A 69750-nucleotide genomic window follows, 5' to 3' on the forward strand; every position below is an offset into this window, starting at 1 on the left:
TTCCAGGGACAGAGCCATTCCATAGCACCTCTGAGACCTGACCACCTCCCCACCCCCGTCTTGGTCTCCCCATCCATGCCCTTCCCATTCTGATGCCTTTGGCCAGGATCCTTTGGATGACAAGGGACTGGACATACTTACTTAAGTAAAATAAACTATTTTTTAAATGGTGGAAATAAATTAATGCTTGCAAGAGGCAAGTTCAGAGTGGGTTTGGACATGGCAGGCCCAGGGGCTCACACTCTCACAGTATGACCTGAACTCTCTCCACCCCTCCACCCTGCTAAGTGTTCTGGGGCGGACCCACTCCCAGGCTGAACCACAGCAGGGAGCCAGCAGCATCCTTCAGAGGTCAGGAGGAGGGGCTCTGGATGCACTCCACAACCCTGGACTGAAGTTGAATTGTATTTGTTTTTTGTTGTTTTGTTGGTTTCAGGAGTAGAGTTCAGTGACTCATCACTTATGTACAACACCCAGTGCTCATTACAACCAGTGCCTTCCTTAATCCCCATCCCCCACCAGCCCATCCCCCACCCCATCCCTCCATCAACCCTCAGTTTGTGCTCTACCCTTCAGAGTCTCCTATGGCTTCTTTTCCACTCTTCCTTTTTTCTTTCCCCTCTTCCCATGTGTTTTCTTTCTTAAATTCTACATATGAGTGAAATCATTTGAGTTGTATTTCAAACAGTCAGTGCCTGTTTGAAACAGGCAGACATTTCACTCCTCTGCTAGAGCCCAAGACTGAGAGGTAGAAAACTAATGCTCCAGCTCAACCTGAGATATACATGGGACTGAAGCAAGTCCCCTCCATCCTTGAGGACCAGACAGAAGAGAAGGCAGAAAGCCAATCATACTTAAACCTGACCCTGACTCTGACCTCTAACCTTAACCCCGACCCTAGCTCTGATCCTAGCCCCTGACTCCTGACCCCTAACCCAAGTCCAAACTGGGACTGGGTCTCTGAACCTGACCCTGATCCCAGTGTCCACCCCTGCCCCCACCCCAACCCTCACCCTAGACTATTTAATACCTTTTCCTCACTGCAGCTTCCAAAGGTAGATGATTGAAGCTTTGTGCTATTATTCTTCTAAATAACTTTTGAGGGTTTTCTTTTTTAAAATTCATGTATTTATAAATCTGTATTAGTTAATTTGTAGTATAAATATATGTTGCTAAAAGGTGTTTCTCCGAATTCTAATAAACGGTAAAGGACACAATTCAGTTTTGTGTTATCAGAAGTACTATCTGTAAATTAGTGCATTGGAGAGCATTTGGGGCATATTTAAATCCTTGCTTCTATTTACTTACTAAAAATAGTTCAATATCTCATATTCCAGAGAGAAATTGTACTTTTACTTCATGGGGTGGGGCAATGGTATTTTTCCTGGAAAAATTAGATTTTTAATATTATCTATCTTTTGTATCCATCATCTTTTAAAAAATATTTGTTATTGAAAACATTTAAAATTTTGAAATTAAATTTGTAAATATGTTGTATGTGTATGCTTTTGTTATTTGATTAACTAATAACTCACCTAAGTAATTAACAGCTTTTGCCATATTCTGGAAAATATTTCAGAGTTGTGGTTTGTTAGATTTCCTCCCCCCACCCCTGTCCCATCTTTTTCCTGTAGAATTACAAATTAAACTTTTAAATCCAACCTCCTTTTTTGGCTTGGAGAAAGTATCACAATTTTTTAAAAAAGTTTTTGTTTATTTATTTGCAAGAGAGAGAGAGCGCGCAAGCGCTTGAGGAGGGGGAGGGGCAGAGGGAGAAACAGACTCCTCGCTGAGCAGGGAGCCCAGTGTAGGGCGGGGCTCTATCCCAGGACCCTGAGATCATGACCTGAGCTGAAATCAAGAGTTGGTCAGTTAACCGACTGAGCCACCCAGGCACCCCAGCAATGCTTTAAAATGAGCAAACCATCCTCTCCCACAGCAGGTCTGGGCAACCTTCAATGTGCGGTGTCTGCAAGGGCCCGTGTAAGAGACGCCTGTCAGGTCTTCACAGCCCTCTGTCCCTGTGGGTGTGAGCTTTGTTGGTTTTCATAGATAGATGCGTTTTTGGGGGGCGGGGGGGTCATCTCTGAGGTGCAGGTCTTAAAAGTAGGGGTGCTCAATGTGGGGCATGAGCGCTTTGCTCCTCTGGGAGAAGTTCAGGGTTGTCAGTTCCCTCCTGATCATTGGTCTAGGTGCTGGGGGTATGGTTTATGGGGAGATTGTGTCTCAGTCTTTCCTACCCCTTCCATGAGATGTTTTCCCTCATCTGCGCACTTGCTTTTAAGGTTTTTTCCCCACAGGAAAGTGTTCCATATACAGCTGTAGATTGGTGTGTCCGTGGGAGGAGTGAGTTCAGGATTTTCCTATATCGCCGTCTTGAATGGAAATCCCTACAATACGCTGTAAGGAGGGAAACTCCTTTAGCGCTGCTGTGATGAGATGTCATATCAGTCGTCTAATTGAACATCATCTTGCAGCGGAGGATAAGCTAACTTATGCCCTTCCACATCTCAAGTCCAAGGATTGGCTGTAGTAGCACATCACACTGCTGGGGTAGGGGTGACTTTGTTTTTTGACTATGGAACAGAACTAGGACACTTCCCTTCTTATCCTTCTTCTCATGAGCCATGCAGAAAAAGCATAAGAACACAATATGTTTTTCTTGTCACCCTCATTCAGCTATTCACTTTTTCTCTAGGAAAAGAGATTTAACAAACAGCAAAAGTTACTTTGAAGGATTCCTTTCCTGACACTCTCATAAGAAAATAGCAAGTTAGTTACATTTTCCTTCCTCCAGATGGGACTGAAAGTTCCTTATGCATTCCAGTCCATTTTTTTATTAAAAGGATATCAGAGAGGTAATTGTATTTCTTGCCGTCTCATAAAGACATCCGGCAATACATTTTCTGTGCTACGGTGGGAAAATCACATGCAGGAATAAAATTTTTATGCAACAATAATGAATTTGGAACTGGGTGGAAGAATTTAACTTTCAAACATGTGAAATTATAGTGCAAAATAGACCCTATGGGTCCAAACAAGATATTTCTTCTGGTAAAGTAAATCAGTGACCTTCATTCATATGAACAAATCAATATTCCTATAGGTGAAAATACATTTTATTTGCCAGTTAATGTGTTTTCTTTCCCTCGCTCTTCTATGAAATTGGATGATTTCCAAATATCTGATTAAATCTATCTTGCTTGGGATGTCATCTTGCCAGATCACTTAAGAATATCAACGCCTTTGATGTAAAACTGGCAGAATCAAATCCTTGGTGACCCCTGATAAATATTATATATGTATATGTAATGTATTGAGGTCATTTATTTCTAGTATATGTGCTGCCAAAGCGAGCACTGAGGTCATTTATTTCTAAATACTAGCTGCAAGTTGGACAATATATAGTCAGTCTGGGTTAAAGGAAAATGTGGAAGAACACTGTTCTAAGTTATCTCATTATGGAGAAGCATTTTGTAGAGCATTCTTCCGAACTCAACACTATAGCTCCATGTCACACTGAGATGAACTGGGTGGATATGTCTATGTACATTGAAAATGTTTGGAAGAGAAAAATTTGTAAATGAATTCATTTGCATTTTTTCAAGGGCTGCCTGCCCTCAAATCCTCCTAGAAGGCTTACTTTAATGAACAGATCAGTTCCAGAAACCACCGACCTCAGTGCATTGTGGTTGCCTTGTGAACACATGGGCACACAGGAAATAGTGAGGTCTGCTAGAACGGGGCTTCAGTTTCCACTGGGACGATGTACCAACCCAACCAGGACAGAGTTCCCACCAGTCCAGGACATATGCATATTGGTCGGTTGGTTTTACTCTGTTTGATCTCATTTCTCCTCAGATGAGCCCTGTTGGTCAGGAGGAGGCTCATGGAGGAAGATGAGGGTGACTCCAAGCATGTTCAGTGTGGTAGAGGACCTCTTCATGACACATCAGGGCTGTCCTCGTTCCACTGAAGAATAGCATATGGGGGCACCTGGGTGGCTCAGTGTCATGATCTCAGGGTCCTAGGGAGAAGTAGACTCCCTGATGAGCAGGGAGCCCAATGCAGGTCTCAATGCCGGGACTTCAGGATCATGACCTGAGCTGAAGGCAGTCACTTAACCAACTGAGCCACCCAGGCGTCCCACTTTTTGTTTTCCAAGAGTTAACTTTAAACCAAGCAAAGGACAATTTTATTTAAGTAAAAATGAATTTATTTGGGAGTAGCAGAGGAATTGCAATTTGGGACAAGCAAGCTGTGGTGAACCATAGGCAAGTCCAAAGAGGCAAAAGGAAGGTCAGCTCTTACTAGGTTTTAGGAGGCAATTGGGGAGGGTTGTTTTGAACAAAATTGGAGAACAAGAGTTCAAGGTTGTATGGTTTCCTAGTACCTGTGAGCAGTGATCTGCGTGATGGTGCTGGGCAGGGAGGCATCTTTCTTCCTTCTCTTTAAGGCAGAACATAAAATTCCTATGTGAAAAATGTCCCTCCTTGTCAAAACAATGCTTCTCTTCCTTCTTGCTGCTGGTGATACAGGCTGCCAAGAGTGGTTTGTAGAGAGACCTCCCTTTATTTATCTTCACGCAAGTTCGGAATCACTCTCCCATATATGCTATCAACACCATGGATTTATTCATAAACCTTTTCTCCCCATAGACAAGAAAATTTTAAAATCAGCCACTCTGTGAATTACAATCAATTTCAAGCTGGTGAAGTCAAGCTTGATACATGTAGACTCTAGCGATGTTAGTTAAACTCTGATGGAAGATAATTTGTAACATGAGGCTATTGGTTCTATCTTGGGGCATCGGAGTTGCTCCCTGATGTAATAATTCATTCCAACTTTTCTTTTTCTACTCTCCCAGTACATTCTGTAGTTCTCTTCATCAAAACATCCCCAACACAATTTGCATTGATGGGTTTTGAAAGGTATATTCACTTCTCTACAAGAACTCCATTTGTTTCCACAAAGAGTATTTATCTTCAAACTTAAAAAACCTGGACACCTTTTTTTAAAGTGACAAAGACAAACAAACAAATAAACAAACAAGAACTTTCCACTTCTACCTGCAGCATAACGGGGTTTGTATCCAGAAAGCTGTTATGAAATCCGTTTAGAGTATTTTTTTATAGCAGTCCTTTTGGAAAACCAACTACTTGGTCTGTTGAGCATAATTACATATAAAATTCACACTGAAACACATTCACAAAATGGCATGCCCAAGTCATGTTTTTACTGGGTCAGGTGACCCAGCAATACCCATACCCTTAAAAATGAGGGGTGTACATGTGTGTGCATGTGTGTACGTGTGCATGTGTGTGTGTGCCTGGTATACATGTGTGCATACATGTGTGTGTGCATGTGTGTGTGTGTGTTTATAGTAGAAAGAAGGAAAGTGTTGCTGGAAGGATCAGCCCTCTACCCCCAAATGCTGGTAAATCTGGCTCTACTGAGGAAAGATAATTGGGAGCGAGTCCTTTGTGTTCCAACCCCTACAGTCTCTTTAGTTTTACATTTCTAACCGTGCATCCTCTCTGGCTCCATCCCCCAGTCCAGACTTCATAATCCCATAGGCAAGATTTGGCAGGGGCAGTCCAGAGGGGACCCTTCACAAAATTCTTGCCTGTTTCATCTCCAGCTCTATGTCCACCTTGGGTATTGTAGTGTACCCACATGTTCATTGATGGTGACATGCATGTTTGATGTCAGGTGGTCTGCACTAGGAGCTCTGGGGTAGCGAGGGAGACATAGATTTAGGAACTTGGTTGGAATTAACATGTGGGAGCTATTTTGTTATCTGTAGAGGAACCTCCTTTTACCTACACCCGTCTAGACCGTGGGACTTGCATGCAGGGGGAGCTGGGTTTGTAGGGAAAAGTGACCATCAGAATCACCAATTACAAATTCTTGGGCTTCACCAACAACATATTCCATGCTCCAATGCAGAGCTTGGAGCCTGTGTTTTTGGAAATCTAATTAGGAAGTTCTGGTGATTAGTCAGGTCTTGCATCACTAACTTAAAGCCTGGGAACTCTGTCTTCCTTCAGCTTTTTCACATGCTAGAAATACATTTTGTCTGCCAGGAGGACGTGAGAAAAAACCCATTACAAGGAATTAAAACCATAGAAAACAGTTAGTTATCGGGGTGCCTGGGTGGCTCAGTGGGTTAAAGCCTCTGCCATCGGCTCAGGTCATGATCCCAGGGTCCTGGGATCGAGCCCCACATTGGGCTTTCTGCTCAGCGGGGAGCCTGCTTCCTCCTTGCTCTCTGCCTGCCTCTCTGCCTACTTGTGATCTCTGCCTGTCAAATAAATAAATAAAATCTTTTAAAAAAAAAAGAAAGAAAATAGTTAGTTATCAGTTTAGGTTGTCTTTAACAGTTTGTTTTAAACTGCTTGACAAAGTGTAAATGTTCGGAAATGTTTACCTGTACGGTTGGTGGCATCAGTACCAATATCCAACCGGGGTAGAAAGGAAGCTCGGTTACTGCACGAGAGTCACGTTGTATTACCAGGGAAAGGGCCAGGACGGTGAGACAAGATGACACTGTTGCTGGAACAGGCAGCCCACCAGGCTTGCTGACATCAGCAGCGGTGGCCTGGGCATGGTTCAGTGGTTTTGAGTCTCCTTATGGTCCTGGGTCATGCTTTCAGGAGCCAGCCATCAGGCACAATTATATTGCACGGAGAGACTTAGATATTCTAAAATGATCTATCTTTCTTTCTTTCTTCCTTCCTTCCTTCCTTTTTCTTTTTCTTTTCTTTTCTTTTTTTTTTTTTTTTTTTTGAGAAAAGTGAAGTTGTTCACCTTCTCACTTAAGTTTCAGTGATATCACATTGAGATGTTTCTTTTTTTGTTTCCATGGGCTGGAGAAAAAGCTGTCAAGGAGGGATGTACAATATGATGCTACAGGTCAGTGCAGTTGGGTGTGGGAGAGCCAGATTCCTGAGCTGGCCGCAGATGGCCCACACTCAGTCCTGGCTTGGCCACTCCGATCGCTGTGCCATTGCTCGATTATCCAAATTGGGTCATTTGTCCCCATAAAATGCTCCACATTGCTGCGTTTGGCTGATCGATTATTTGTGGCATTGCTCAGCTTGTCCCTAGACCCCTGCATTTTCCATAATCTGGCAGTTAGATCTAGAAGTTTTAATTTTTAGGAACAAATTTTTCACACTATTTCATTCTTAAAATTCAAACACAGTATTTGTGCTTGTACTCAAACTCTTGTAACAAGCTTGTGTCATCGAATTTATAGCTTAAGTCAGATACATCAACTAATTTAGGGGACACTCTGGCAACAAAAAGAGATTCTCCCCCACAAGATGGCATTTATTTGGAAGGCTCAGCTGTCTCCCAAGAAAGATATTCTTACATGGGATCTCAATTTGTTCAAATATTTATTTGTCATGGAAGTTAGTCAGGAAACATGTTTAACTATGATGAAGACAACTCCAAAACACAGTAGAAAAAACATATTTTGGAGACAAGAACAACCAGCTTTGATCCAAACTTGACCACACTCTAGGTGACCCTTTTTTAGATTTTTTTTTTTAATTTGACAGACAGAGATCACAAGTAGGCAAAGAGGCAGGCAGAGAGAGCAGGGGGGAAGCAGGCCCCCTGCTGAGCAGAGAGACCGACGTGGGGCAACCATCCCAGGACCCTAAGATCAAGACCTGAGCTAAAGGCAGAGGCTTAACCTACTGAGCCACCCAGGTACCCTCTAGGTGACCTTTTGCAAATGTTTAAGGTCTTAGAGTATTGGTTTTTCATATGCAAAAATGGGAAAATACTTCCTTCTACAATGGTCTTTAAGATAAAGTGAAATTTTAGGATAAATAATAGAGCACACACAAAGCCTCTACTACAGAGATTTGCCTTCATAAGTGTTAATTTTCTTTTTTTTTATTTAAATTCAATAAGCCAAGCTATAGTACATTAGTTTTTGATATAATGTTCAATGATTCATTAGTTCAGTATAACACCCATTGCTCATCATTTCAAGCACCCCCCCTTTTTTAAAAAAATATTTTATTTATTTATTTGACAGACAGAGATCACAAGTAGGCAGGGAGGCAGGCAGAGAGAGAGGGGAGGAAGCAGGCTCCCACTGAGCATAGAGCCCGATGTGGGGCTGGATCCCAGGACCCTGAGATCATGACCTGAGCCGAAGGTAGAGGCTTTAACACACTGAGCCACCCAGGTGCCCCTCACGTGCCCTCTTTAATGCCTATCATAAGTGTTCATTTTCTTTCCTTCTTCTACAAATACTTCTTTTTATTTATTTATTTATTTGACGGAGATCACAAGTAGGCAGAGAGGAAAGCAGAGACAGAGAGAAGAGGAAGCAGGCTCTCCATTGAGCAGAGAGCCCAATGCGGGTCTCAATCCCAGGACCCTGAGATCATGACCTGAGCTGAAGGCAGAGGCTTTAACCCACTGAACCACTCAGGCACCCCTCATGTGCCCTCTTTAATGCCTATCATAAGTGTTCATTTTCTTTCCTTCTTCTACAAATACCTCTTGAACACGCACTTGACATCCAGCTGCCCATCAGGTGTTATAATGGGGCTTAAAAAGAATATAAATAAGGTAGCATGGAGCATGGCGCCTAGCAAAAAGTAGTTTCTCAATAAATGTATTTTAAATTTAAATTGGAAACATGGTGTCTGTTCCAGTGGTGCTTCAGGGCACACACACACACATGCACATACTCTATCAAGGGAGGCTGACAGGGCTGGAGTTCTGTGGTCTGAGTTCCCACTGAGAGCTGACATGGTGGGGGAAGTTCTCACAGAAAGGGAACTAAAGCCAAGACTGCAAAAATATAGAAGCATCTGAAGGAGCAGAGAGGATTAACAAGTTTTCCCAGATTTGAGGGCTATGGTAGGTGAAGGATCAGAGAAATGTAAGCCAAGGGCATTTTTCTTGGAGATACCCACACTTGATAAAAGGAAGATGCATGAATAGAAAGCAGAAACAGCCAGACTTCTGGATTGTGGTAACATTGAGGAAAACCTCAAATGCCACCACATTAAGCAGTTAAGATCTTATCCTAGACCACAGGAAAAATACTTGAATGTGTTTTAATGAAGGAGGTATGTAAGTTCATTTAAAGCCTAATGGATTGGGAAGAAAGATTAATGGACTGAAGGATATCGTTTAGGAGAAGGTAGTTAAAATCTTATCATGAGGTGAAAGGGTCTTGGGCGACTCCTTGTTCATATGGGTTTAGATCGTGGGAGTATCGGTACCAGACTACATAAACATGATTAAGTAATACTCTAGGCATATTGGCTTGGCGTTCTCAAGAACTTTTTCCCTAATGTCTTGGTGGCTTGGTACCAAGGATAATGGAAACAAGGATTCCCTGGATGTTAGGAGGGTTTCTAGATCCTTCCAGTCTAACTGGTACAGGGTCTGGGGAAAAGAATGGGCTTCGGTGTCAGATAGTTAATACGATCTCCCTGGTAAATGGGAGTCGTAACGTAGGTAAAGCACAGTGACTGGTACATTACATGTGCTAGATCGATGCTGGTTAGTTCCCTTTGAGTGAAATGTGGGAACTAGAGGAGGAGTCAGTATTAACTAGAGGAGGAGTCACACTGGGGGCTGGTTAGGTTCCCATGATGGCCATTAGTCCTTTATCTGTTGCCAGTAGGTCATAGCTATTTTATCTTTAACCTAGTCTATAGAGTGGGAAGAGGATAGAGGACATGATAGTGGCAGAATAAGGAGGGAGATGGGCTGGTCATGCCCATAGTCTCCTCTGAATGCCTGCTGGTGACCCCTCCCTGGCTCCAGCTGGGGGTAAGGGCATTCTATCAGGTAAGGTATATCTGCATTTTACTTCTTTTTTTTTTTTTTTTGGTAAAGATTTTATGTATTTATTTGACAGAGAGAGATCACAAGTAGGCAGAGAGAGAGGGAGAGGAGGAAGCAGGCTCCCCACCGAGCAGAGCACCCGATGCGGGACTCGATCCCAGGACCCTGAGATCACGACCCGAGCCAAAGGCAGAGGCTTAACCCACTGAGCCACCCAGGTGCCCTCTGCATTTTACTTCTAACGGACCTTTTACCCTTGCATATAATGCTATTCCTCAGCACCTCCTTATAAGTAAAGTCAGTCTTATTTTGCAGCTGAAGTGGAGATATTCAGCGTCTCTATCGTCATCACCCCAGGAGATAGGACTGTTTATGTTTAATCCACTGACCTGTGAGTCCAGGCATTTCCCATTTTGACGTGAATTGTATTTCGTGAAATGTAAAGTTTAGGACGAGAACATAGCAGTCTTCACTGTTATTGTTGAAATATCAATTACTGTAAGCAGACCGACTACCTTCAGCACATGAGCAACCACAATTCCTCAAGGTTCTAGATACACATGGAGAAAGCCCCCATCGCTGACGGCAGCAAGGTTCTGTCTCTGCACACGTGGAGTTCTGGTTGCCAATTTCGTGCAACCAGTTTAATAAGAATGAGGGTCAGGCAGATGGATCGTGGCTTTTTTGGATTGATTTTTGCTGTCTTCAGCGAGCGAGTGAGTGAATGAGTACTGAGTGCGAGTGTTTGTACTTTTATAGGCTTCACCCAGAAATAAGTGCCTCTCCTTATTGCTCCAAGAATCCCAGAACTGAACTTAGCTAAAGAAAGTAAAGTGGAAATGGACCGGAGGGAAAGGAGCTGCTTCTCCAGGAAGGCTGATGGAATTTCCTGCTGGCTTCCAACACCGGGTGGCAGACGTGTTCTCGTTAAGGAGTTGATGATGGTGTTTGGGCAGCAAGTGGTCCTGGCAGAGACTCTGTGCTTTCTTAATTAAATAGTCACCCCTCACACACCAAGGCTGTCCAGGAAGTTCCTGTCAAGACAGACATCTATTTTGCAATCTACGAGGATCGTGTTTTTCCATTATTGATGGCTTAGCTAGGGATGCTTTTTGAGGACTTTCAATTCATTTCAGTAATGGAGTGGGGTCAGGAGGACCACGACCTCTCACTCACCTATCATTTAATAATGGTGAGCATTGGGGAAAAAATGAGATCTGATTTTAAACATGGGCACTATGTTCGGTGCTAAAAACTTTTGCCCAAGAATCTTGGTGTCTTGGAAGAGGGGAACAGAACAAATAATGGGATGCAATTTTCTCTCACAACTGTGGGGAGAAAAATGTTTCACTGCACGTGGTTGAACTCCAGAGGCAGGCTTGTCCTCAGTGGGCATCTAAGGATTAGAATCTTGGAGAGGGAGTCAACCCTAGCAGGGCTGAAACTCACCTGGGTACTTTCAAAAGGCACAGGTACCTGGCACTAGCAATAGCATCCTCAGACGTGGAAAGCAGGCACGAGCATCTTCCACTGAAAAAACTATGCAGTCGATTCTGGAGTGAAAACTTCGCCCTTGGAGTAACTTTGTAATCTTAAGCATGAACTAAACACACTCTCGGATCAGACTCACCAGGGTAACAGCCCACGGTGGTGGTTTCAGGAACGCGGAAAGAACCCAGTTGCTCTCACATCCGTTCTCCTCTTCAGCCTGCTAAGAGGTTTGAGTCTTCTCAATGGTTCCTCCTTTAGCTTTGCAGTTCTGAATTGTTTATTATATAATTGATAAGGCACCAAGCAGAAAGCACTAGGCTGATCAGAGTGGAGAAATGTTTAGGATTTTGGGATCCTCTCAGGAAGATCTGACTTTGGGAGGTGTGGAAAATCACTAATCGCTAGAGTAAAACAAGGCAGGGGAAGCATTCCCATGAGCAGATTTCAACGTTCCCCAAAGTAATCTTTGTATGTTTTCCACTTTTGTAATGCACTGCTCAGACTCACTGCTAAGCCCTGAGGAGTTGAGTGTGATGACTTAATTCTTCCCTGGGAAGGACTGGAGAAGCTGGACCCAGGGGTGTCAAAGACAGTATCACTGAACAGAGATAGCGATGAAGTTGAGTCTCCATCTGAGCACGGGGCTGCTCTTCGTCCAGGTTTCAAGGTCTCATAGAATCACTGCTGAGGTTGTGTCTCTAATAGTAGATTAAAAAGTAAGAATGTTGCCTCCCAGTCAAATGCATAAGAACATAATCCTCTGGTTGATCTGTTAATTTAGTGTTAGGTAAGCACATTTTGAATAACTAGTTTTGATTTAGTTGACTTAACTCAACTTAGCTGACTAGTTAGTTGACTCTCGTTTAGAGTCTAGTTAGTTGACTAGATTTAAGTCAATTGTGCCTTCGTCAGTGCAGTGACAAAAAAAAAAAAAATCAGTCCAACCTTTCATTTGGCGTACACATAGCAAAGATGTAAAGCACCAAAAAAGTCCCACTGAATTTAGCGTTCACTTTTAACATGAGAATGGCAGCCAGTCTGGGCTTTAAAACATCTAGAAAGACAGCCTCTGTTGTTCACGTTAAAATGGTTACTTTTATGTTCCATGAATTTCACATCAATAAACACACACACATAACTACAAAGAGCAAAATATCTCATGTGGGGGAAAGCATCCTATCTAAGCTAGCTGTCTACTCGGTTTTTATTATAAATCGCTAGGTGCTTTTTCTGTGATGGTCTTTCTTACTCTCCGAGAGTGCAAACATTGACCACGATGTAGGATGAACCGTGTGCCACTGACATTTGCTTCTCTCTGGCTGCCCATTTGGTTCACCAATCTCAGCAGCTGGTGCTCTGGAAACAGATTTGTTTAGCCTTCAACGTTTACAGTGACCTTGTCCCAGTTCCTAAATAATGGGCAGGTTTGAGCCACAATAAAAAGAATCAGGATCTACCAAAGAGGCCTTCAACCAAGGCAGCGACACAAGCTCTCAGAGGACCCCAAACTTGAAATCTTGCATCCAGCACCCAACCTCCACGGTTGGAAAGATGAGCCCTGGAACTCTTATATCACAGCTTCCAAAGTTCTGTGACACCAGAAACAAGCATTTCCTAAACTCAGTTTTTTCCCTTTACAACAGATATTTTTGGGGATTACAATTCTTTCTCAAGGGAAAAAAATGTCATAAATATTCCTTTAGAATTTAGCCAAATATTTGTAACTTCAGCTCACAGAGGGAGTTGGTGGCAACTCTAAATATTTCTGACATGATGCCTTCATGTGTCTCCTCTTCAAAGTTGCAAGAAGCATGTCCCGGGCTCACCATCCTCTTTGGAGAAAGCAGGACATGAAGTTCATCCTCAGAACAGGAGGGCAGAGAAACTGGCTTCGATCACTATGAGGCTGAACTCTAGCTAAAAGCTGAATATCATCAGAAGGTCAATAGTCATAGAGAAGATGAACCAGGAGTCTGAAATACCGTCCTCTTAAAAAAATATGGAAATTATTTACTTTATTCATGAAGAAAATAATAAATTTCTCCTCTGTTTTTAATTTTCAGTGACTAATCAGTCATAAATAAGTTAGATAACGTGGGCACTCTATTTTCTCATGAGTGATTGGATAAAAGGAGTTTTGCTTGGCTGTAGGCCTCCGCAGGCAGGCTCCTTTGCTTAACGAAAGGTGCTTTCAGTGATTAACGGCCTGAGATACCACATTTGACAGAAAAGGTGGAGATATTATTTGTATCACTTGCATAACACCTGATAAATGTGTACTGCTTTATCTGGTTTCTAATAAATAATTTGCCTATATTGTAATGAAAATGAAAATGGAGTGTCTTGAATGCTATTCAAATGCCCTGCTCATTATGAATTACCCAGGTAATTGTTAACAGTTCTCTGCACTATGTGAGCCTCAACGACCGGGTCAGCAGGTGTGGAAACTTGCTAATAGAGTTGGACTGAGAGCTAAGAAAGCAGATGATAAGTAGTGAAGAGATCTCTCTCCCTTCAGTGCCCCATAAGTCATACCACATTATGGTCTGGGAATTGATCTGAAATTAGTTGTGAAGTGAGCTAGAAATAAAATTTCATGGATTTTACATTATTTTGTTAATGTCTTCTATTTGTCTTATATTTTACTATAATCTATGTGATGATTCCCATAATGCTTGGTTGATATTTTGAAAAGCAACTTGTCCTTAAAAACTAAGATAGACACACACTCTTTGCTGTGGTCCTTCTACTTCTCTGAAGATTGAGTCTTGTGTCTGTTATCATTTCTCTTCAGCTTGGAGAACTTTTAGCATTTCTTTATAGCATAGGTCTGGTGAAGACTCATTATCTCTGTTGTTGCCACTCTGGAAATGCCTTTATTTGAGTTTTATTTTTAAAGGATATTGTCTTCTGACAGAGAATTTTAAGCTGAGTAGTTTGTTTTGTTTTGTTTTAAAGATTTTATTTATTTATTTGACAGACAGAGAAAGTGAGAGAGGGAACACAAGCAGGCTCCCTGCTGAGTAAGGAGCCCAATGGGGGGCTTGATCAGAGAACTCTGGGCTTAGTGACCTGAGCCGAAGGCAGATGCTTAAGGACTGAGCCACCCAGGCGCCCCAGTTTTGTTTTTCATTTATCGCTTTGAAGATGTTGTGTTGTCCTGTGTCCTTCATTTTTTCAGGTCACATGTTGGCTACTATTTATACAGATTTATGCTGTATATAATGTGTCCCCTTTCCTCTTTACTCTCTTAAAAGCAGAAAATCTACTTTTAAAATTAAAAGTGTCTTTGTTTTTTCAGCGGTCTGAATATTGTGTTTGAATATACATGTTGTTTGTGTTTATCCTGCTTGAGGGTCATGGAGATTAAAAGTTCTATAGATTTATACCTCTCATCAGTTTTGGAAAGTTTTTTTTTTTTTGAAGATTTTATTTATTTATTGGACAGAGAGAAATCACAAGTAGGCAGAGAGGCAGGCAGAGAGAGAGGGGGAAGCAGGCTCCCTGCCGAGCAGAGAGCCTGATGTGGGGCTGGATCCCAGGACCCTGAGATCATGACCTGAGCCGAAGGCAGAGGCTTAACCCATTGAGCCACCCAGGCACCCCAATTTGGGAAAGTTTTAAACTATAATCTTTTCAATTACATCTTTGGGTAGTTGTTCTATCATATATTTTAAGTCACTAAGCATTTAGGCGGTTTATTATACAACCAAAAGAAATTGGTACCCCAAAATTGGATGTTGTTTCAATAAACACCCAAAATATATAGTATTATTTTTAAGGCTGGTTGGTTTTGAGAGGTTGGAAAAATGTTGAGGACACTATTGTAGGAGACTGAAGAAATGGTGATCCATTTGGTGAAATAGTCACTTGCATCTAGAAATATGGACAATGCACTTAAACAAATTTTCGATTTGGGCAAGAAGATCTTCCAGTGAAATTTTGAAAGTATCGGCTGCTTCTATTTAGTGGCATTTAAGTAGTACAAGAAAGGATAAACTCAAAAAATAGACCACTTTGCAATTTGAATCATATGGGATTTGAATCTAATGCTGTGAGTCTTGGGACGAGATGACAAATCACAAATATTGACAAATACTTGTCAATTGTTTCTTCCCTGAAAATATTCTATTTTATTTTCTGCCTAGAATAATGATAAGGAATAACTGAATCTTACCCACACAGGTTTTCCAGTCATCAAAAACAGTTTAGGCAAAGGCTCCCTAAAGCATCTCTGTTCCATGCTATCTTTATGATCTCATTTAATTTCATTTAACAAGCATTTTTGAGTTTAATACTTGGCTAGTGTAGGATGAGCAATAGTTGTCATGACATAATTTAAGAGTCAGGAGAACTATTTAATGGTGTTGTATAGAAATTATCTTTTTTTTTTTCCACAATTAGGGAATTTGTTTTTAGTTTGACTCCCTTTGGGATGTGACTGCCCACTAAACTACTGACCTGCCAAAGAACAGAGAGAGACTAGTCTTGACTTTAAGGAACTGCAGCTTCAGATTCTCCTACAGCAGCAAGTAAAATAGGCAGTAACATTTACAGGGACAAACAAGTCAAGAAACCTGATTTAAAGGGCTCTAAAGAAAGCTTGATGCATTTGTGATTTCAAAGATAAAGAATTCTATGCAAAGAACCATGGGGAATCTGAAAGAGGAAATGGCCTACCTGCACCCAACATCACCAGAAAAGCCTTGGGGAACATAGATGGCAATGACTAGAATAAGGAGAACCTGGGGACAACTGATGCTCAGACTGAATGTGATCAGAAACACAAGTCACATAGATTGTTACTGGGTCCATAATGAGGAGACCCTTGAAACTGACATCACCATCATCATCATCATCACCATCACCACCATCATCATCACCATCATCATCACCACCACATGGATCTATTCAGTACTTACTGTGACTCAGGCTCTGTGCTAAGGGATTTATGGGTTTTAGTTCACCTAATTTTCCAAAAAACTCTCTGAGACAGGTCCTCCTATGCTGATTTTGTAGATAAGGAAACTGGAGAGGCTGGTACTTTGTGCAAGATAACCCAGCTGGTAGGCAGTGGAGCCATGACTCAACCATACTGTTCTGCCTTCAACTTTTAGTTATCACATTACATGGCCTTACCTGTTACATAGTATGTATGTATGTATGTATGTATGTATGTATGTATGTATTTCCATTTCACCATTTGGACTCATCCTTCCCAGCAAATCTGTTATCTTCTGTTTCAGAGTTAAATATGCCTTCCAGATATGCTTATGTGCAGGTACTCATAATGAGTGGACACTTTCTACCCGTTGCAATCAAATTCTGGTAACCAGAGTTGATACAAACAGTCTCTTTTGAAGAACGATCTGACTACTTGACCTAATTCTTTAGGAACATGCTGCTATTAGAGTCTTAATTAGAATAATTGGAAGTCCTTCTCTACCCACAAGAGAAACTATGAAGGCCAGCATGTAAAATCAACCACAAAGGCATCTCTTCTGAAGTACTAGAAATGTACTTTAAGGTGAGAATACATTGAAAATCTTCAACACTTTGTCTTCACTGTTTCTTTTGTAGCTGGTTTGGATCATTGTGACAGTGCTCAAGATTCTCTGGAAAGAACTGCCTTGTATCCAACCATGTCCACAGCACTGTTCTTGCTGGATCAGCAATGAGCCTGCCAGACTGTTCAGTGAAGAACGCTCTTGCTAGCTTTCTGTTTATCATCATTGTCTTCTAGAGAGTTTTCCTCCTCTGAATGAAAAAAAGTCAATCATTTGTTTTGTTGGTTTGATTGTATTTTGAGTGTGGTTTTGAATATGTCATTTAAATATGGTTTTTATTAGAGTGGTTGTCTTTGGGACGTCATGTTGAAACTTGTGATGCCTGTCTGATAATCTAGGTCTTTCAGTTATTTTTCATCCCCCCCACAACCTCCTCTTTTGATAATCCTACATCTTCCAGCCAAAAAGCTTCAAAAAATCTTCTTTTCACAGCATATTTTTCCCTTTTGATTTTTGCCTTCCACCGGAAGGTTCAGGGACAAATGATCCATTTTTCTCTCTTTGTATTTTATAAAAATGATGTAATTGTCTTTATTTTAACTTTGCCTGTTCAACTCTTCTCATCTAGAATTCATCTTACAGACATGTATCATTGCTTTTCCCTTAGGTAATAGAATATTCTTCCTTATGTTGAGGGTTAAGGAAGAGAAATAGAGAGAGACATATGTAGTCCACAATAGCCAAACTATGAAAAGAACCTAGATGTCCATCAACAGATGAATGGATAAAGAAGATGAGGTATATATATACAATGGAATACTATATAGCCATCAAAAGAAATGAGATCTTGCCATTAGCAACAATGTGGATGGAACTAGAGGGTATTATGCTGAGCGAAATAAGTCAGTCAGAGAAAGACAATTATCATATGATCTCCCTGATATGAGGAATTTGAGAGGCAAAGTGGGGAATTTGGGGGGTAGGGAAGGAAAAAATGAAACAAGATGGGATTGGGAGGGAGACAAACCACAAGAGACTCTTTTTTTTTTTTTTTTTTTTTTTTTTAAAGATTTTATTTATTTGACAGACAGAGATCACAAGTAGACAGAGAGGCAGGCAGAGAGAGAGAGAGAGGGAAGCAGGCTTCCTGCCGAGCAGAGAGCCCGATGCGGGACTCGATCCCAGGACCCCGAGATCATGACCCGAGCCGAAGGCAGCGGCTTAACCCACTGAGCCACCCAGGCGCCCCCACAAGAGACTCTTAATGTCACAAAATAAACTGAGGGTTGTCGAGGGGAGGGGAGTATGGAGAGGGTGGTTGGGTTATGGACATTGGGGAGGGTATGTGCTATGGTGAGTGCTGTGAAGTGTGTAAGCCTGACTATTCACAGACCTGTACCCCTAGGGCAAATAATACCTTCTATGTTAATTTAAAAGATATGCATTTTTAAAAAAAAGAAGAAAGGGACATATGCATGTCAGTGGAATTCAAGTTCCTGATCAGCGATTACTCCCTGTGGGTACAGCTCACAGTAGCCTCCCCAAAGGCAGCACCTAAGTCTGTCTCATTTAACACCAATGAATCTATCAGGTTTTTATTGTTTTACATGCAGATGTGTGTATGCACACACATTTTGAGAGTACAGTTTTGATCCCCAAGGTTTTCTTTCTCTCTAGAAGACCATCCTGCCCATACAGGGGCTACAACAGGAGGAATACATTTGGGGAATAACTAATTGTGCTGTTCTAGACAAAGTCCTTTTGGGTACAAGAGATACTTGATGAAAGGATGCAGAAACCTCATTGAAACAAAGTACATGTAGATATTTCATACAAATTGTGACTGAAGAGGGCTCTGCCATCTGTTACCAAGACAGGTACCCTCCCCATCTCCCCCTCTCACTATTTCTTGTAGCACAGGCTCTCAAGTGTCTGTCTCTTTCTTTATGTTGGCACATTCTCTTTTCCTGCAGGTTGGTGTCCTCTGTTCACGTATCTGTCTGCACTGAAACAATGAACTCAGGGTCACATGACTCATCGGTTCAATTATGTTCCACCCACTGTCTATGGTTGGGATGGCTCTTAATTTAAATTCGTGAGCAAGTATTTTGATGGTGTGTTAGCTCGACAGTGGATTGGATCTAGTGTCTGCTACTGGATCCGGTCGATCACAGCAATCCCACTGGATAACAAGAGTACCGTAGACTGTTTCAGGCTCGAGAACATAGCAGGCGTATTTAGGGACCAGAAGAATTCACGGTGATGTGACTGGCTAAAGATAGAAGTGATTTTGAGAAGACCAACTTTTTGACAGACCAAATCACCCTTCTTGTTTAGAAAAATGTCTCATTCTATCTTTAATCCCCTTTGACTGGCTGACATTTTAGGACCTTTCAATTTTATTTGATTGTCCAGGACCTCTCACTTTCTCCCACTTTTATTATTGGCTTTCTTTCTACCTGGTGCCTGGCGCTCACTTGATCTCTCCTATAAGCCCTGGAACCCCTCTGGCTAGAAGATGCATCCTTCGGCTGTGCTGGACCTGTGGCATCTCTCAGCCTTGCCCCTGACTCTTTCCTCATCTCGTGCCTAGAAGCATTATTCCACTCTAACTCAGGGGTCTAGACCCAAACTCCAGGACTAGACTATCTGGTGAGTATTTGGACCCCCTCGGAGGTGCCATTTAACGTCTAGCTTACTTACGTGATTCTTCCATTTATTTCTAGAGAGAGAACTTTTTACTGGCACAGTAGTTACTTTCTTATAACTTCGTTGGTCATGTTTCAAAAGTAGGAGATGCATTATTTTCTGAAACATGAATGAAAACTCAATTAGTGCTTAGAGAGGCAGACAGCAAATGGGGCTATTGCCGTGAGAAATCTGGGTCAGCAAAGTCACCTGGTTGGAAGGGCATCTGAACAGGGAAGACATCGTTTCAGGCTAAAGATATTAGTTAACTGCACTTGTAAGTTCCTTGTGTTCAGATTTTTGATATTTTCTCTTGGGTCTCTCTCTTTGAGGCCTGTACTAGGTTCTTATTTGAGGTGCACAGAAATCACTCACTTCAAAATTATATTGCAGGCTTCCTGACAAACTCACCATTGCTCTTTCCATCCAAGGAGGGTCTGAAAATAAATCTGAGTCTTTTAACAGCAGCATTACAGCACCAATGCTCCTCCTCTCCTGCCCGAGATCCAAGCCCAACTCAGGATATTGGGTCACATCCTGACGCCACGCACTGAGTCCAGCAGCCAAAGTGAATCACTTTATCAGCCGCGGAGTCAAAGCTACGAGCAGAATTGCTTAAGAAAGTTTCAGCATTTCCCCCATCCCGCAGGAAATGATTTAAAGTGGAGCCAGAGGGTGATATTTGGGGACCAATAACGACTAACGAGGGGGTGTCTCCATCTTCCTGGGGTTGTCTTTTTCTACCTGTGCTCCAGGAGCTTGTCTAGAACACGGTGGGTCAAGTGTGATGAGCAGCGCAGTCAACCCACAGTGTCGCTCTCAGTGAGCCATCTGGCCTCCGTGGCGCCCCATTTCCGCATAAAGTCACAGTGTTATGTAGGATTGACAGCTCCTAGTGCAGGCTGTGGGTTGCTTGGTGCATTGTGATTGGCTGTGACATGTGTCGCAGTAAATTATCACCGATTACATTTAAAGGAGTGACTTTGAGGCCCCTCCCGGACACTGTCCCCCTTATGTGCTTGCACTGAGATAAGCTTGCATGAAAGACTAGAAGGTAAGCGGGCTTCCTGGGGAGCAAGGCACCACAGACCCAGTGGTTAAAAACAGCTGAAATTTATCCTCTCACAGTTCTGGGGCCAGAGGTCAGGTGTGGGTGGGGCGGGGCTCCCTCCTAAGGCTCTGGGCTGCCTCTCCTCTGGTGAATCATGAATCCTAAATAGCCCCGGGAATATCCCAGCCACTGGTGGGTCGCCCGTGCTCTTGAGGACAATCAGCTCCCAGGAGTGTGTGCTTTTCTGAAGGCACAGATGTCTCTGGAAAAATCAGCAAAACACTGCAGGTAGTTGAGGACATGACCTTCTCTGACTTTCGGACTGCTTTTCACGAGTCCTTCATCTGGCTCCTGGGGCCTTTCAGATGGGTCCTACCGAAACACCCCCCGGTCACTGGGGTCTGTCCCCTCTCAAGGTTTCAGACAGGATATTTGTTTGAGATGTAGCGATCGTTATTGCTTTTGGGTGGCGTGCCGCTGTGTGGATTCTGTGTTACATTCATCCAATGAAAGATCCTTGGGTTTGTTTCCATTTGTGGTGATTGTGAATAAAGCTTCTATAAACATTTATGCAAAAAAAGTCAATGCATATTAGTATTTATTTGCAACAAATGCATGGCAAGTCATTTCTAGATGTAAATGAGGGCTCTGAAAATTTTTTCACAGTCGTGTATTCAGTTCAAGAAAAACCATTTCTAATCTGTAGTAACCAGGCTTGATATTCCATTAATAGGGCTGGATTAAGGATCCTGTGACCTCTGTACCTGCCCAAAATCTTATGCTTAGAAGGGCCCCTGCTGGCTTTAATGCTTTACTGTGATTGTTTTGAAATTTTTCACTGGGACCCACAAATTATGTAGTCAGACTAATAAGCATAATCAATGGGAAACTTTCATAACTGCTACCCTTTCCCCAGTCTCTCAGATGTTCATATATGACAGGTTTTTTTTTTTTCCTTAACTTCCCCACCCCTCAGTATTGAATATTCTCTTAAAAAGGAGCAGACAATCTTGAGATAAAAAGAAGGCCATAGCTGAGAAATTTAAGAGCATGTGTTTTCCCCACCTGGCCAATTAGTTCTGGCCATTGGTTCTTTCCAGTCTGTGCCTGGGTTACCAGAGAGTCTGGTCTTGCCTGACCAAGGATTGTTGTGATAAGAGGTGACTTTTTGGAACAAAGAATAGCTGTGGTAACCTTTCTCTTGAAATTTCACCTGCCTCCTCCATTAGGATTGTTCATGGTGACAGTGTTGCATGATTTTCCAAGTTATTATTTCACAGCTTGTAAAATCTGGAAAGCCTCTTTCTCTGAGCCCAGTTTGACCAGGACTCACTGTCATGGGTAGCATATTCGTTCCACAGCTGTCACGATAAATTACCACAACCCTGCTGGACTCGAGCAACAGAAGTTTATTTTCTCACACTTCTGGGGGCCACACATCCAAAATAAAGATGTCGGTGGGGATAGTTCTTCCTGGAGGATCAGAAGGAAAACTGTTCCACAGCTCCCCCCTCCCTCCTGGGCGCTGCTGGCAATCCTTGGCGTCCCTCAGCCTGTCGGTGGATGGCTGCCTCTCTGCCTCCATCGTCACGTTGCCGCCTTCCCTGAGTGTCTGTGTGTTCGCATCTGTCTTTGGATTTGCGGCCCACCCAATAATCCACAGGGTTCTCATCTGGAGAGACTTGACATCATTCCATCCGCAAAGACCCTTTGGGCAGGTAAGACCGCGTTCACAGGTTCTAGGTGGATAGATCTTTGGGGAGCCACCACTCATCCCACCATAGCTAGTATGTGCATTTCTGTGGCTCAAATCCCTTAAGCCTCTATGAGGCAAACAACTTCAGCTTTAATTAATGTTACGTGGTCCTGCTGGCTGTGGCCAGGGGGAGGAGCGGATCCCGCACTCACTGGTGTGCAGGGCTTCCAGCCTGTGCCAGACACTGTATGTTTCCAGGAATTTTGCAAAACCCATTTATTTCACCCAGACATTGTTAAAAATTAAGTGGTATAAATTCACAGTAAAATAAGTGATAGTAAACCCCAAAGCTGCATATGCTCGGGACGCATCACTTCCTGATGGTTTCCCCACGTTTTACTGTTCCGCGCTCCGAGGTTATGCACGTCTAGTGCACCTTCAGGAAGTACTGCTGATCGTCTCTCCACAGGGCCAAGCAGAGCTCTCCTGGGAGCGGGATGCCCGCCGTGGCGGCCGTGTTCACACCAGGTGCTGCCCTTCCAGGCCTCCCCCCACTACCCCCAGAGCCAGTCGTCCAACATTTCTGAGCACACCCATGACGCTGGGAGCCATGACGGTGAGCACGAGGCCAGCATCCTCTGACGACGGATGCTAGGTCGCCTGGACGCTGGGTTTCAGGGAGCAATTCCCTAACTGTGCCTAATGAAATGCAATCTGCAAGTTCTTAACTGACGTGTGACTTCGCCTGTTCCTGAATTCACAAGTCAGAAGAGATCATTTGCCAGCCTACTGTATCCTTACTTTTGTTTTTGAAAATGATACTATTGAAACTTGGATGATGACATAAACGTTTCCAAGAGTGCAAAGCTGATGGTTTGTCAACACTTGCAAACCTCTCATTAGGGTCAGTCCAGGGGTGATCTGACAAAGAAGCTCTTTGGGGTTGGACAGGCTTGTCATTTGCTGGGATCTAAAGGGACAGTTCAATTTGAGTTTCTTTTTCTTTTTCCTTTGTTACGCACCACCACCTCAGGCATTAGCGGGAAGTGAGCTAAATGGCCCCAGAAACCAGCAAGAAGATTCTGAAGGGAGTAAGATTCTAGAATAGAATTGCTTATCTGGAGGTATTTGCATAGGGAAGCCCTTGGGTCTGGTCATCTCTGGTTGAACCCACCATATGTGGGAAGTTGTTAATACCCTCAGAGAGCTTGCTCCTCTGCCCAGGTGGCTTTTGACTCAGGGAGGAGTACTTAAGATCCAGGAAAAACAAATCATAAATATAAGCAATTACAAGTGAAGAGAAATATACTTCTAAAATATATTAGAAACTCTATTCTCTAGGGAGTATCACATAGAATTCAAATCCAGAAGGTGAGCAGAGACCTGATTTGAAAAGACTATTGCAGCTGGGGAAGGGGAACTGTTAGGAGGGGGAAAGAGTGATTGCAACAGGAGAACAGTGACATGGTACCTACTGGTGTCGCAGAGATAAGGGGAAGGGCTCCTCTTTCTTTCTTTCTTTCTTTTTTTTAAGATTTTATTTATTTATTTGACAGAGAGAGTCATAGCGAGAGAGGGAACACAAGCAGGAGGAGTGGGAGAGGGAGAAGCAGGCTACCATCTGTCGCCATACAAGGCTATTAAAACATAAATTTGGGGTCACCTAGGTGGCTCAGTGGGTTAAGCCTCTGCCTTCGGCTCAGGTCATGATCTCAGGGTCCTGAGATCGAGCCCCGCATTGAGTTCTCTGCCCAGCAGGGAGCCTGCTTTCCCCTCTCTCTCTGCTTGCCTCTCTGCCTACTTGTGATCTCTCTCTCTGTGTCAAATAAATAGATAAAATTTTTTTAAAAATCTTTAAAACATACATTTTGTTAAAGCAACACAATTAAAAATGGGCAAAAGAATTCAATACACATCTGACCAAAGAAGATATATGAACAGCTAAAAAGCACATGAAAATAAGCATTTGAGGGGCGCCTGGGTAGCTCAGTTGGTTAGGCATCTGCCTTTGGCTCAGGTCATGATCTCATCCTGGGATCAAGCCCTGAGTCAGGCTCCCTGTTCAGCCGGCAGTTTGCTTCTCCCTCTCATGCTCTCTTTCTTTCTCTCTCTCTCTCTCAAATAAATAAATAAAATATTTTTTTAAAAAAGGAATTAAGCAATTAAAAAAATGTTCAACATCATCATTATCCCTCAGGGAAATGCAAATTAAAACCACAATGAAGAAAAAAGAAACCACAATGACATACCATTTTGTACCAGTGGAATGCCTAAAATTAAAAAGAGAAATAATTAAAAGTTGTGGCCCAGATGTGAAAAAAAAAAAAAAACAGGAAATCTCAGACACTGGAAATAAAAAGCACACAGCAACTTTGGAAAATAGTCTGTCAGTTTCTTTTTTTGTTGTTGTTAAGATTTTATTTATTTATTTTTCAGAGAGAGTGAGAGCATAAGCAGGGGGAACAGCAAAAGGAGAGGGAGAAGCAGGCTCCTTGCTGAGCAGGGAGCCCAACATGGGGCTCGATCCCAGGACCCTGGGATCATGACCTGAGCCAAAGGCAGATGCTTAACCATCTGAGCCACCCAGGTGCCCCAGTCTGCCAGTTCCTTAAAAGGATAAACAAACTTACCATAAGATCTAGGAACTTCACAACTAAGAGAAGTGAAAGAGAAGAAAGAGAAATGAAATGCCCAAGAGAAATGAAAACCTATGTCCACACAAAGACTTTTATATATTCATTATAACAGTGTTAATCACAATAACCCAAACTGGAAATCACCCAAATTTCTTTTAATGGATGAATGGATATACAAAATGTGGTATATTCATATAATGGAATACCTTTCAGGAATAAAAAGGAAAGAACTACAATGCCAGGTTGGTTCAACATCTGAAAATCAATTCATGTAATACATTCTGTTACTAGAATAGAAAAAAATTACACGATCATCTCCATAGACAAAGAAGAAGAATTTGACAAAACCCAAAACTCTGTACTCTGAACAGGGAGCCTGATGTGGGGCTCAATCCCAGGACCCTGGGATCATGATCTAAGTTGAAGGCAGCCACTTTAACCAACTGAACCACCCAGGCACGCCAAGATCAATATTTTTTAAAATTATATTTTTATACACTTTCAGTGAACAATCCAGAAAATGAAAGTTTTTTTTAAAAAAGCTAAGTGGAATAGGCCAGTCAAAAAAAGACAAATTTGTATAATTCCACTTACATTAAATACCTGACTATTCAAATTTAGAAAGACAAAACAGAATAGTGGCTGCTGGGGGCTGGAGAGAGGGGGAATGCAGAACTAGCATGTAATGGGTATAGGGTTTCAGTTTGGGAAGATGGAAAAAGTGGTGTAGATATACAGCAGTGATGGCTGGACAACCAAGTAAATATACTTAATATCACTGAACTGTATGTACACTTAAAATGTTTTAAATGGGGGGCGCCTGGGTGGCTCAGTGGGTTAAGCCTCTGCCTTTGGCTCAGGTCATGGTCTCAGGGTCCTGGGATCAAGCCCCACATCGGGCTCTCTGCTCGGCGGGGAGCCTGCTTCCCTTCCTCTCTGCCTGCTGCTCTGCCTAGTTGTGATCTCTCTCTCTCTATCTCTCTGTTAAATAAATAAATAAATAAATCTTTAAAAAAATGTTTAAAATGGTAAATTCTATGATATGTGCATTTTACCACAATAAAAAGAAGGAATGAAGTACTGATATGTGTTACAACACTCATGAACACTGAAAACATTATGCTAAGTGAAAATAAGTCAGTCACAAAAGTTCACAGAAATGGTGCCTGAAAGTCTAAAATAGGTAAATCTATAGAGACAGATAGATTAGGGCTGGTGGTGGGGGTGGGGGTGGGGGTGGGGGAGCCAGGAGGTTATGAATGAAAGATGGATAACTAAAGTGTACAGGGTTTCTTTTTGAGGTGATGAACATGTTCTAAATTTCACTGTGGTGATTACTGAATATATATATGAATATAGTCAAAACCACTGAATTGTACACTCGAAGTGGTACACTTTGAGTGAATTGTTATATGTGAATTATCTCTCAATAAGGCTGGGTTTTTTGGCTAAAGATTTAATTTCTTCATTTGAGAGAGAGAGACAGAGAGAACACAAGCAAGGGGAGAGAGGCAGAGGGAGAGGGAGAACCAGACTCCTCGCTGAGCTGGGAGCCCTATATGGGGCTCCATCCCAAGACCTGGAGACCATGACCCCAGCCAAAGGCAGAGGCTTCACCATCTGAGCCACCCAGGAGCCCCCAAAAGGCTATTTTTTAAAAGAAGAATGGGGGCACCTGGGTGGCACAGTCAGTTGAGTGTCCAGATCTTGGTTTGGCTCAGGTCATGATCTCAGGGTCATGAGATCGAGTCCGCATCAGGCTCTGTGCTCAGTGCAGAGTCTGCCTGAGATTCTGTCTCTCTCTTCCCCTTCCCCTTCAATCCTACTCTCTCTCCCCACCTCTAAAATAATAAACAAATAAATCTTCTAAAAAATAAAAGAAGAATGAACTACCCATACATACTACAACATTGGTGAATCTCAAAAACATTATATGAAGTGAAAGAAGTCAGATGCAAAAGGCCACATATTGTATGATTTCATTTATATGAAAGGTCATCTTTGGGAAAGAGAAGCCAATGATGGTTTGGGCAGCCCTAGTTCATATTGCCTTCCTAGTTCCTATTCCCTTCCTAGCCTTCAGACTAGCATCCCTTAAGTGACCTCTCAAATGGCAACCTGGCATGAAGAAGATATGGGTGGGATGAACAGTAGCCACCCTTGCCCCCTTACTCCAGCAAATCACCCTGCTAACAACTATGGAGCAAAGCGCAAGGCAGAAAGGAGAAAGTAAGCCAAGAGGGGACCTGGGAAACAGAACCTATCTCCTTGGAAAGCTACCATCTGAGAGAATTCTTCTTCATTCCTCAGAAGTACCTCTACTGCATTCTCTTCCCTCCCAGCCCCTCCTAGGTACTCACCTGAATCTGTCCACACCCACTATCTCTGTGAGTGCTTGGGCACCCATGCTCAGTTCTGTGAAAACGAATAAAGGAAACCTCCTTCAAAATGGAACAGGGAAGCCACAAAGAGGGGGCTATCCTGCACCACCGCTCATGGAAAGATCTGAGCTTGCAGAGCTTAGGAGGAAGGAAGATTTCCTCCCAGCCCAGCAACAGCAAGCTGCCCTCCCCTGCAGCCACGTCGAATGCTCATTTTACTCCAGCGGATTTGTCTTCAAATCTCCTCTGCTAGTCCTGAATAAGCTCATTTGCTGCTCCATAACCTTTGTTGTTTAATTTTTAAGGTGGACACTTCACATCAGATCTGGATATGATGAGTCTGAAGTCAGTTTTCAAAGTTGTAGAATCTTCCTTTAGCCATCCAGATTTTGGAGAATTTGGCCATCCTTGCACGATACAGAATGTGAATTACCTAGTGACCAATGATTTCCTCTTCTCTCTCTTTACCTCATATTCACATCTGGCAGTCTCTGCTTACCGACAGCTCCCCAAAGTGAAAGGAAGAAGACAAAGTTATACCTGTAGCCTCGTTTTTTAGAAACTATGGTGTAAAATTTCTGTGGGAAACTGGCTGAAACTGAGGGGTCAAATGATATGGACTGGAGAAATCATTTGTTTCAAATGACCTTTCCTCCTCTGTGTTCTGGAAAAATGTAAATTATTTGGTTGTTTGTGACAGTCGGAAATTATCCTTTGCCAAACTTCCTATTGAAAATGAGGGCATTAGAGTATTACACAAATGCGGGGGCCGAATTCTCTGACACCTTCTTCAGATGGGCAGTGAGAACTCGGGCTCTCCCTGTGTGCCTAAGCACCTAGTTGACTCTGGGTTCGGGCAGAAGGTCGCACAGGAGGAGTAATCTTTAAGTATGCTTCATGCTCAGTGCACAGCCCAACTCAGGGCTTGATTTCAGGGCCCTGAGATCATGACCTGAGCAGAAATCAAGAATCTGATGCTGAACTGACTGAGCTACCCAGGTGCCCCACAAATCTACATTTCTTTCCTTCTTTTCTTTTCTTTCTTTCTTTTCTTTTTTTTTTTTTTTGGAATTTAATCTTTATTTACAGGATACTGCGAGATAGGAGACTCCACACAGAAATAAGAAACCCACTGAGAGGAGGAGTTTCATACAGTTTGGAACTGTTCAAGTAGAGTTTCATTGTAAAAAGTGCTACAATAACAAAATACATTTAAAAAGAGTTCCTAGTAGAGAAACAGTAAGACTAACTTTCTACCAAACAGAGTACACAGCAAACAACTTCCTGCCTCAACTGTACAATCGACAAGTTTAAGGTCCCAGGAGTGCGACCCTGAACTTGGAATGTATTGCCCTCAGAGGTAGTTTCTGGCACAACATTCTTATCTTCCTCTTCCCCTACGGAGAAATACTTCTCAATCAAGTTTAATGAAACTTCGTACACAGACCCATTTTCATGATTTTGTAGAGCTTCCATTGTCCAGACCTCCACATTCTTCGATAATTATACTAAGTTTCTCAGTTTCACCTAGTTTCTCAGCAGCCTGAAAGATGTTTGAAATGGCATCCAGAATAAGTTGGTATCTTTTGCAGTTAAGAGGTTCATCAAGGGCTCTATTATGCCACAATGAACGAGGTATACAATCTGTTCAACTGTCCCGCCACTTGTACAGTTGGTCAAAGCCCAGACAGCTTCCTTTTGTGTCTTAAATTCTGCCTTAGAGAGAACACCAACCAGGAATGGGACTAATCCATGATTCACAGCTTGCTATATGTGGTCCTGGAGATCAACTGTAATGTTTGACATTGTCCACGTGGCTTTCTTCTGAATATGGGTTTTGGGGTTCCTTAGCAGGCTGGGAAAGACGGCAAGTGCTCCTGCACCTATTACAACCTGAGTCTGTTCCTCTGTCCCAGTGACATTATTTCCTATGGCACTTAGTGCAAGAGTCACAATGGGCAATTCAGTAGCTCCTAGAAGCCTCAGGTTACCTTGCTTCTGTTCAAATCTACATTTCTTAATTTGTAAAAATAGGAACACTAATTCCTGACATTAGAGATACCAGGTTTCTTACTGAGATTAAGTGGGATAATCATAGTTATTTGTTGAGCTATTCTTCTTAGGATGCTGTACATACTTTCATAAGGTACCAATACCATGCCCAACAAACGGACAAAAAAACTTAAAGGAAGAAACTGCGGATTTAAATCCAGGTCCGTCTAACTACAAAGTTTATGTTCTTCCACTGCTTTCTAAAATTTATTTATTTATTGTGGTTCTACTCTCAGCAAGGCACTTGCCCTAAACATTCAACTCTCTCATCAGTATCTTGGTATTGGTATTGCCCACTTTGCACGGACAAAAAAACCCCTGAAGTTCAAATAGGTCAGGTAACTTCCCCAAAGCCACGCAGCCTTGGAGTAAAGGAAATGGCCTAAGTCTCCCCAAGTGGCATTATTTATCCGTGTAGCACGCACAGCTGGCTTCCCAGTTCAGTAAGCTTTTTTTTTTTTTTTTTTTTGACAGACAGAGATCACAAGTAGGCAGAGAGGCAGGTAGAGAGGAAAGCAGGCTTCCCGCCAAGCAGAAAGCCCGATGCGGAGCTCGATCCCAGGACTCTGGGATCGTGACCCGAGCCGAAGGCAGAGGCTTTAACCCACTGAGCCACCCAGGAGCCCCCCAGTTCGGTGAGCTTTAAGAGTAAGTGTAATGCCTGTGCCTGCTAGTAAACAGTAGACAGATGGGAGGCGTACTCTACCTGAGCGTGTATAAATGACGTTGCACTAGAGATGACATCAGTTCCTATGCAAATAAGGCAGCATAAAGCCGCCGAAGCACAAGGAAGTGACTGCAGCTGCACGCCCGCTCACTGAGACCGCAGGCACAACAGAGAAGTGCGCACGCGCTCAGAAGCCCGGCGAATGGGCGGGCGAGCGGTGACTGAGAGGTCATTCCGCCTATAGGGGGTGCCGGGCGAGCCAGGCTAGCACCCTAACCCAGCAGCAGGCTCTTTTGAATTCACCAGTGCTCGGGATCTTGGGGTCCGGTGGCAAGCGGCTCCTTCAGGTTAGACGTTCCGGATCTCTGGGGGCGGAAACACAAGGAGGGGGTGGGGAAGCGAGGCCGGTTAGGTGACCAGTCCAGAAATCGGCCAGCTCGGAGGAGCCAAACTTCCCTTTGCGGTAACGCGACAATGGGCGGGGTCTGGCCGCGGGACCCAAGCGAGGGGAGGTCCGGGTTCGGGGGCCGGGTAGGAGGCGGGGAGACCCGGCTGTCAGGGCCCGCTGACACCAGCCCGGCTTCCTGGTTAGCGTCCCCACTCCGTCCCACCGGGTGCCGGCTCCCACCCTGGACCTCGCCATTGGGAACACGGATTTCTCCCTCTCTGGGAGGACCCTTTCCTCCCTCCACCCTCGGCTTTCCTCGCAGGTGAAGCCTCCATGGAGCGGTTCCTGGCCCAGCTGTGCGAGACCAGTGTGTCGCAGCCGCTGCCGGTGTGGGAGGGGGACACCACGGGCCACTGCTTCACCCAACTGGTGCTGAGCGCCCTGCCCCATATGCTCCTCGCCGTGCTCAGTGCCTGCCACTGGGGCACTCCGAGGTGGGTAGAAGCAGGTGCAAGACATCTGTCCACGTGTGCCTGCAGACCTCAGCCGAAACCCACATCTCCGCGGTAGTGTAGCCACTAGAGGTCTGTGGAGCGAGGCAAAAATAGGATAAAATCTGCGCCTTACCACCTTGCAGAAATGTGGCCGTTTTGGGTCAAGTTACCCATTTTTTCTGAGCCTCATCGGGTTGTTGGGTAGTTTAAATCAGATAATGCGTTAAAATGTATAGCGCAGTGGCCGGTACATTTTTAAAGGCTGGATGTGTGGTAGAAAGCATCACAGCTGTAGATTTTCAGATGCCCAAGCACAACTGTCATGATTGGAGGCAAAACTGGGTGAACGATGTTTTTAGCCAAAAAGGATAGCTTGTGTTGTAGTTGTAGGACTAGTTCCTCACCACTTCCATCCATGAAAATTCCATGTTCCCTAGACTAAGAGAAGTATATGTACCCAGCTGGAGAGGAAGCAGTAAGTAGAAGAGCAAATTCAAAACCTTAATCTTCCTGGGTTTGCGGCTCTAAGGTGCAACTATCAAACTCACCTTGATTTTGTATCTATTTTCTGTATGGCTGGATATGTCTGAAATTACTCTCACTCTGGCTACTGACAAGGCAGGAGAGACATCTAGTCTCTGCCTTTTGGAGTCCCTAGTCTGGTAGATGGAATGTGTCCTTATCCAAGATGAATCCGGGCTGATGAATCCCTTCCTTGAGGAGAAGCTTGGGATCTGCTTGGTCTAGGGGGAATCCTGATTTGCCTTTTCTTTTGCATAGAATGAGGCAGAAGTCTAGAGAGGATTAATCAGTTAGCATAGACGTCTAAAGCCTGCTCAGAGGAGTATCTGTTAAAAATAGACACAGTGCTTCCAAGCACTCACAGTCTAAGGAGCAGGCAAGAAAGACCATCATATAATCAATAGAAATTGCAGTTTTTGCACTTCACTTATCAGGCCTTTTGTACATTGCTGAAAAGGGTTAGAGAGGTCCAGAATCTCAGACAAGAAAGGACCTGAGAGGCCTTTGGACCCAGATTCCTCAGTGCTCACCGTGGTGATGAGGGAAATGAAATGTGAGAGGAAAGGAAACCTTACCCCGGGGCATAAGACTGGTTGATGGCCAACTTGGGGCCTCCAAGGGCCCAGTGTTTTGTCCCCACATCTTAAGAAATAGGATTCTTAAAGGTTGACTTTTATTCCATTATAAACTGCTCCATATTGCTGTGATTAACTGGACTTTTTAGAGGAAATCCAAAGCATTCTAATCTAAGATTAAACTTTTTCAGTAATCCAGGCCTGCCAACAAAGGAAACAATAGATTTAGTCTTCTCATTATGTAAACCTTCAAGGCATTCTAATATTCACTGCTGCAGGTGTCTTACCCTGTACTTGATTTTTTAACGTAGACAGATCACCCTTTTGTTGACTAAAAATGTTTTTTGCATGCCAAGAAGATAGAGACAAAACTAAAGAGAAGTTTTTGTTCAGCAAATGGAGTCACAAGTATGATCTATACCATTTTCTACAAACGGTGGAAAGAGAGTAGAATATTCTGAGGCTTCATAAAATTTAGGCTATTGTATTAGAGAGTAGAAGCCTTATATATGTCAAGTTTTTATTCATCTAATTGTGCCTCGGGTGAATTTAAGGTTTTTTGTTGTTTTTTTTTTAAGATTTTAATTATTTATTTGACAGAGAGAATGACAGCGAGAGAGGGAACACAAGCAGGGGGAGTGGGAGAGGGAGAAGGAGGCTTCCCGCGGAGCAGGGAGCCCGATGCAGGGCTTGATCCCAGGTCCCTGGGATCATTACCTGACCCGAAGGCAGACGCTTAACGACTGAGCAACCAAGGCACCTCTAAGGGTTATTTTAGGTCAATACTTTTATGAAAATGAATTCGCATTTCTTGGTTGTTATCTGAATGAAAATTTAGGATTTTTTTTTCTTATTAGTCTTCACATTCCATACATCCTTAACTAAAAATTGTTAGTTTCTGTGGCAAAAGAATGATCAGAAATGGTATGGGTAGATCGGAAAACAGATTTCGGTTGTGCCAGGAAGACTTCCTGGAGGAAAAGCCCTGTATTCAGGGTAAAATGGGACAGAAATAAGGTATAAAAGGCAGTGAAAGGAGCGGATTAGCTCTAGGTAAGTGAGTTATTAGAGGTGTGTCTGGCCCTCAGTCAGCCATTATGTGCCTTATTTTCTTTTGCCCCCTTGTCCCTAGGAATCCAGATTACCTCCTGCACTGCAGTCCCGGCTGGCGCCTCCGACTCACAGCCTCCTTCCTGCTCTTCGTCTTTCCATTGCTAGACCTCCTTCCAGTCACTTTGCCACCCGGGGCAGGCCCAGGGCCCTTAGGGCTAGAAGTGCTGGCAGGGGGTGTGGCAGCAGTGGCCTGGATCAGCCACTGCCTGGCCTTGTGGGTGTTGGCTCATTCCCCTCATGGCCACTTCCGGGGACCATTGACCTTGGCTCTGGCTGCCTTTCTGCCGGCCCCAGCCCTAGTGCTGACCCTGCTATGGCATTGTCAGCGAGGCACGCTTCTGCCCCCACTTCTCCCAGGACCCCTCTCCCGCCTATGCCTTCTCATTCTGCAGCTGGCTGCGCTCTTGGCCTATGGACTGGGCTGGGCTGTCCCGGGGCGGTCACAGGAGCCCTGGACCCAGGAACCCCTCCTGTCTCAGGGAGAGGAGACTGAGGTAGCTGAAGATGGGGAGAGTTGGCTGTCACGCTTTTCCTATGCCTGGCTGACACCCTTGCTGGCCCGAGGTGCCCGTGGAGAGCTCCGGCAGCCCCAGGACACTTGCCGCCTCCCACACAGGCTGCACCCAATCTATCTGGCTCGTTCCTTCCAGGCACACTGGCAGGAAGGGGCCCGGCTGTGGAGGGCCCTGTATAAGGCCTTTGGCCAGCACTACCTGGCACTGGGACTACTGAAGCTGGTGGGGACCATGCTGGGATTCTCAGGGCCCTTGCTGCTCTCCTTCCTGGTGGGCTTCCTGGAGGAGGGGCAAGAGCCACTAAGCAATGGACTGCTCTATGCCCTGGGGCTAGCTGGTGGGGCTGTACTGGGTGCTGTGCTACAGAATCAGTATGGGTATGAGGTACGGAAGGTGACGCTTCAGGCACGGGGGGCTGTGCTGAATATTCTGTACCGAAAGGCTTTACAGCTGGGGCCCAGACGCCCTCCTGCTGGGGAGGCCCTGAACCTACTGGGCACCGACTCTGATCGGCTGCTCAACTTTGCTGGAAGCTTCCATGAAGCATGGGGCCTGCCCCTGCAGCTGGCCATCACCCTCTACCTGCTTCACCAGCAGGTGGGTGTGGCCTTCGTGGGTGGTCTGATCCTGGCACTGCTGCTGGTCCCTGTCAACAAAGTGATTGCCACCCGCATCATGGCCAGCAACCAGGAGATGCTACAGCATAAGGATGCACGGGTTAAGGTAAGGGCTGCTTAGGGTTCCTCAGCAATCCAGAGACCCCACCCAGCATCCTGGTCCCCAGGTCCTCCCATGCCCAGTGCCTAAGGCTGTGAGTGTATTCTAGGAGTTAAGAGCTCAGACTGGAGAACGACATGGGTTCATATCCCAGCTCTTCCACTTACTAGTTTAATTACCTCAGACAAGTGTCTTAACCTCTTTGGGCCTCTGTTTCCTCATCTGGGAAATGACCATAATAATAGCTTGCTTTATAGAGTTGTCGTGAGGATGGTATGAGGTATCTCTGGGTATGGGCCCAGTCACAAAGTAAGCACTAAATATACATGGCTTGTTAGTAATACTGTAGCATTAGCTCATACAGCCCTAAGCAGCAGCCCTGAGAGGTAGGAAGTAGCCTGTCTGGGACCAAATGGGCTTTTAGTATCAGTGTCTGGACCTCAGTCTTCTATCTCTTCATCTAGGGTAGAGCCCATCTCATAGCCCCATGTGGAGAGGCCTCGGAGAACCCCGGCTACCTCTGAGGGGTGGGCTGTGGGGAAGGGAGTAGGTCAGTCTTCTGCCTGGGCCAGCTCTAGGTGTTGAGGGTCTGGCTGAATCAGTCTGGGTTCTGCAGTGACTGGGGGATGGCAGGCCTGGCAGTCCATACAGCATAGTTGTCAGCCTCTTGTGGGAATAGCTCAGAGTACTAACAGGGAGGAGGTCCCTCAGAGTTGGTTAAAGTCCAGGCCCTTTTCCCCTACCCATGATAGCTACAGACTAGGCTTCCAGTACTTCCCTGGCTTGTGGGCTGGGCATGTGTGAATGTGGGGATCCAGGAAGTTTCTAGCCCTTGCCCATCTTGCTGAACTCATCAACCTGTCTGACCCTGGGCTGTGGTATGGGCTTCCTACACCTGTATGTTCCTACAGGAAGAATTCCCGTCCCATCCAAGCCATGGGCCAGACTGGTGACTAGCTCCCGAAGCCCTCTGCTTCTGGCTTTGGGAAAGAGTCCTTAGTCCCTCATCTCATGGAAGGAGTGCTTTTACCCTGGTGTGGTAACCCCCCTGTACTTTCTACCACTTCTTCCCCTAGGAAGGTAGGGGGATTCCAGCTCTGACTTGGTCCCCGCTCTGGAGGCACATGGAGGAGAAGTAAGAGACTGGAAGGAGAAGAAAGTCAGGGCTGAAAGGGATTTGAGGGCAGGATTTCCAGAAAGGGCTGAGATGAAGAAGGGAGGGGGCTAGGAAAGTACAGAATATCTGGGAGCTCAGGGTACTTGGCTTCTTCTACCAGGAGCTCCTGGGCAGAGGAGAATGGACACACAGTAGCAGGGTCTCCACTTCACACTGCCCTCTTGTCTCCATCCCTAGCTCATAACAGAACTGCTGAGTGGCATTCGGGTCATCAAGTTCTTCGGGTGGGAGCATGCGCTGGGGGCCCGAGTAGAGGCCTGCCGAGCTCGCGAACTGGGGCGACTCTGGGTCATCAAATACTTGGATGCAGCCTGTGTGTACCTGTGGGCGGCCCTGCCAGTTGTCATCTCCATCGTCATCTTCATCACCTATGTCCTCCTGGGGCACCAGCTCACAGCCACCAAGGTGAGGGCCAGGGGAGGAGGGGACGGCTGTAGGAAAGTATGGGGAGAAGCGGCAGCAAGGTGACTGCAGTGGAGTCGTGAGGTGGCCTCAGGCCCTCGGGACTGCTGGGAAGGAGGATCTCTGGCTGCCTCAACCTTTCCCAACTCAGGGGGAATTCTCTGAAATTTCTGGGGCCTCAGATATGCAACCCTTTCCTCTGTGAAGGAATTCTTTTTTTCCTCTCCCTTCCTCTTCAACTTTAGCCCCAGGCTCCATGTTAGGTCCCCATATCCTCATTTCGATGACCTTTGGGGGAAAAAAATCCATGATCCAGTGCCAGCTCTAGCCAGGGCCAGATGATGTTTGTACTTAGAAAGTCTCAGAATGTGCCAGGACTGTGTGCTGGTTGAGTGGGAACCCAGATCTCTGGAGGAACATCTAGAATTTCTAGGGTCTGAAGCGGCTTCCTTTGCCATCACTAACCCAAGGAGTTTCCTGCCAACCCCTAAGTTCTGCTGCAGCCCTATTCTTCCCTCCACACCCCTGCCCCCAGGACATTCACCCGCAGGCCTTCAGATGGCCCCTGAGCTTCAGGTGATGCTTCGTCCCCCTTCTGCCCTACTTAGGTGTTCACGGCCTTGGCACTGGTGCGCATGCTCATTCTTCCCCTCAACAACTTCCCCTGGGTGATTAATGGCCTCCTGGAGGCCAAAGTGTCCTTGGACCGGATCCAGCGTTTCCTTGACCTTCCCAGCCACAACCCCCAAGCCTACTATAGCCCAGGTAATGGGAAGCTAGAGGGAGAGCCCAGCGCAGGGTGAGGAGGGAACTGTAGCCCCTAGGGAGCTGTACACAGGTGCCGGCAAGAAGAGCCAGAGGCAGCAAATCCAGGCAGAGCATGTGGGGGAGAGTCCTCAGACCAGCATAAAGGCTGAATTAGCCCTGGGCCGGTAGATACAGGACAGGCCGAGACAACAACGCACTCCTGGTTAGCCCTCCCCAGGTAGCGAGATTGTGCCTTAGAAACCCATGTTGAGTGGCTTTTTCCCTCTTCAGATCCCCCCACGGAGCCATCTACAGTGTTGGAGCTGCATGAAGCCCTGTTCTCCTGGGACCCAGTTGGAAGCAGCCAGGAGACCTTCATCAGTCACCTTGAAGTGAAGAAGGTTTGTTGGTTAGACCACACTGGGGAGTCCCCAGGTGAATGGGAATGGCAGACTCAGTGACACGTAAACACGCCTGGAGCCCGTCATAGCTAGATGGCCTGCATCTCGACGAGGTACCAAGGGGAAGACTGGAGGGGCTCTGGTGAGCAGGTTCTACGCTCCTCTCTGGACCTCGTCCCATTTAGCACAGTGCTCTCAGAGGTGTTTGCTCTCTCCCCAGTCTTTAGACAGCTGTATATCCACCTCATCCCAGCCAACAATTGTGTCTCTCCATTGTCCTGAGGCCAGAAAGTTCAGAACAGACCCCAGAGCTTATTCAGCATCTGCCTCAGGCTGGGGACCAGGGGAAAGGCCCAGCAGCCTCTTCTGAGAAGGATTTTGCAAATGGGGTAGCTAATCCTCTATTTAGCCTGCTAGAAAGGGATCACACCCTGTGACTCACGCCACCGCCACCGCATACATCTACAAAGAAGCACTTGAAAGAATACTCCTGGCAGGACAGTGACTCCTGATTACCCCAGGCCTGAGTTTTCCCTCTCCCCTGACCCCTGTCCAACCCTTTGCCCCACAGCTCAACCCAGTGTTCTCCAGTCTCTACCACATTTGGCTCACATTTCTGGCATGGGCTGTATATTTTGTTTTTCTTCTTCGTTCAGGCAAGACAAGGCTGGCATTTTTCAAAGGAATTTTACTAATGTTGTCAGTTGGGGCTTTTTTGGATCGAAGTCATAGAAACCCACTGAAGCTAGCTTAAGCAAACAAGAATTTATAAGAAGGCTATAGAGATGAATTGCAGAATCCAAAGGCAGGCATGCAGCTGGATCTCAGCAGCAGCCCAGAACCGGGACTCAACTCGTAGAGCTCTCCTTCTGTCTGCTTTCCTCTGTATCTGCCTCATGCTTCTCTTTTGGTGGACCCGCTCTTCACTGAGCAGAAGCAGAGACTGCAGAAAGCCTTCCCACACACACGCTACCACCAGAGAGGGGGAGAATTCCCAGGGGAGGGTCTCAGCTTGCTCTGGTGCCCCCTCAGAGATGGGTCAGTCCTGGCTGACAGACTGGGGGCATCACAGTCAGAGCTTCTGAGAACACCACCTGTTTCTAGAAAAGCACTGTACTTTTCTCCGTCCTGCATGGTGTCACTGAGTGAGGTACAGCCCAGCCTGTGGGCTGGAGAATTCTTTCCTTACAGACTAACTGGGGCCTAGAGAGAAGCTTCTGTGGAAGGGTTGGCAGCCCAGGGCCTCAGGAGGGAGACCTGATGCTTACTGTCTGGCTTCCTTGCAGGGTGCCTTGGTGGGCATCGTGGGGAAGGTGGGCTGTGGGAAGAGCTCGCTGCTGGCCGCCATTGCTGGGGAGCTCCACAGGTGAGTAATCTCTAGGGCCCCCCTGTCCTCCACTTTGACCTTCAGCGAACACTTGCCTGGCCCCTGCCATGTGGCGGACACCTTTTTAGAATCCAGGGATGCCAAGGGTCAGAGATGAACGAGACCTTGTCCCTGTCTTGGGAGAGTTTTCAGTCTGGAAAGGGGAAGGCAGTCAAGACTGAATTTTCATAATCCTCATACAAGAGTTCTGTGAGTGCTATAATAGTAAAGAAATAAATGGAAATTTCCCGCAAATCTCCTTTTTCGGAAAATGTAGTTACGCAGGGAGGGATCCAGGGAGGAGCAGAGGAATGAAGGAGGGCCTTCTTACTTTATAGTGAGGATGAGTGAGTGCAGGGTGGTGACCATGCTCTCTCTCCTCTGAGCTTCTGAGCACATCCAGATCTGACAGCCGCTTGGCTGTAGCCAAAGAGCAGTTTCTTCTCTTCCTCGTCCAGAATGAGCTTCCAGTCTTGTTAGGGCCCCTCAACCCCAGGGGCTGCCAGTCCAGAGACCCATGTGACATGAAGGGGGATCTGACATAGAAGACAGTCTGGAGAGGCTGGGAGGCCGGGGGCTAGTTATGGAGGGACCAGTCAGGAGCTGCCCTCTCCCCAATGCTGCCGGCCTGGCTCTCCACAGGCTGAGTGGGCAGGTGGCAGTGTGGGGGCTGTCCAAAGGCTTTGGCCTGGCCACCCAGGAACCCTGGATCCAGTTTGCCACCATCCGAGACAACATTCTCTTTGGGAAGACATTTGATGCCCAGCTGTACAAGGAAGTGCTCGAAGCCTGCGCCCTCGGTGCTGACCTCCGTGTGAGTGCCGGGCCCTGAGACCTTCTGACTGCCTACTTCCCCGTGTCCCCGACACCTCAAGTCAGAGACTCACTTCTCTGGGAAGCGGTTGCCTCTACTCGGGCACCATCAACCTAAGACTGGCTGTCATCAGGTTCAGCCCTCCCAGAGTGTCCAGCATGTGGTTCCCCCTTCCGAGGAGGACCCAGAGGGATGGCAATGATGGGGTGTTCTACACAGCAGCTAGGGGAACTCCAAGGCCTCTAGACTAGGGTCCCCTCATAGGCTTTAGCCCTGTGTATGTTGGGCTAGTGGTTCTGATTCAAGAGGCTCTCCCCCACCTCCCACTGGGGAGGCTTCAGAGAGTCAAGGTTGCTCTCGGCAAGTCCATTAGATACCCTGCAACCAGAGTACTAAATTTAGGGGGGTGAGATTCCAGATCTCACCTATGGCTTCCCTACTCAATCCCCATGTCCCCTGCAGGACTGTCCCCGCCACTGCCCTGTCAAAGTAAATGTGGGACTCCCCTGGAAAAGAGGACCTTTACTTTGACTAGGGGGTACCCTGTGCCCATGTATCATTTGTTTCTACAGCAAGCGTTTCTCAAATGCCTGTCGGGTACTGGGAATGGATCTAGGCATTAAGAAAAGAGGTGAATTACCGAGATTTTCCCTCAGGGGGACTCACTGTCTGGAAGACCAGAGGTGCTTCCACTGGCATGGGTCCCCCTGAGCTAAGGACCACTCCTGAGGCCACACGAAGGTTTGGGGTACATTCCTTGTATAAAGACCTATGACAGCTTTCACATTGGATTTTCCCGTCCTCATCCCAGCCTTTAGAAAGGCAGGGCAGTGGGTGTGACAGGGTGATGAAGAATCTTGATTCACGTCCTCCTAGCTTACTAGCTGTGGAACAACCTGGGCCAAGGTAGTCCCTTGGAACTTTGGTCTCATATGTGAAAGAGAAATCGTATCAGCTTCATAAGGTCGTTATGGGGATCAGATGGTCAGAATTACAGATGATCCCCTGTGGCTTGCTTACCCCAAATTCAAGTCCACTCTCCTCAAGCTCCCTCGATCTCTTGACCCCCTCCACCTCTTCCCTGCAAAGGGAGGAAGTAGAAGGTATTGGGGAGTCCTTTGGCCAATGCTGGGGGCCCTGTCCTTCCAGATCCTGCCTGCTGGTGACCAGACAGAGGTCGGGGAGAGGGGCGTGACCCTCAGCGGGGGACAGCGGGCCCGGATTGCCCTTGCTCGTGCTGTCTACCAGGTAAGTTAAAAATGGGAGTCTGCAGCCTTGGAGCGAAGGGGGGAATGGGGGTATTTTCATCAGCATCTGGTTTCTTCCCCCCCCCCCCCCCGCCACCGCCTCTTCACAGTCATGAAGTGACCATCCCATCTCCCTTTTGCAGACTGAAGGCAGAATTAAAGACCCTTTCAAAAATACAATATGACTTGAAATGCTGGGACCCAGCAAAGCTGGAGCCCCGGTCTTGCTTGACTAGAGGGAAGTTCACCTTTAAGTCTCATTTGCTTCCCTAATACTCTAGGGGTAGCCCCCAGAGTCCCTCTCAGCTATCTTCTCTGCCTCAAGATCGTGTCCTAGGAGAGGTCTGGGTTCTGACCAGCAGACCTGGGACTTGGTGCCCGTGGTGTCCCCACCTCTTCCTAGGAAAAGGAGCTCTACCTCCTCGATGACCCTCTGGCCGCTGTGGACGCAGATGTGGCCAACCACCTGCTGCACAGGTGCATCCTGGGAGTGCTGAGCCGCACCACCAGGCTGCTCTGCACCCACCGGATTGAGTACCTGGAGAAGGCTGACGTGGTGCTGCTGCTGGAGGCCGGGCGCCTTGTCCGGGCTGGTAACGTGGGCTGCCGGGCAGGGGAGGGGGTCTGCCCAGGTGTAAAAGGGGAAGAGGGACACATGAACTGTCAGATGTAGACTCTGCCACCCCCTCCATGTGTGGCCTGGGCCCTGGCATTCTTCTGTCTCACCGGAGACCCTATCCTCCCTTCACAGAGCAGGTGTGAGGCCACAGAGAGGAAAGAAAGGAGCACACTGGTGAAATGCCAAGGGATCTGGGACTTGGGCTGTGTGATTGACTGGGTGCTTTGGGAACACAGAGGCCCAGGGTCTCCAGGAACACTGATGTCCTTAGAGAAGAGACGTCAGCCAGGTTTTGAACAGTCTTTTTATTAAAAATACAAACAAAAATAAACAAGAAGCCCACCTCTGATGGATTATTATCCAGAGGGACATGATTGTCTGCAAGGTTGCTGGGAAAGAAACAGAAGGAAGTGAGGCTCCAGCAGAGCATTAGAAATGTGAGACCTGAGAAGAAAGCTCTGCAGTAAGGAGAGGAGACTCTGAACAGAGTGCTTCTGGGTGGCCATGACTCTCCTTATAGGGGTGAACATGTTCCATCTGACCTCTTTGGACTACAGACATGGAGAGATGGGCTTAAGGGTCCTGCTCAGAGTCTGGAGGCCCGGAGCAGGGTCCTGTTGGGGAGGGTCAGGGAAGGGGTACAAAGAGAATGGAAGGTGGATTGGCACACTCCCTGAGAAAGGCAGACTATATAGTGTATCCCCAGGACAGCCCCCTCAGTGATCTCCCTGCTCCCTTCCAGGACCTCCCTCTGAGATCTTGCCATTGGTCCAGGCTGTCCCCAAAACCTGGGCTGAGGATGGACAAGAGGCTGACTCAGGTATGGCTCAGGGCTGAGGAAAGTGCTTGCCCTTTCCTCCACCACACTGGAGGGATACATTGTCCCCAAACCTCCCCGGCCCATCTGAAACCCTGAGGTTTAACTGTCATCCCACACACTTAATTCACACCCTGCCCCTCTCCTCCCCTCCTCACAGCCACAGGGCAGTCAGTTGGGAACTTGGAGAAAACAAAGGAGGGTCTGGAAGGGGAAGAGAACGCATGTGGTCGCCTGCTGCAGGAGGAAAGCAAGAAGGAGGGCGCTGTGGCCTTGCACGTGTACCGAGCATACTGGAGGGCCGTGGGCTGGGGCCTGGCCCTAGCCATCCTTCTCTCATTGCTCCTCATGCAAGGTAGGATGAACCCCAGAGCCCCTCATCCCACCTCAGCCCTAGGTCTCCATCACGGCCACCACCTTGTACTAATGGCTACAGAGCCCTGAGCCTCCCCAGGCACGGGCAGCAGCTGGGACAAGAGGCAGGCCGCCCCTTCTGAGAGTCCCAGGGGTGTCCTCTGTGGCCATCTTGCGATCAGCTCCCACAGCTAGCTCCCACTCTACAAATTCCAGATCAGGTACTCCTCAAAGTTAAAGAGTGATGGGCCCAGAAAAGAAGTGCACACTAGGGGCATGGGAAGACATGGGAGAGTGACAAAGTAGGGAGGGTGGGGGCAGGTGAAGAAGACTGGAAACCAGAGTCCAGGGCAGAAGAAGGGGGTGTTTGGATGGAACAAAGGGATGAGTAGTCTCTCTCATAGTTTTCCCCTCCCCATCCCCACCCAGCCACAAGGAACGCTGCTGACTGGTGGCTCTCCCACTGGATCTCCCAGCTGAAGGCTGACAAGAATAGCTCCCAGGAGGCGTCAGGCCCCACCAGCCCAGGATCCACAGGGCTCCTCTCTGCCCAGCTTCTCCTCTTCTCCCCTGGAAGCCTCTAGTGAGTGGCTGGGCCAGAGCAGGCCTGGTGTTCTCAGAGGGGTTGCCAGGCAGGGATTGAGAGGTGGGGGGCAGGTATTCCAGAGGTATGTCTTCTAGTGGGGAGAGCTGGTGTGGGGGAGGGGACCCCCCGATGGGCCCTACTTTTGGTTACCCACAGCCCCTCCTCACCCCCCAGCACCTCAGTGTTCCCACTGCCGAAAGCCGCCCCCAACAGCTCCTCAGATGTCCGTTTCTACCTCACCGTCTACGCGACCATCGCTGGTATCAACTCCCTCTGCACCCTCCTCCGGGCAGTGCTCTTCGCAGCAGGCACCCTCCAAGCGGCCGCCACCCTGCATCGCCGCCTGCTGCATCGGATCCTGCTGGTGAGAGGATTGGTAGGGGGATGGCATGGGGGAGCTCCAGCAGGGACCCCGTCCTACCTCCTAGTCCTCAGGACAAGACAGCCCTCACAGGAAGGTGCAGCACTTGGCAACTGGAGACCTGGAGAGGCTGAGCGCAGAGCAGCTGCCTGGGTTCACACCCAGCTCCTTTGGCCTGTAGCTTTCTCATCTGTAAAATGGGGAGAAGAGACGCTTGCTCAGAGTCACTTCTGTTTGGATGTCAAGTGCAGAAGCCTGAATTACTCACCTCTTATTCATGGGACATGGGACATCCATTAGATCATTCAAGATCCCTTTTTCATTTTATTTATTTATCCATTCCCTTCTATCTACGTACCCTATTTCCCTTTTCCCTCCTTTCCTTATAGGCAACCATTCTAAGTGTGTTTAGTATGTATCTTTGTGTTGTGTTGTGTTGTAAAACGCCTGTTTTGTGTGCCAGTGTTTTTATAAATGGCATTCCATTTCTTACAATATTATGAGGATTAAATTAAATAGATCCTAGAAAGTGCTTAGGATAGTGCCAGGCACATACTAAATACTCAATTAGCAATTATTATTAATGATGACATTATTATTATTATAAAGCCTTTTCTTGTCCGTTATCCTTTTTTTTTTTTTTTTTTGACACACAGAGAGAAATCACAAGTAGGCAGAGAGGCAGGCAGGCAGAGAGACAGAGAGAAGCAGGCTCCCCACCGAGCAGAGAGCCCGATGCGGGACTCGCTCCCAGGACGCCGAGATCATGACCCGAGCTGAAGGCAGAGGCCCAACCCACTGAGCCACCCAGGCACCCCTGTTATCCTTTTTTAAAAAAAATTTTTACTTTTTAAGCAATCTCTACACCCAGTGTGATGCTTGAACTCACAACCCTAAGATCAAGAGTCTTAGTTGCATTCTACCGACCGAGCTGGCCAGGGGCCACTCTTGTCCATTATCTTATCAGGGTCTCATGATAACTGCTTGAGGTAGGTACTGTTATCCCCATTTTACAGATAAGAAAACTGAGGGTCTGAGAGTGTAAGTGACCTGGGGAATGCTAGTTCTGTGGGTACTCAGGCTGGGCATCTTCCTGTTGCCTGTCAGGGAGCAGCCACCCATCACTCTGCCTCTCCTCCAGGACCAGGGCCTCTTCAGGCTGTGAAGGAATTCATTTCTTATACATTGGCATTAAGAGTCCTTTGCCCAAAAGTCCTTTGTCCAAAAGTCCTTTGCCAAAAGTCCTTTGCCCAAGTCCCCTGCCCTAAGAGGACTGTTCCCAAAGTACAGGCAGAGAGCTGGGAGCTAGCTGGAAAAGGTGAGGAAAGGGACATGCTGTCTTTGAGATGGGTGCTCCCAGTAGCAGTCTAAACAGCTGGTGGCTGCTGAGCTCTGAACTCTGTGCCAGGCAGACTGTGCTAAGCACCTATGTTGTCTATGTGGCTTTCAATGCTGCCAACAGCCCCGGGAGCCACCGTTGTGTTATCCCTGTTTTTGAGATGAGGAACAGGGGCCTTTAAGAGATGAAGCTCCCTGCCTGGGGTGTCCTATCCAGTAAGTGGCAGGGCTGGAATTCGAGGGGGAGTCTGAATCCCAAGCCTGCATGCTAAGCCGTGAGATCACACTGACTGAGGCTGCTGTTTGGCCACGGGCCATGGGGATGATCCCCCCGACCTCTCACTAACCCTCACTCACTGGCCTCAAGTCCCCTTCTTTTGGAGAGAGACAGGCCCCCTGCCCTGGAAAGAGGAGTAGGGCCTGTTCAGCACAGAGGTAGAGGAATGGCCAGCATGGCCTCTCGGGGTCACCACAGGCCAGAGGGATGGCAGCATCTCCGTCTCTGCCACCCTGGGATAGCCTCCCTCGGAGCATCCCCCACCCCATCTCCTCCTCTCTGCCACCTTCCTCCTTTCCGAGTCTCCACTTTGGGCTTCTCCCCCCTAGGGCCATCCCCAGGCCTGGCCCTGGCCCACCCGCACCTCCTCTCGCAGGCGCCAGTGACCTTCTTTGACTCCACACCCACGGGCCGCATCCTCAACCGCTTCTCATCGGACGTGGCCTGTGCTGACGACAGCCTGCCTTTCATGCTCAACATCTTGCTGGCCAACGCTGCTGGCCTGCTGGGCCTCCTGGTGGTGCTGGGCGCTGGGCTGCCCTGGCTGCTGCTGCTGCTGCCGCCGCTCAGCATTCTCTACGACCGCGTGCAGCGCCACTACAGGGCTTCCTCGCGGGAGTTGCGGCGCCTCAGCAGCCTCACCCTGTCGCCCCTCTATGCCCACCTGGCTGACACCCTGGCCGGCCTCCCTGTGCTCCGGGCCGCGGGGGCCACCTGCAGGTGTGTGAGGTCCGGGCGAGGGGACAAGATGACCCCAAGAGGAAGGGCAGGCCCAGGTCTCTGAGAAGGGTGGGGCAGGGCTGGCAAGTGCCCTGTGCATAGGGTAAGGAAACAGAAGACGGGATGGGGGAGGCCAGCAGAACACGGGCCCTCTGTACCCCGCGGTCCCCCCCACAGCTGTGTTCCTTAGCTCCAGGAAAGCCGAGCTCTGTGGGAGGGGGCCTGCGTGGGTCCATGTAGCGATGCCGTGGCCTCACTCCTCTCCTGGCCCCTCCCAGGTTTGAGGAGGAGAACCAGAGGCTCCTGGAGCTGAACCAGAGGTGCCAGTTCGCCGCGGGCGCTGCCACGCAGTGGCTGGACATCCGGCTGCAGCTCATGGGGGCCGCAGTGGTCAGCACCATTGCAGCCATTGCCCTGGTGCAGCACCAGCGGGGCCTCGCCGACCCAGGTGACACCCAAGGGGCCTCACTCTCACCTCAGAAGCGTGTCGGCTCCCCCCCGCACCGACCTTTCCCTGCACTGTCCCCCCAGCATTTCACCTCCCACCCAGGGGTCCTGTGAGGATGGATTGTGATGATCATCGCCCCCATTTTAGGGTTGAGGAAACTGAGTCCCAGGGAAAGACTTGCCATGTGTGGGAGGTCTGGGACTCGAACAAGTCTTCGGATCTTCACCCCTTCCCTGCTCCACCCCATCCCCGCACTCTGCCCTGCCCATCTTCCGTGGCTTTCCCTGGAAGCTTCTCCAGGCCCATGGCCCTCCCTTGTGGCTCACCTCCTAGGGTCCCTGTCAGGGTCCAGGCATCTTCCTGCTTCTCTGCTGCCTTCCTTTACATGCCCATGGTCAACAGCTTGGAATTCTCCTATTCCACCTCATCCCAGCTCCCACATGCATCCCAGTGGCCAGGCATCCCCTAGCAGCTTGTACTCATCTCTGCTAGGATTGGTGGGCCTGTCACTGTCTTACGCCCTGTCCCTGACGGGCCTGCTCTCGGGCCTGGTGAGCAGCTTCACGCAGACAGAAACCATGCTGGTGAGCGTTGAGCGGCTGGAGGAGTACTCCTGCGACCTGCCCCAAGAGCCCCGAGGCCAGCTGCCGCGGGTAGGCCTGCACTCCCACCTTGCACCTGGGCCCCAAAACCCCAGGGGACCCTCCTGACCGTCCCTGCCTCCCCTAGTTCCTGTCCTTTTGCTCCTCACTATCTTTCTCACTTATCTCCTCTCGTGTCGCCAAGTGATCCCACACTCTTCACAGTGTCCCTCATCTTCATGTCCGTTGAGAGGGTCCCACCTCTGCAGCACATGCCCTTTTCTCTTGTGCCAACCCTTTCTCCTTATTCTCCCCTTTTTCCGTTCTCCATCTCCCTTCCCCATCCTCACGTCTTCGGCCTTACCCGTGTCCCTCTCTCTCTCTCTCTCTCTCTCTCATCACGGACCACACCAGCTGGGCCTCGGCTGGCTGACCCAGGGGAGCGTGGAGTTCCAGGATGTGGTGCTGGTGTACCGGCCAGGACTGCCAAATGCCTTAGATGGGGTGACCTTCCGTGTGCAGCCTGGAGAGAAGTTGGGCATCGTGGGCCGCACAGGCTCTGGCAAGTCTTCCCTGTTGTTGGTGCTCTTCCGGCTGCTGGAACCCAGTTCGGGGCGAGTGCTGCTGGACGGTGTGGACACCAGCCAGCTGGAGCTGACTGAACTCAGGTCCGGGGGAGGGAGACAAGGGGAACCAGACTACTGGCCCTTGGAGGAAGGTCCAGCTAGGGAGGCTTTCTATCAACTCAGGGCAGCCGGGGCCAAGGCAGGGCAGGATGGAGGACAAGCAGGTGAGGACAACGAGCCACTAGTGCCTGGGGCCAGACTCATAGCTGTAGTCTCAAGGTTACAGTCTGACCCAGACCTACCTTTCCAGCTTTGCCTTATACTTCTGCTCCAGACCACCAGTCACTGGCTCCTAAACCAGAGCCTTCCAAGGGCGGCACTCCCCTACTGATGCCCTCAGCCCTGAGGCTCGGCAGGTAGTGCTTGGGACAGTTCGGGACCTGGGCCCATTGTTCCTGGCCACAGGTGGCTTCTTCTGGGCCTAACCGTCTCCTTACCCCCACCTCCAGGTTTATCCTGTATCATTTTTGCTGAGTTCCATGACATGCACGAGATGGGGCAGTTCTGTCCTAAAGCCCATTTCTGATTCCAAGGCCCAGCCCTGCCCTTCCTGCCTTTTCTTCTCACCTGTGGTGGCCTTACCTTATAGCCCAACCATATAGTTCCTCAGGACCCAATTCCAGGCCTGCCTCTGACCGTGAAGTGTCCCCTCCCCTTTCATGCTCTGGTCATTCCTTGCCACTGCTGCCCCAGCAGCTGTTGGAGTCAGGCCCCTACAGTGTAGCCCACTCCTGTTCTCTGTGTTTTGTACCTCAGTGAGATATAAGCTCTTTAAGGATAGAGTCAAGGCCTTTGGTGTCTTTGATATTCCTTGTAGCACTGGCACAGTTCTAGGTACATGGCTGACCAACTGGGGAGCGGGGGGCGGGGTTTGCTCAGATCTTACCCTCAAGCTTTCCTGGAAATGCCTGCTAAAAACCTATGCTAGGAACAGAAGTGGCCACATCTTCAGTGTAGACCCCATGTCCTGTCCCCTCCTTACTCCCTAGATCCCAGCTGGCTGTCATCCCCCAGGAACCCTTTCTGTTCAGTGGGACTGTTCGGGAAAACCTGGATCCCCAGGGCCTGCATGATGACAGGGCTCTGTGGCAGGCCCTGGAGCAGTGTCACCTGAGTGACATGATTATGTCCATGGGTGAGTACGAGGTCCTACACTGCAGGGTGGAGGAGGGAGCAGGGAGGGATCGGGGAGAGTCCTGGGATGTGGGCTTGAGGCTGCTATGCCTTGCAGGTGGTCTGGATGGTGAGCTGGGCGAGGGGGGCCGGAGCTTATCCCTGGGGCAGAGGCAGCTACTGTGTCTGGCCAGGGCTCTCCTCACGGATGCCAAGGTAAGGCAATTGGAGAAGACATTCAAGAGGGCGAGGAAGTAGGCCAGGGACAGCCAGGATGAAGAAGTGGATTGGGGAGAGGTTTCAGGGGACTAAGTTAGTTTTCCTTTCAGAGCTAGAAGTGAGGTGTTGTAGGCTGGTTGGTCTGGGCCAGGAGGTGGGGACTGGTGCTTAGGTAGGAGTCAAGGCTAACCTTCTTCCTCCCTCCCTTCCCCAACCTTCACACGTTCCAGATCCTGTGTATCGATGAGGCCACGGCAAGCGTGGACCAGAAGACAGACCAACTGCTCCAGCAGACCATCTGCAAACGTTTTGCCAACAAGACAGTGCTGACCATTGCCCACAGGTGTGCAGGTGTCCAGAGGGAGAATCTAATCAGAGACTACGGTGACATGAACCCAGAGCCTCCCTTCCTTTCAGAGACCCCCAGGGGTCAGGGTGCGAGGGATTCCAACCCCCCGACGAATCTCAGCTCCTCATTGTCCAGGTCCAAGTGTATCTGCAGTCTTCCCCTAGCACAGAGCCAGGGACTAAAACCTGGGGGGCAGCCCTGTGTTGTCCAGGGGGAGGAGAAGAGGGAAGAACAGGTCAGCTTTCTTCTTTAGGGCCTTGCCCTCCATCCCCTGCACTGACCACTTTCTCTCACACAGGCTCAACACGATCCTGAACTCTGACCGGGTGCTGGTGCTGCAAGCAGGGAGGGTTGTGGAGCTGGACTCCCCCGCTGCCCTCCGCAGCCAGCCCCACTCACTGTTCCAGCAGCTGCTACAGAGCAGCCAGCAGGGATCCCACTCCTCTCGTGGAGGGTCCTGAGCCTGACCCCCCTGTCCTACAGGGTCTCCCTCTGCGTTAGCCACTCCTGACCAGGTGCACGGGTGCTGGCTGTTTGTTTACAGTCTCCTTGGTGGCTCTACCTCTCCCTCACTTCCCAGAGGGGAAGAGGGCACCCTGGGTTCTTCTTTGGAATCCATGTTCTCTTGGGGAGGGAAGGGGCTGGGGGTGGGGCAGAGTCCTGAGGCTTCTTCAGAACCAGGCTTCCGCTCTGGCCCTCTCACAGCTGGGACTCTAGGCAGGTGCACTTTCATAGTTTTATTTGATAAAATTTCCATCTTACATCCTATGTATTAAAAAAATAATATTTCTAGTGTGAGGCTGAGGTCCCTCCGTGTGTGTACCCCAGGAGAGGGGTGGCGAGAAAAGGCCTACTCCAGTCTGAGAAGCTGAGGAGGTGAAGGCGGGGGCCGGAAAGCCCCCACCTCCATCACAGTGCTGTGGTCTTTCTAGGCTCAGGGGGCAGGTCAGGCGACAGGGGGAGCCCTGCTGGCAGCATGCTAACCTGACATTCCTGGTCCTGGCGCGCTGGGACGTAGCGGGGGGCAGGGTAGCAGCAGGGTTCCGGAGGGCAGAGACCCTGGCGCCAGGCCCTCAGGGTCAGCAACATAGTGGACAAGACCAGGGCAGCAGTGAGGGCCCCAAATACCACCATGGCCGCCAGGCTAGATGGGCCTAGCCCTGCTTCTTGCCTCCGTACCACCTCCTTCACTGAGATGCGCAGCAGACCCGCCCCCACGCTGTGGGGGGCAGGCCCTGTGGCAGGGATCACTGCAGCGGAGGTGGGCCCCGGGGGCATGTCCATGGTGGTGGCAGGATCTGGGACAGATAAGATGAGCTCACAAGTCTTGCCACCATACCCACTGGGGCAGAGACAGTCAAAGTCATGGACACGGTCCCGACAGCGGGCCCCCCTCTGGCATGGACGGCTGGCACAGTCATCTAGGTTGATGGTGCAGAATCGTCCAGCAAAGCCCTCAGGGCAGAGGCAGGAGAAGCGGTTTATGCCATCTAGGCAGGTGGCGCCATTGGCACAAGGCCGCATCAGACAGTCGTCGACATTGACCTCACAGCGGGCACCCACGAAGCCCGCCAAACAGCGGCAGGTGAAGTTGAGAGCAAAGCCCTGGTCATCCTGGCACTGTCCACCGTTCCGGCATGGGGAACTGCAGTGGGAGCAAAGAGGTTAATGAGGCCAGCTCGCACCTTCAGGGTAGCCCAGATCGGCATCTTGACCACTGCCGCCTTTCTACCCCCTTTCTGGCTGTGTCACCTTGAGCCCCCCTCTCTGATCCTTGAACACCTCGTTTTAAAAATGAGAATAAGAATAGTCTCCCGGCTTCCAAAATTGCGAGGGTTAAATGAGATAATCCAACGTCAAGCAGTTAGCACAGGGCCTCGCCCAAAGGCAAGGCTCAAAGGCAAGTGTGCTATTATTCGCTACATAGGCTCTCAGGCCTGAAGCTGAAATGAGGACAAGCCCAGCCCTACCCGCCTTGTTGCCACATTCACAGTGAGGTAGAAGGCTGCTGTGGGGGAACATCTTTAGGAGCCACATGCCAGCTAGGTCCTCAGCCTCCCCACACCCACCTTCCCAACCAGAGGAGTCACACACTGATGCAGTACACCTCCAGCCCCTACAGATCTTTGTTTCTGGAGAAATGGTTCAAATGGTACCCCCAAAGTTGAGAAACCCTGAACTAGGGATACCTTGGCAGGCTGGGGTTTTGTCCTCAGGGGCTCCCGTGTGGGACTTCAAACCCTCAGACCTAGTTCTTCACCCCCACCCTCTCTACACTCCTGCTTCCTCTCTTCTGCCACCAGCTTCTCCCGTAACCTCCCTCCCACCCACCCACAGGCCGGTACTCACCCTGCCTGCTCACAGGGTCCAGCCTTACGCTCGCAGTCACGCCCATGGAAGCCTGGGGGGCACACACAGTGGTACTCGCCGCCCCCATCGTAGACACATTGGCCTCCATTCTGACAGGGGGTCTGCGTGGTACAGATGTGCTCATCTGCAGAGGAGACCGGGAAGGCTTGGGGAGAGCTCCCCACACCTGGCTCCCAGACCTGCCCAGGCCCTGCCCACAGCTCGTGGACACAACTCGCACTACAGACCCGCCCAGAGCATGACTGCTGTAGTGGGGGAACCAACAACACTGAATTGGAATCAGGAGGCCCCGAGCCCTGGCACTGGCAGTCAGCCTCCCATTATCAGGCAAGCTGTATCTCATCTGTAGGTCTCAGTTTCTTCATCTGCAAAAGGGGTATGTTTTTGGCAGCTGCCTGGCCCACCTCACAGGATTATGTTGAGAACCAATTTAGGTAACACTTATAAAGTACAATGATGAAATGCCATGTGTTTGAGGGTTTAAGCCAGACACAAAAGGTGCTCGATAAATATGGATGGATGTTCTGCCAAGACACACAGGGTCCCCAGCCCAACAGTTACCCTCTCTACTCCCCTACCTTTGTCACAGAACTTGCCTGCCCAGCCCAGATGACAGATGCACTGCCAGGGCTGGTGGCAGGTACCATGCTGGCAGCCAGGCATTCTCACACAGCGCTCACAGTGCAGCCCTTCCCAGCCTGGGTCACACCTGATAGGGAGAAGCACAGGGGCAGGGCTCTGGGTAGGGGGATAGGAGGAAATGGAGGAGGCAAGAACAGAGCTTCTAGAAAACAGAAGGACTTCTGAAATCCCTAAGGGAAAGCAGGCCTACCCCAGGTAGCTATAGGGTTGTACAAGATCATAGGACATACTCATGCTATCAGACGATCAGACACTGGCATTCAAGGCCTGGTTCTGCACTCTGTCTAACCTTTCTGGGCCTCAGTGTTCTCATCTGTGATGGGTTGCTTTGGGTTGGTTTGAGTTGAGGAAGAAATTAAAATGACATTTGTAAATAACCTCAGTACCATTCCTGGCATGACTGAGGTGCTCAGAACCAGCTTAAAAAGAGTGACCTTGAAAGGTCATAAGGACCCTCTTCCCATCCTAATTCCAGGACAAAGAACTGAACTATTTCAGAGTGTCTCTAACACAGCCAGCCCCTCCTGCACATTGCCTGGCCCGCTCCTTTCCAGACACACTTTTTCTCCTGCTTCAGAATTTGCCCAACCGCCACCCCAGTGAGTCAATTACTCAAATTCATCAAGAATGATCCTTTTCTGTGAGTGCGTCTCCCCAGCAACCCTCCCGCAGTCTTTCTTTCCCAGGCTAAACCCGTTCTCTTTATATTTTTATCTCCCCCTTTCCTCTTGGCCCCAACCTCCAAACTCTCTCAAGCTTCAGGTCTTTCTCCTGGTATCTTGAGGAGGAACGTTTCAGAATTCCTGGATCAGCCTTGGGAGAGTAAAGGAGTTGGGAGTGGGGAGGCATAAGCAAGAAGAAGCAAAGAGAGGCAAAGCAGAGGGGAACTGGGGGCTGAGGAGAAGCTGGCCAGTCTGTCCTGTGGCCATGAAGGGTGAGGGTTGGGGGTGGGGGGGGGAGTGAACAGCAGGGTCTTAAGCCTCTAGATACTCTGCCCTGGGGCTTGACCTGGTTGTGGGTGTGGACCTGCTGGAAATGGGGAGCAAAGGGTTTGAGAGCACGTGCTCAAGAGAGGTACCTGCAGGAGCCGTCAGGCGCACAGCAGCCGTGGGCCAGGTCACAGTGGGAGCTGCAGTCATCCGCTGCAAGAGATTGACGCGGGAGGGGTGAGCCCAGGTCAGGGTTCGGCTCCCTGAGACGTGGGGCTCGGAGGGTGCGGGGTCTCAGTCATTGGCTGGGCTCGGCTCTGGGCTAGGGCAGAACAGAGACTCACCGCGTTGCAAAGGGACTGCTTGGGGTCTGGTCAACCCCGGGTCGAGCGGCTGCAGTGCCGTCTCTGGCCGGCAGAGGTCAACGCGCTAGCGAAGGACGGCCGGGCAGGGCCGCGACCTGAGCCCGGGGGCACGCTCACCTCGGGCAGGCTGAACGCGTGCCCCCAGGATGCACAACAGGCACACGAGATGTAGACAGCGGCAGCCGCTGGGCATGGTCAGCGCCGGCCCCAGGAGGGACGGCCGGATGGACGGCCGGACGTGCGGACACCTGTGGGATGGCACAGGCTGGAAGGCGGCCGGACCCGGAGATGGTGGCACGGATTCCGGTTCCGAGTGACAGGAGCCGAGGGGGAAGAGGGGCGTCCGGACAGAAGGAGGTGGGGGCAGCGGGAGGGCGGAGGCGGGGAAGACTGAGCAGGCGAGGGTACTGGAGCAGGAGCCCCGGAGCGGGGTCTGTGGGAAGGAGGCGAAGGATGGACAGCGCCGAGCGAGGTCCAGGCGCTAGAGGGGCCCGGACTAGGAACGCAGTCCGCACAGAGGACTCCGCGGGAATGGGGACAGCGCCGAGAGGCGGCCTTGGCCACGAAGGGGACGCGGGGGCCGGTTCCTGGCAGCGAGCAGTCTCCGCCTCCTACCTCGACTCCCCCCACCCCACCCCACCCCACCCGGACATGCTCCCACGTTCCCTTCCCGTCTCCGTCGCCTGGGCTCGGCCGCGGCCAGGGGCCTGGAATCCCCAGAGCGCCCCCAGCCCCGCGCGCCCTGCCCTCGCGGTCCTCACCTCGGGCTGGGAGACAGCGCGCCCCGGGACGCAGAGCGGGGCCGGATCCGACGGGCTTTGCCGAGGGACCCGGGCGCGGGGCCGCCCCTAGAGGGCCGCGGGGACGGGCGCCGAGGCGGCTGCCATGCGAGCGGAGCGCTCGGGAATCTGGGTCTCAAAGCGACCCCGAGCGGCGGCGGCAGCGGCGGCGGCAGCGGCTCCCCGCGCGCGCTCAGGCCGCCTGCCAGGGGCGGCGTGTGCCGGCGGAGCCCGCCTCCCCCTTCTCCCCGAGCTGCCGCCGACCCGCCCCCCACCCGCCCGCGTCCGACGCCCCCCCCCCGCCCCGACAATGCACGGCTCACACCTTGCCCCCGCACTCGCGGGTTCCTCCGCAGCCCAGCGACCCGGGGCACCCGGGGCCCCCACCCACCTAAGCCCTCCGAACCTCGCTTTCTTCAACCAAAGGAGGAAATTAGGGGAATCTAAAAGGGAGCAGACTGCCAAGTGCCGGCCAAATGTGTACAGCCGTTATTCTCCCATCTTGCATCCCTGCTATCCTGACCCGCGCCCCTCATCCTGTGCCCCACTTCTGCTCTCGCCGGTCAGCTTCCCATCACGCTTCTTTTATATCCCATGCTCGCTCAGGGCACCCTTGCGGCTCCAGGCCCGCCTCCTGTCACCAGCCCACGCCTCCTCCGTTTGTAAATCCTACATCACCTGCTTGTCTGTGTGCTCCACGCCCTCCTCTTCTTTTTCCCTTGCCATCCACAGCTTTCCAGGATCGACCCATGCCAGCTAAGGATCAGCCTGGCGCACCGCCTACCCCCCGCCCCCAACCTTCCTCCGACAAGACTGTCTTTTCTACCTCATTCCTTTCTGCGACCACTACTGGGAAATGTCCCTGGACTGGGAACACCCCTGACTCTGTAGAAGTGCCTCCCAAATTCCCACTTCTGTACCCGGATCACATCCGTTCTTGATCTCAGGCTAATTGTCAACTCCTCTCAGGGGGAGCTGACAATTTGCCTGAGATCAAGAACGGATGTGATTTTTATTTTTATTTTATTTTTTAAAATAAATAATGTGATGTGATCCAGAGCTCAAACTGTGAGAATTATATGGGGGGAGTGGGGGAGGACTACTCCTCCAGGTTAATAGTTCAGAGATAACCTGTGCAAGACAAGGGCAGGAAACAATTTTTTGTTCTTGCAGAGCAAGAGGGCAGAGGGCAGGAACGCCACTGCCCATATTCTGGTCCTTCAATCAAGAGTTCACCACCTTGGGGCGCCTGGGTGGCTCAGTGGGTTAAGCCTCTGCCTTCGGCTCAGGTTGTGATCTCAGGGTCCTGGAATAGAGCCCCACATCGGTCTCTCTGCTCAGCAGGAAGCCTGCTTCCCACCCCTCTCAACCCGCCTGCCTCTTTGCCTACTTGTGATCTCTGTCTGTCAAATAAATAAATAAAATCTTAAAAAGAAAAAGAGTTCACCAACTTTAATTTCAAAACATTGGAAGGAGGGGTCCCTAGCATGTGCAGAACAGCTGCCCACAGACATCACCAACACACGCAAGGGCAGACTAATTTTTCTTGCAGCCTCTGTTGGACATAATAGTTACACCCACCCCATCTCTCTAACCAACTTCCCCAAAACTCTGATCACCTCTTTTCTGAAGAACTTTATGAATTTGAGTTATGCCGTAGCTCTAATCATTCAAGTTTATTATTTTATTATTATTATAAACTTTTTTGGTGGAAAAATTGCAAACTAACCTATACTGTCCAAAATTACTATAGGCCAAATAGATTATGATACATAAACATGATATGACTCCTAAAAATCACCTTTTGAGTCTGAAGATGTCCAAAGAGCTAAGAATACATTAAGTGTGTGTGGAGGGAAGCAAGAACAAAGAAAAACCAGAAACAACCTAAATAGTCAGAAACGAGGTTTTCAACATTTCCCCCTTTTTCACAATAAATGTATACAACTTTTTTTATTATTATAAAAGAAATTCAGGGGCACCTGGGTGGTTCAGTTTGTTAACGGTCTGCCTTATGCTCAGGTCATGATGTCAGGTTCCTGGGGGCTCCCTGTGAGCAGGGAGTCTGCTTGTCCCTCTTCCTCTGCCTCATTGCCCCTGCTCTCTCTCTCTCTCTCTCTCTCTCAAATAAGTAAAATCTTTTAAAAAAAGAAAAGCAATTTAATAATATTAAAAAATGTTTAGGATGAAATAAAAAGAAAAAACTCACTCATTATCCTCCTGGCATGATAAAGCTACTGTTGTTGTTTTGAACTCTTTTCCTGTCCAGGTGTTTTTATACAGTACCTGTTATGTTATGTTGCATCCCGCTTTTTTTTTTTTTTAAGTAGGCTCCACACCCAGCATGGAGCCCAATGCAGGGTTTGAATTCACAACCCTGAGATCAAGACCTGGCCTGAGATCAAGAGTCAGAGGCTCAACCGACTGAGACAGCTAGGCACCCCATCCTGATTTTTTTTTAACTGTATGTTATATATTGATGGTCCTCCAAAACATAATTATTTATGGCTACGTGACATTCCATTAATATACCATCATTTTAATTTTTATTTTATTTTTTAAAGATTTAATTTATTTATTTGACAGAGAGAGCACACAAGCAGAGGGAGTGGCAGGCAGAGGGAAGAGGAGAAGCAGGCTCCCGGCAGAGCAGGGGGAGCCCAATGCAGGGTGAGGATCATGACCTGAGCCAAAGGCAGTCACTTAACCAACTGAGCCACCCAGGCGCCCTATACCATCGTTTTTATTTAACCTGGCCCTTGTTTCTGGCTATTTAGGTTGTTTCTGGTTTTGCCATTATAAATTCATTCAACAAATATTTACTGAGCACACACATGCTAGTGCTGTGTGCCAGCCCTGGAGATACGGCTCCCAGATAAATAGGAGGGCCACAGATTTTCATGCCTGTAGTTTTTTTCCATGGTTTAGGTTCCTTTCTTAAGATAGAGTCTAAACTGATGAGTGAGTCAAAGAAGTTGTGAAAAATGAACAGTTCCTTTTCCTTAATGAAATTCATTGACATTTACTGATGAAACAATACAGATATTTGAAGCTCTGGGAGTTGATGGCATCCCATTACATCACTCCCTATTTCCTTATGTTTTGAAGATTTTAGCACCTGGCTTATTGTCACTCTCTTTACTCCCACTTGCATCAAATTCCTGGTGTTTCTTTTTTTTTCTATATATAGAGAGATTTTATTTATTTATTTGACAGGCAGAGACAGCGAGAGTGGAAACACAAACAGAGGGAGTGGGAGAGGGAGAAGCAGGCTTCCCCCCATTCATCTGCTCGTAGTTTGGTAATACCGGCTAAGCTCTGCTAAGCGATCCTTTTGCTGCTCTCGTCTAGGCTCATTCATGTGGCTACTGTCATCTGGAAGCTTGACTGGGGCTGGGTAACATGACCTCATGTGACTGGTGGTGGCTGGCCAGGACACCTCAGCTCTTCTCCGTGGGACTTCTCATCTTCCAGTAGTCCAGACCAGACTTCTTGACATCATGAATTTTCTAAGAGGGCAAAGGGGCAAGCTGAAAGGTCTCTTGAGGCTCAGACTTTGAGGACTCACACAATGTCATTCTGTTAGTCCAAGCAAGTCATAAGTTCAGCCCAGATTCAAGGGATTGCAGAAACAGACTCCACTTCTTGCTGGAAGGAACAGCAAAATCACTGCCAAGGGTCATGTGGAAGAGGGTCAAGTGTAGCATTTGCAAGTTTGCAAGCAAACTTATCAGACGTATCGGAAGAACTGCCTACGTGATACGAATCATCAAGAATCACCAGGAATTTGGGGTACCTGGGTAGCTCAGTCGTTAAGCATCTGCCTTCAGCTCAGGTCATGATCCTGGGGTCCTGGGATAGAGTCCCGCATCGGGCTCCTTGCTCAACGGGGGAGCCTGCTTGTCCCTCTGCTTGTGGGTCCTCCTTCTCTCACTCTCGCTCTCCCTCTCTCACTCTCGCTCTCCCTCTCTCACTCTCTCTGACAAATAAATAAATAAGTAATTTTAAAAAACACATTTTGGGGCCCCTAAAAATATCCTGAACCTTAGGCACGTTGCCTCTTGTGGATACATTGGCCCTGTCTCTTCTCCAACTGACACTACCCTCTTTTGGTTGTTTCCTCTCTCCATCACATCCAGCCTTCCCTCCTTACCTAGCTCTGATTCCATGATTTATTACTATCATCTCTCCCTTGCACACATGAGCTTCCTGGCCCCTCTCTCCCATCGTATTCATCTGGCAAACCCCATCCCTGTGCCTTCTCCAGCCTGCACCCAAGGAGCTGAACATGGCTGGGAAGAAACACGTCTCCAGCCTGACTGGTCTCCCTTAAATCCATGCCCCCTCAAAGGTCCTTTGTGTTAGCTTCCCATGCTCCTGCATTTCCTCAGTTTTGTGCATTCTCCCACACTCCCCGAAAGCTGTTTTTACCTTCTTCTCTCTCCTCCAACCACTCTCACCTCCAACCACTCCTCCTTTCTCCTCACTCTGCTGGTGGTCTTGCTTCCAACTTCATGGAGAAAATAGAAGCAGTCTGAAGAGAACTTCCATGGGCTTCTATCGCCTACATGCAGCTGTTTCCCTATACTCTGCCCTCCCTCCTGTTACTATAGATGGACTGCCCACGTTCTTACCGAGGTGAGCCCCTCCACGTGAGCACTAGTTCCCATCCTTCTCCCCGTGTAATTACAGGGCTCCCCAGTTCCTCCCATCTCTTCTGCATCCTCAGTCTGCTATGGGATCATTTCCAGCAACCTCTCTCCCATCTTAAAATAAATGTCCTCTTTCAAACATCTTCTCTTCCAGCTACATTTTTCTACTCCCCTTTACTGAAAACTCCTCAATAATTTTTGTCTGTACTTACTGTCTTTACCTCTTCTCTCATTTTCTCTTGAACCCTCTCACCCCACCCAGCTACTGGAATAACTCTCACCAATGCCCTCACCATCATCAAATCCAGCCATGACTTCTCAGTCCTCATCTCAGGGGTTTCATAAAGCTGCGTCTGACAGAGTTGTCACCTGGACTTCTAGGATCCCTCTCACTGGCTTTTCTACCTACCTCAACAGCTTCCCCTCCAGTCTGTCCGCTTTGCTTTTTCTTTGTCCTTCCAACTTCTTCCATGGCCTCAGGGCTCGACCCTCAGACCTCTTTTCTACCTTCACTCACTCTGGTCATGATCTCATCCAGCCTAATGGAATTCTAAAGTCCTGGCTAGAAGCTGAGTTCCTATTTCCCGAGTTCATGTTTCCAGCCAGGATTTCTCCTTGAAATCCAGACTCATGTATCTGACTGCCTACTTGACACCTCCCCTTGGATTGCCTGACAGGCAACGCCAATTTAGCACATCCGAATGCAGACTCATGACTTTCAGCCTACTGTCAGTCTACCAAGATCAGTAAATGGCTATTTCATCTATTCAGTGTTTGAGATTAAAGTCCTTGGCATTGTATTTCCCTCTCCTTTTGCTCTCACATCCCACATCCTGCAACTCCTGTTGGCTCTGCCTTCAAGTTCATCCAGAACTTGACCACATTTCCCATTCTGACCTCTGACATCTGATCCAAACCCCATCTCTTGCTTGGACTACTGCAACACCTTCTCCTCCTCCTCCTTCTTCAAGATTTTGTTGATTTATTTATGAGCAAGAGAGAGAGAGAGCGAGCACAGGGGGAGGAGCAGAGGGAGAGGGACAAGCAGACTCCATACTGAGCACAGAGCCCAACACGGGGCTCGATCCCATGATCCCACGATCCTGACCTGAGCTGAAATCAAGAGTCAGATGCTTAACTGGCTGAGCCACCCAGGCGCCCTACTGCAAAAGCTTCTTAGTGGGCCTTTTATTATCGTGTAGTAGCCAGGGTGATCCTGATGAAATAAGAAGCCAGCAAAATGCGATGTGGTACACTAAATCTTAAATCTGAAACAGAAAAAGATCATTAGTGAGAAACCAGGTGAGTAAAGTCTGGAGTTTAGTTTACACTAAGGTACCATTGCTGGCTTCTTCAGCTTGATAAATGTACCACATTTGTTAATGTTAACTAGGGGAATGTTAACTAGGCTGATGTTAACACTAAGGGAATCTGGGTGAATGGTACATTCTTTATTATCTTTGCAGCTTTACTGTAAATCAAAACTTATTTGAAAATAAAAAGTGTTTAAAAGATGGAAGTTAGATTATGTCACATCTCTGCTCCAAATCTTCCAGCAGATCCCATCTGGCTTTATCCCCTATTCTCTCCCTGCTTTACTCTGCTCCAACCAAACTGACCTCTGTGTTGATTATTGAACACATCAAGCATGTCCCCTGCCTCAGGACCTTTGCACTAGCTGTTTCCCCTGCCTGGAATGCTCTTACCCAGATCTTTTCATAGCTCACTCCCTTATTTTATTCAGTTGTCTCTTCAAGTTTCATTGTAGTAAAGTGGCCCACCCTCATCACTCTATATAATGATCCCGCCCTCACCTCTATCTATTTCCTTCAGACTACTTTATTTTTCTTTACAACGCTTTTCTCCACCTGACATACATATCTTTTAGCATGTATTTATAGACTGATAGCTTCACTCCTTGAAGGCAAGGGCTTTGTTTGTTTAAGATTTTTTAAAGTTTTTATTTATTTGTTTGAGTGCTCTCTACACCCAACGTAGATCAAGAGCTGAGATCAAGAGTTGCATGTTTTCACTACTAAGCCAGCCAGGGGCCCTGGCTTTGTTTTGTTTACTGCTACATGCAGCTCTCGATTTATCATGCCCCATCTTGTACTGTCTGGCACTGAATTTGCACTCTTATTTGTCTTAGTTTTTGTCTTTATTGAGATTTGAGTCTGTTTCATGGGCAAGAAGAAAGATTTGGATTGATGGTGTACTCACTGCTCTCTCATAGCCTGGAAGAAGAAAAAACAAACGTTCTCTGGGCCAGCCTTTCACTGGCTTCCTCTCCATGGTCCTGTAAGATGGACATTACTACTATTTCGGTTTTATGGAGGAGGGAGGAGAAGAGAACAAGGGCTTAGGGGACTTCCCCAAGGTCACAGAGCTAGCAGGTGATGGAGCCAGGGTTCAGACCCAGCCTGCTCGCTCCCTTGCCATGCCATTGAGCTGGGCAACTGTGCACAGGAGCGACAGATTGTATTTTCCAAAGATGGCTGCCATAGATCTCCTGCCCCACACGCTCTTCTTCTAATGTGACTTCGACACTCCTCCCATTGAGAGGTAGGTTCTGTGTTCCCCTCCCTTGACTCCAGGCAGGCTTGTAACCATGGTGGACGGGATGCTCTGTGACTTCTGAGGTGGGGTCACAAAAGATGATCCAAGTTTGACGTGATTCTCTTGAGACACTTGCCTTCGGAGACCCGAGCTGCCGTATAATCGGAGTGATTGCCCTGAGGTCCCCATGAGGCAGCCCAAACTAGCCCCAGTGGAGGGGCCCCAGGGAGAAGACCTGAGACCATGTGGAAAAACGGAGAGGCTCAGGCAGCCTGAGTGCTCCAGCTCCTACTGTTTCAGCTTCAGCCACTGACTAACTGGGGTTTCATTCATGAGAGACAAAGTCAGAACTGCCCAGCTGAGGGGCACCTGGGTGGCTCACTTGGTTAAACATCTGACTCTTGGTTTCGGCTCAGGTCATGATCTCAGGGTCATGGGATGGAGCCCCACATAAGGCTCCACACTCAGCACAGAATCTGCATGAGATTCTCTCTCACTCCCTCTGCTCCTCCCCAACTCGTGTGTGTGTGTGTGTGTGTGTGTGTGTGTGTGTGTGTAACTAAATAAATAAATCTTTAAAAAAAAGAAAGAAAAAGAAAGAAAGAAAGAAAGAAAGAAAGAAAGAAAGAACTGCCCAGCTGGACCCTTCCTAAATCCCTGACCCACAGGAATCTGGGAAATAAAAATTAGTGTCGTCTTAAGTCATTAAGTTTTGAGATAATTTATTACGTGCAATGATAGATAACTGAAATAAAGGGATGAAAAATTGTCAGAAATATTCAGTGGGCAAATCCCTCCTTTCTGGGTCTAAGTTTCCCTTGTAAATAGTGGGCATTAACTTTGTGGTTTCTAAGAGTGGTTCCAACCCTGATGTTTAGTGCTTATCCCAATGTTGCCACATCCCCAGGTATCCATTTTCACTGCCTCCTTAGTACCAGGTCATTACGCCACCATCCTATTACTCCCAGAGATAAAACTAATGCCCTCGGATGCTGGGCCTGCTGGGGAAGAGGCGGGTGCCTCTGGCCCCAATCTGCTTGAGGTATCTTAAAGTGGAAGTGTGGTATATTGAAGTAAAATTAACAGGACTTGGAACATGGTCACTGATTGACATTGGCTCTGTGACCTCTGAGAAAGTTTCATAACATTTTTGGGGCTCGGTTTCCTTATCTGTAAAATGCCGAGATGGTACCAGCCTTACTCTCCATTGGGTTGGTTCTAAGGGGAGAAGGAGATAGTGTGTGTGAAAGCCCATGTGTGTTAACTGGACGAGGAGAGTAGGGACTGGGGTGAGTGGTTGCTGAGGTTTTGGGGATCCCTGCTAAAGTTCGTATCCTACCCTGGAATAGGGAGGAGGCTTGCAACGAGATCAATGATGGGAAGTTGAACTGGGTTGTTCTGAACTGTGCTGGACTTGTCTCTTAGCAGCTGTTTCTGAGCCAGTATCTCTTCTAGTTCTATTTATTTAAGTCATCTCTACATTCAACGTGGGGCTCAAACTCATGACCCTGAGACCAAGGGTTGCATGCTTCTCTGACAAAGTGAGGGTACAGGAACAGGAAACTGGGGAGCATGGGGACGCACTCATTCATTCATTCACACATTCATTGACCCACTAACAAATATCTCTCCTCATCCCTGTCAGAGCGTAGCATCATAGTCAGCACTGTAGTCAGAGGTTAAGAGGGGATCCCAGAAGCTCAATAAGCATTAGTTGAGTGAGCAAGTGAATTAATCTGAATGAAAAAAAAGTGCTGGACCCTGACTTCAAGCAGCCTATAGTCTAGTAGGGCAGGCACACCCACTCACTGCCCCACACTCCAAATTAAGGGGTACCAGACACACCTGCGGGCCCTGGACCTCATGGAGACCCAGGGACATACAGGTCTGGTCCCAGTCCTCACGTGCTAAGGCCAGTCACCTCCCTGCTGGTTTTGTCCTGGTACCATCTCTCCAAGGCAGTCTGGCCTACCCATCAAGCGGAGGCTGCAAGAGGGAGCTGAGCTGGTACAGAGAGGAAGTCAAGCATATCCAAGTAGGTCACTCTCCACCGAGACTTTCTGCCAGGTCAGGGCCTTTGGGTCCTGAAACCAATGTCCTCCCCACTGGTTGCTTCCTGTCCTCTACCCTCACTCCTACCACACAGCGGGAGTTGGAACCAGTTTCTCAAGGGCTGAAGTCCTAACCAGCCATTGTGCCCCACATTTTGGCTGTGTGTGATTCTGTGTGTGTGTGTGTGTGTGTGTGTGTGTGTGTGTGTGTGTGTGTGTGGCAGTGCCTGCTGTATGCCTCAGGGGCTGGAGTGTCAGGTCTCAGGCCCCTGGAAGTCAGGTTTGGGGCACTTGTAGATACCTGCTCACAGAAAGAGAAGAAGCTGGGCAAGGTCAACACTGACCATGTACTTTGGAGTTAGTTGAGAAGTGGGCAAGTTTCAGGGTCTGATTTAACAAAGAGACTGGGGGCTGCAGAACTATCCAGCCCCTACTGTCCCAGAGTGAAGCAGAGCCTGACAAACAGGTCCCGGTACTTTCCAGAAGATGGAGACAAGCTGTTTCTTCTGTATTTTCTGAGCTTCCCCAAGACTCCAAATTGAAGTCTGAGAGGGGAGGCACAGGATTTCACCTCAGGATACCTAAAGTCTGAAGGGAGAGACCCAGAGTGTGCCCCAGGGTGTCCCCACCTTAGATTTGGGAGAGATGAGACTCCACCAGAAGCCAGAAAACAAGACTAAGCCACCCAGGTGTCCCACCATTTGGATCATTTCTAAGTGTACAGTTCAGGAGAGCCTGGGTGGCTCAGTTGGTTGAGCATCCAACTCTTGATCTCAGCTCAGGTCATGATCTCAGGGTTCTGGGATCAAGTCCCACGTCCAGCTCCCTGCTCAATGCAGGGTCTGCTTGTCCCTCTCCCACTGCCTCTCCCCCTGTTCCTGCTTGTGCACTCTCTCTGCCAAATAAATAAATAAATCTTTAAAAAAATAAGTGTACATTTCAGTGACATTGACACTGATTACCAACATTCACATTGTTGGGCAACCATCACTATCATCTAGCTCCAGAACTTTTTCATCATTCCAAACTGAAACTCTACTCATTAAACACTAATTCCCTATACCCCCTCACCCCACCACTTGACAACCACCCCTATTTTCAGACTCTAAGAATTTGACTATTCTAGGTACCACCTCATGTAAGAGGAATCATACAGTACTTGCCTTTTTTTGACTGGCTGATTGCCCTTAGCATAATGTTCTCAAGATTCACTCACGTTGTAGCATGTGTCAGAATTTCCTTCCTGGGACGCCTGGGTGGCTCAGTGGGTTAAATCCTCTGGCTCAGGTCATAATCCCAGGGTCCTGGGATTGAGCCCCGCATCTGGCTCTCTGCTCAGCAGGGAGCCTGCTTCCCTTTCTCTCTCTCTCTGCCTGCCTCTCTGCCTACTTGTGATCTCTGTCTGTCAAATAAATAAATAAAATCTTTTAAAAAAAAAAGAATATTCCTTGTATGTATATATCACATTTTGTTTATCCATTTATCCACTGATGGACACTTGGGCTGCTTCCACCTTTTGGCTGTTGTAATAAGGCTGCTATGAAGAACATTATTGCATATATGGGTGTAGAAATATTTGAATTCCTGCCTTCACTAAGTATTTTCTAAGAGTTAAGTGGCTTTAAGAATATTAAAGATTGCAAGATCCCACCAAGTTTCAAGATCTTTAAAATGATATTTCTGGGACGCCTGGGTGGCTTAGTTGGTTAAATGTCTGCCTTCACCTCAGGTCATGATCCCAGGGTCCCAGGATCCAGCCTTGCATTGCATTGGGTTCCCTGCTCAGTGGGGAGCCTGCTTCTCCCGCTCCCTCTGTCCCCTCCCCCAGCTTGCGCTGTCTCTCTCTGTCAAATAAATGAATAAAATATTTTTAAAAATAAAATGATTTTTCTTAGGCTTCCAGCAAATTCAACATCCTGAGTTAGGAAAAAGACATTTACATATAATAAAAACTTATCCACCAGGGTGGCACTTGTGGGTTTCTATTAATAGGAAAATTAGGAAATGTGTATTACTTAAATCTGGAAAGCAGACTTAAGTTATCACTTCTTGAAGTTTCAAAATCATTCTCCAAAGAATCATTTAAATAGGGTTCAGGATGTCCAGCGAGGGTCATAAATAAGAATAAAGGTGGCCTCCCAGCTTTAAACTACTGGTGCATAATGTCAATTACAACCAAAGAGGTTGCATATGACCAATGGCCCTTCTGGCTATACTGATGAACAGTTCAAAACGCTCTGGGGCTGAGTTCAGAACAGTTTCAAGTCTTTGCCAGGCAGTTTCCTCCAATACCTGGAGCTCAAATTACTGTCTTTGTCCAAGATGGCACTTCTAGTTCAAGCCTCTCCTCTGTCTATGCAGTCTGTCCAGCCAACCCCAGACTCCACACTAACACATCCATTCCAGCTGGGAGACTAGGTCTATGTAAATGAAATCAGGAGAAAGAATTGTCTTGGATCTAGGAGGATTGTGTGCTGGGCAATACTTGATCATGCTGGTATGGGCGGGCCCTGCATCTCCACAGCCCCACACTGAAGCACAGCCATATGAAAATCATCATCAAAATGTAGTGAGCCTGATTCTGCAAATTACATCTGCTTTGTAAAAACCCTGAAAGCCTAGAAAGGGTCTGTGTTTGTTTATTTTTAAGATTTATTTATTTGAGAGAGAGAGTGAGCGAGATAGAGCCTGAGCGGGGGAAGGGAGAGGGAGAAACAGATTCCCCTGTTGAGCAGGGAGCCCTTTGCGGGGCTCGATCCCAGGGTCCTGGGATCATGATCTGAGCTGAAGGCAGACGCTTAACTGACTAAACACCCAGGTGCCCCTTACAATTCCCTTAAGTGATGGTGAACAATGATGTAATTGCAGACTAACAAATATATAGGCTTACATGTGCACATTTTTACATCCACAGAGCGAGGAGTGATGAGATAAACCAGCCTCTTCGTAGTGAAGAGAAGTTAATCTCATGTATTCTAAAAACTTAAAACTCTGGAGGACTGTGACTCCCTTTCTTTTCAAAGGTATGTTTAGTTGAGGCATCTGGGTGGCTCAGTTGGTTAAGCATCCGACTCTTGACTTCAACTCAGGTCATGATTTCAGGGTTGTGAGATCGAGCCCCACATTGGGCTTCACCTGGGCATGGTGCTTGCTTAAGATTCTCTCTCCCTCTCCCTCTGCCATTCCCCTCACCCCTCAGTTAAAAAAAAAAACTATTTAAAAAAAGGTATGTTGGGGCACCTGGGTGGCTCAGTCAGTTAAGCGGCTGCTTTCAGCTCAGATCATGATCCCAGGGTCCTGGGATCGAGCCCCAGGTCAGGCTCCCTGCTCAGCAGGGATCCTGCTTCTCCCTCTCCCTCTGCCTGCCACTCTGCTTTCTTGTGCTCTCTCTCTGTCAAATAAATAAATAAAATCTCTTTAAAAAATTAATTAATTTGGGAGTGCCTGGGTGTCTCAGTGGTTAAAGCTTCTGCCTTCGGGTCAGGTCATGATCCCAGGGTCCTGGGATCGAGCCCCACATCGGGCTCTCTGCTTAGCAGGGAGCCTGCCTCCTCCTCTCTCTCTCTCTCTGCTGCCTCTCTGCCTACTTGTGATATGTCTGTCAAATAAATAAATAAAAATCTTTTAAAAATTAATTAATTTTAAAAAGGTATGTTTATGTTTACTGATAATTTTTCTGTTAAAAAGACATAAACTTGAGTCACTTTTGAAATTTATATACAGTAAGTTTGTTTACCTGAGAGTTCACAGGCCTGTGATCCTGCTGCAGATTCCAAAACAATTTCTGGAAACAGAGAGGGGATCTGAAGGTTGTACGTATTTAGCAAAGAAAGCCATATTCCTCATTTCTGTCTCACACAAATTTCTTTTAATAAATGGTAAAATTCACATTTCAAAAAAACCTGAATTTGGGCTGTTATAGAATAATGAATGCCACATTTTGAAAGTACTGTATGGACAACTTAATGGGAACCATGTGGAGATGCATAATGATTGGGAGCCCTTATTTTAAGCTCTGCAAGAACCAATATGCTTGATTCATTTAGTGTAATTTTATCAAATTAACAAAAAAGAAGTTGTATAGGATTGAAACACATGGACAGGATGGCAAATAAAGATGACTGACCCTGGAAATCTCTGCCAAGGTTTTATTTGTGTGTGTTGGTGGAGAAGTGTGGGCTTGAGGCCAGCTCCACCAGAGAACAGACACAGCTCCCATCCCTAGGCCCAAGGAAATGGGATACCTCTCCGTTCTGAAATGTTGATGAGCTGTGGAGGGGAGAAGGACAGGAGAGCAGATGGAATTCCTGGACAATTGTTCCAGCTGTCACCAGAGAGGACAGGCAGGGGGGAGCACTGGATAATTTACAGAGGAACATATGCTAAGGCTTCTCCAGAACCATCTGGCCAAGAGAGGCCTGGGCTTGGGGTGGATATTGTCTTTAGATCTGAGTAAACTTCAGCCTCCAGCCCAGCCCATTCCCTCTACCTGAACTGTGGCTTTCCCAGGAAGGCTCTGCTCCCTGAGTACCCACCTCCAGAGTTCCACCTGGCTCTCATTCCACTTCCTCCTTTGCAGAGCCTGGCTTCTGTCTTTACTACCTTTCCTGAGAGGGCCAACTCTGGCCTTTGGGGCCTGTACCTTCCACAAACGCATTTCCCTATTCTGTAGTATTTTCAACCCCTCCTCCCCACCACTATATTCCAAAATCCCTCTATCACTCATCTCCATGCCATTAATTCACTCAATAAATGTTTATTAAGCACCTACTATGCCTGGCATTGTTTTAGACACTGGAGATACAGAGATGAATGAGAAAAAGTCCTAGATCTCTGGAGTTTGCACTACAGTGGGAGATGCGGAATAAACAAATATCAGATAATGATGAGTCCTGTAAAAGGAAACATTAAAGCAGGGTAAGGGTGAATGACTAGGGATGCTGTTTTAGACAAAGTGGCCAGGAAAGGCTTCTCTAACATAGTGACATTTGAGCAGAGACTCTAATGGGAGTGAATATCTGGAGGAAGAACTTCCAGGCACAGGGAACAGCAAACCTAAAAGCCTTGAGTATTCTCCGTGCATTGGAAGATGCCATGATATTTATTCATTAAGCACTTACTATGTTCCAGACACCTGCTAGGGAATATGAACATGCAGTTGGACACAGTTTTTGCCCTGAAGGAGTAGCAGCTTAGTGAAGGGTGCACTATTTAAATAAATAATTATAGCATAGGATAACTGCAGTGAAGTTATGTGCGAGTGGCTAGAGGTGCCTGGCAAAAGGAGCACCAAGTCCAGTCTTGGGGCCTGGGGAAGGCTTTCTGGAGGAGGTGACTTTTCGAGCTGAGGTCTGAAGGACACACAAGAATTGACTATAAAAGGGGAGGAGAGGGCTTGGACATTTTGAGGGCCGATGGCCTGAAAATATAGGACGATTGGGAACCTAAAATATCTCGGAGAGATGGAAAATTAGTCTGGTGAAGGTGGAAGGGGGTGGGTCACACGGACCGCCATGTGGCAAACTGAAAAGCTGCTTTTATCCTTTCGATGAGAGGGAACCAGTGCTGGCACTATTCCACTATATTATTTTGTTTTCTTTCTTCCTTTCTTCTTCCCTCTTCCCTTCCCTTTCCTCCTTCCTCTTTCTTTCATTCTTTCTCTCTCTCTCTTTTTTTTAAGTACCAAAAACTTTCCTCACTGTTTCAGCTCTTGCCCTACCCCTGACACCTCCTTCCTTCTCCAGCGGCCAGGCCTCCAAACCCTACTCTTAGGATATCCCCACCTTTCCCCAAACACCCGGTGCCCTAATTCCGCAACCCGAAACCACGCCCTTAGCCACGCCCCCGATGACGCGCAGCGCCCGGTGCGTGGGGATTCCCGCGGCCGCGGCCACTACCCGGCCTGCCCCGCGGCAAGATGGCGGCGTGAAGGCAGCGGGCAGCAGCGGAAAGTTTGTTGTGGGATTGTAGTCGGCCGGGAGGCTAGAGTTGGGGAGGATCGTGGGGACAGTATCGCGGAGTAGGGGTGGAGGAGGGACTAGCTCCGGGGTTAAGAAGAGGAAATGGGATGTTGGAAGGAGAAAAAAAAAAGAGGGAGATGGGGCGGAGAGGAGGGGGCCCAGGATCCCGCGGCGGCCCTGGGGGAGGGGCCCGGGGCCGAGAAGCACAAGTAGGTGTGCAGGCCCTAGGGAAGCAGTCGCGAATTGGAGGAGAATTTCTAAACCGAAGAGTCAAGAACCCTGGAGTTTGTGGCCGAGGCCCGACTGTACTAGGCCAGTAGGAAAGAGGTCTCTCACGTGTTGGAGGATAGTGGGGAAGAGGGGAAGAGAGACGAGACCTGGAGGATGCTGGGCAGGTTTGGTATGGAGGGAACTAAAGCGTTAGATGACCCTTCTGCAGACTTAGATCAGCCTTTCTAGAGTTCCTATAGCATCTGCCCCAATTTCAGCTGAAGACTCAGGGGCCCCAGGGACTGGAAGAAATCACAGTACCTGCTTGGAAAGAAGAAGAGGTAGCGACC

General features: G+C 48.1%; 3 protein-coding genes across 12 annotated transcripts in view; 2 read left to right on the plus strand and 1 right to left on the minus strand.

The window, feature by feature from the left end:
• Window positions 1-30340: 30340 nt before the first annotated feature.
• Window positions 30341-49683, plus strand: ABCC10 (ATP binding cassette subfamily C member 10). Of its 3 annotated transcripts, XM_080807085.1 has the most exons (22): window positions 30406-30463; window positions 30711-30882; window positions 33112-34330; window positions 35679-35906; window positions 36512-36668; window positions 36942-37051; window positions 38338-38417; window positions 39060-39231; window positions 40381-40479; window positions 40882-41071; window positions 41840-41917; window positions 42075-42269; window positions 42698-42851; window positions 43029-43218; window positions 45207-45550; window positions 45829-45998; window positions 46491-46651; window positions 46994-47247; window positions 48195-48340; window positions 48437-48534; window positions 48768-48880; window positions 49185-49683. In XM_080807085.1, the coding sequence occupies exons 2-22, from the start codon at window positions 30722-30724 to the stop codon at window positions 49345-49347; spliced, it is 4482 nt and encodes a 1493-aa protein (XP_080663211.1). In that variant the 5' UTR covers window positions 30406-30463; window positions 30711-30721; the 3' UTR covers window positions 49348-49683. The 3 variants fall into 3 exon arrangements, with proteins under 3 accessions (XP_080663210.1, XP_080663209.1, XP_080663211.1); XM_080807084.1 differs by lacking the exon at window positions 30406-30463 and adding an exon at window positions 30341-30347 and having other exon boundaries at window positions 48195-48534; XM_080807083.1 differs by having other exon boundaries at window positions 30404-30463; window positions 48195-48534.
• Window positions 49610-54160, minus strand: DLK2 (delta like non-canonical Notch ligand 2). Its single transcript, XM_080807086.1, has 6 exons — window positions 53954-54160; window positions 53310-53440; window positions 52977-53040; window positions 51835-51965; window positions 51236-51380; window positions 49610-50531 (listed from the first exon to the last, which is right to left on the minus strand). The coding sequence occupies exons 2-6, from the start codon at window positions 53383-53385 to the stop codon at window positions 49796-49798; spliced, it is 1152 nt and encodes a 383-aa protein (XP_080663212.1). The 5' UTR covers window positions 53386-53440; window positions 53954-54160; the 3' UTR covers window positions 49610-49795.
• A 14969-nt stretch (window positions 54161-69129) lies between these two features.
• TJAP1 (tight junction associated protein 1) overlaps window positions 69130-69750 on the plus strand; it is a 23500-nt gene continuing 22879 nt past the window's right edge. For 2 of the 8 annotated variants that reach the window (XM_080806246.1, XM_080806252.1), the window contains exons 1-2: window positions 69164-69181; window positions 69679-69750. The exon at window positions 69679-69750 is cut by the window's right edge and continues 24 nt beyond it. The gene's annotated coding sequence lies outside the window, so the exon portion shown is untranslated. Of the gene's footprint in view, window positions 69182-69269 lie in introns of those variants that run through there. The other 6 variants (XM_080806255.1, XM_080806249.1, XM_080806247.1 and 3 more) reach the window with 6 other exon arrangements.

This window comes from Martes martes (genome assembly GCF_963455335.1).
Source record: "Martes martes genome assembly, chromosome: 6".
In the NCBI taxonomy this organism is placed as follows: domain Eukaryota; kingdom Metazoa; phylum Chordata; class Mammalia; order Carnivora; family Mustelidae; genus Martes; species Martes martes.

What these genes read in the sequence shown, in the direction of transcription:
- DLK2 (XM_080807086.1), bottom strand. Translation starts at nt 53,385, where the DNA reads ATGCCCAGCGGCTGCCGCTGTCTACATCTCGTGTGCCTGTTGTGCATC. An exon ending in ACGCGTTCAGCCTGCCCGAG is followed by an intron (nt 53,041 to 53,309) that starts GTGAGCGTGCCC and finishes AATCTCTTGCAG; the next exon opens with CGGATGACTGCAGCTCCCAC. An exon ending in GGACCCTGTGAGCAGGCAGG is followed by an intron (nt 50,532 to 51,235) that starts GTGAGTACCGGC and finishes CTCCCACTGCAG; the next exon opens with TTCCCCATGCCGGAACGGTG.
- ABCC10 (XM_080807084.1), top strand. Translation starts at nt 30,722, where the DNA reads ATGGAGCGGTTCCTGGCCCAGCTGTGCGAGACCAGTGTGTCGCAGCCG. An exon ending in TGCTGCATCGGATCCTGCTG is followed by an intron (nt 43,219 to 45,206) that starts GTGAGAGGATTG and finishes CTCCTCTCGCAG; the next exon opens with GCGCCAGTGACCTTCTTTGA. An exon ending in GCGGGGCCTCGCCGACCCAG is followed by an intron (nt 45,999 to 46,490) that starts GTGACACCCAAG and finishes CATCTCTGCTAG; the next exon opens with GATTGGTGGGCCTGTCACTG.